Raw genomic sequence first — 65,023 nt, 5'->3', positions numbered from 1 at the left:
TATGCCATCCCTCCTTCACCACTGTGCTTCAGCCACACTGATCTTGACCAGGCCACCAAGAACTGTCTTGTGCTGTGACTTTTGTACATGGTGTCTCCCTGCCAGGAATGCCCTTCCCTCTTCATACTCATTGAATAGCAGTAGCAACTTATGTCTTGTATTTTTTTCTAGATACCTCTTCTGAGACTTAACCTGACTACCACATAAAATAATTGCAGTTGTTCTACTTCTCCCTTTTCTAGCTCAGCTTTTTGTTTTCCTTAGAGCTATTATCATAATGGCAATTGTTCGACTGATTTTTCCGTTCACTTAGGTTGTAGTTTTGTGCCAATTGACATAAGTTCCATGAAAGCAGAAACTTGAAATCTTTTCTTGGTACAGTACCTGAATAGGGAGGGGCTCAGTAATTGGGTAGTCTTTAGGCCTTGGTATCCTGCTTTATAATTTATAAAGCAGAAGGCGTGAATAAAAATATTCATAGCAGCACTTTCTTGGTAACAGCCCCAAACTAGAAACTACCCAAAGGCCATAAACAAGAGAATGGATAAATTGTGGAAGTTTGCAGTGATGGAGTCAACAGCAACTACATGGGAACAGCATGGATGAATTTATACCCAACACTGGGCAAAATAAACCAGACAGAGTATATACTCTGTGATTTCATTTATAGAAATTCAAAACAGGCAAACTAATCTATGATATTAGAAGTAGTCACTTTTACCCCTGGTGCAGTCAGCAATGGCTGGAGGGGGAAGGGGGGTTTCTGAGCTGCTGGAGAGTTTCTCTATCTGGGTGTTGGTTACACTAGTGTGTTCAGCTTGTGAACTTTCAAATCTCTACCTTTATGATTTGTGCATTTCTTTCCTCAAATGTGTTTCCTGGCTCTACAACCAGAGAATCTTGATTTGCAGGTCTGCGGAGGGGCAAGAATCTGCATTTAATAAACAAGCTCCACAAGTGGTTCACTGAACACACTTTGGGAAAGACTGGGATTCTCCAGTTACAGAATTATTTTTCTAGAGTTCACTAAATGGTTATGTCACACTGGTTTAAAGTCCTCCAAAAGTCCATTTTTATCACTTAATCTACAGGATAAAGTCCAAACTCCTTAGCCATTCAAGGCCCTCCATAATCTCACCCCAACCCCTTCCTAGCTGCTTCTCTCACCATTCTGCGCCCCTCACCCCTAATCCCTCTATAGCTACGTTTCGTGGCTTTTCATGCAGTCAGCGCCCCTCTTCCTAGAATGTGCTCCCCATCTTTCTCCCTGAAAAATGACGGTGTATCCTTGAAGAAGCATCTTTTTTTTTAAAGGAAACCAGAATTTTCTTTTTTATTTTATTTTTGGCTGCATTAGGTCTTTGTTGCTGCACACAGGCTATCTCTAGTTGTGGTGAGTGGGGATACTCTTCGTTGCGGTGCACGGGCTTCTCATTGGGTGACTTCTCTTTGTTGCGGAGCACAGGCTCTAGGTGCGTGGGCTTTAGTAGTTGTGGTACACGGGTTCAGTAGTTGTGGCTCTCGGGCTTTAGAGCACAGGCTCAGCAGTTGTGGCTCATGGGCTTAGTTGCTCCGCGGCATGTGGGATTTTCCCGGACCAGGGCTCGAACTCATGTCCCCTGCACTGGCAGGCCGATTCTTAACCACTGTGCCACCCATCTTTGGAGAAGCATCTTTTTAAAAAAAAAAAAAAAAAAAAAAAAGGGCTTCCAGTGCAGGGCACACGGGTTCGAGCGCTGGTCCGGGAAGATCCCACATGCCGCGGAGCAACTAAGCCCGTGTGCTACAACTGAGCCTGCGCTCTAGAGCCGGTGAGCCACAACTACTGAAGCCCACGACCCTAGAGCCCGTGCTCCACAGTAAGAGAAGCCACCGCGATGAGAAGCCCGCGCACCGCAACGAAGAGTAGCCCCCCGCTCGTCGCAACTAGAGAAAGCCCGCACACAGCAACAAAGACCCAACGTAGACAAAAATAAAAATAAATAAATTAAAATATATATATTTATTTATTTGGCTGCACCAGGTCTTAGTTGCGGCACGCGGGATCTTCGTTGCTGCATGCAGGATCTTTAGTTGCAGCATGCTAACTCTTAGTTGCAGCACGTGGGATCTAGATTCCTGACCAGAGGTGGAACCCAGGCCCCCTGCATTGGGATTGCGGAGTTTTAGCCACTGGACCACCAGGGAAGTCCCTGAAGAAGCATCTTAAGACACCTTTCAAGGCAGCCCCAGGCGGTTTTCAGAGTTCCTCAAAGCTCCATTATAATGGCAAGATAATTCTCCAAGCAAGCCTCCTCTACCTCGCTACATCGCTGGCGTCCAGTAATAAGCAAGAGCATCTTAAGCATCTATACGGTTCAAACACAAAGGAACCAGACAAAGCACACGCCCAGGTCTGGTTGGCCGGCTACGCCCCTTCCAGGACACCCAACCGGCTCGTCCAATCACCGGGAGGAAGGGCAAGTCGGGGACGACGCCAGGATCCAAGATGGCGTCCTGGCCCCATCCGTTATTTCGCGGGGCCTCTCCCTGCGGAGCCACGCCCCTGCCGTACGCCATCCCTACGCGTCCAATCACTGAGAGGAAAGGCGGGTCAAGGTTCGTGCCTGCTGCAAACATGGCGACCGCAGAACGCTCTAGAGCTCAGATCTTTCGTCAGCTGTTGGCGTGAGCTGTGTTGGAAATTATGTTCCCCTGAAACCGCGCGCCGCAGCGCCTGTCTGTGGCAAGAAGTGGATGTGAAGGGCAGGGCGGACGTCCTGCTTCGGGTTTCAGCGTCGAGGCTCCGAGCAGAGGGGTAGCGCTGATGTCGGCTCCAGGCCGGGCGATGCGGGGGAGGGCAGCAGCTCGCCCCCTTCCCCGCTGTTTCCAGAATCCCTACGGGTGTCAGCGTGGCCAGAGCTGTCCACCTGTACACGCTGGACCCCCCCCCCAGTATACCTGTCAGCTTCAGCTGAGTAGATGTATCTGGGGTTTTTTTTTTTTTTTCCCCTCAGTCATGAGGGATGGAGGCTTCAGTTTAGCAGACAAACTGTCTGGGGCCCAAAAGAGAAAAAAATCTAAGCCTGTTCAAGAAGTGAAGCAAAAGCTATGCAGAACCCTGACATCCTTGTTCCTGTAACCTTTCTGAGTTATGAACCAATCCCGGTTATGATGGAACTGGCATGGCCGTCATATGTATGCCTACCTGGCATGATATATTTAGGAATGAAAAATGCACGTTACATCTGTGAAGTGAAGAAACTGCACAACCTAAAAGTTGAGAATTATTTTTTATTTGGTGGCTTTTCTGAGGACCTAAGCCAGGAAGACAGCCTCTCAGATCGCTTTGGGGGACTGCTCCAAAGAGGCAAGGGAGGAGCCAGGATATATACGAGTTTTGCAACAAAAACCAGGTAGTGGAACATCAAAAGATTACTGTTAATAAGAAAACCAAAAACAACTATACCCCAATTGAAAAAAAAAAAAAAAGAAAACCAGACATCTCAAGTTAATGAATTTAGGGCTTTTCTGTGTATGGGAAGTTGCAAGAGTCTGGGCTCATTGAAATTATTCCTTTGATATGCACCTTAGCTATCTAGGACCAATATACTGTTCTTTTTTCCATCCTGAATCCCCTCAGAGTGCACAGTTGGGGTGGCTTTAGTGGTTGATGGGTTGATGGCCGCAATAGCCTTTGTTTACTGATATGTCAGGCAACATTTTTCATTCACACATCTATTTTCAAAATTTTCATCTTAGGAGCCTGGAAGCTGAACGTAACAGGGTCCAAGCCCAATCAACCTAAGACCACTAAGAAGAGAGGGGGTTATAGGATTGTGGGGAGATGTGAAGTTTAGATGAAATTTAAATGAAACACTGTTTTTATAGACTCAGAGGAAAGCAGGACTTTCTAAAGTGGTCAACATCAACCCTAGACAGCAGAATGAACCCATGGTCCTGTTTCTTTGAAAATGTTGTCCAGAAACCCCTTTTCTGAAGGTTTGCTCCTGGGTTGTAAATTGAAACTGTTTCATTCTTACTGCTAAAATGTAAAACATCAAAGTTTCTGAGAATCTTTGATTTTAGAGAACAAAGTTTCTCAATGAGTAAGAAATCAGTAGTCACTCAAAGAAGAGGGTTATTATGACCTTTCATAGATGTAGCATTCATTGGCAGAAATATTGTTTCCTGTTAACTTTACAGTTGTCTTTATTTGTATCTGTTTTTCCTGCCCAGTGACTAGCCGTGCAGGTTTTACTTTCTCAGAGCTAACTTTTTAAAAAAATATTTATTTATTTATTTATTTTGGCTGTGCCGGATATTAGTTGCATCACGCAGACTTAGTTGCGGCATGCGGGATATAGTTGCCCCACTAGGGGTTGAACCCAGGCCCCCTGCGTTGGGAGCACAGAGTCTTACCCACTGGGCCATCAGGGAAGTCCCCAGAGCTAATTTTTACTTAGCAAATGTTGACGATATAGCAGGAAGGTACCCTGAGGGTTTCATCAATGGGGAAATTTTAGATCTTTTCTGTTGCAAAGCAGGAGGTAAACTCACAAACCACAGGTGGTGACATAAACTTGGATGAGCAAGATGTCCATCATGAGGAGGGCACTGGCCTATTAAATCACAGGAACCTGAATTAGATCAAATGATGCTTACTTAGCAAGCCAGTGGTTGCTCACTTCCAACTTCCAGTTCCCAAAGAGGCTGATGGACCCTGAAATGGGTCAGGACTCTTGGGATGCAGTGCCCAGTTTCTTTCAGTAGTGCAAGTTTGTCTAATACTCCAAATGCCTGGATGGGGTATTTTGTGGTTTGTCTTTTCTGTTTAACAACCAAGGAGTTAGTGTTGGTTTCTGTGCCAATACAGATTGGTCCAGTGTCAAGAAAATATTTGGAGAAATATGGTGATAGAACAAGGGGATTAGCAGATGCAAACTATTATACATAGAATGGATAAGCAACAAGGTCCTATTGTATAGCACAGGGAACTATCACTTTGCTGTACAGCAGAAGTTAACACTGTAAATCAACTATACTTCAATAAAATAAATTTTAAAAAATACTTGGGAAACATATCAGATCTAAGGAACATGGTGAGGCCACAGCAAAGTTGGTGGCTTTTGTTGCCTTTGAATATTAGAAGCTGTTGACAAACAGTTGTCATGCTCTAAAACAGATCATTAAACTCCTCATTTTCTGTGGAACACAGAATATTCTGTTGCATAGAAGGCTCACTAACACCAAGGTTATATATGCATTCTCACATTATATTACAGAACTGGACCCAGTTTTGAAAGAGAAAATTAGCTACGTACCACATGGTGCTCGAAATAGCTGAACAAATGCAGAATGAACTGATAAGCTAACAGGCCTCCAAACCCAGAACAAGTTCCCGGAGCCGGTAAAAGCAGCCGAATTCTTGAGTGTGATCATAGATGGGAACACTGGTATCTCTTCCAAAGAAAATCTCTCCCTCTTTGTGTGCCGTTTTCACCAGAGTGAAGAAGGTAAGTGGAGTTTTATTTAATATCTGATTGATTTTGTAGAGGCTGTTGACATGACTGAGAATCTCCCGACAGAATGCTTCTTGCAGAGAATAGCAGTCTGCGGTTTACCAAAGGAATTACTGCGGGATTTCTGTGATCAGGGGGTGATCCCATGAATGGCTAGCTGGAAGGATTTGTTCTTGGCTTCTAAGATGCAGGAGCTGGACTCAGCTATTATTTGGTCCTGTGCAGTGGAGCCAGTCACCAAACTTCTAGACACTGTGGGCAAAGTCATGGTACACTAACGGCATTCTCAGAGCACTTCACAGCTCAGCTGGGTTTGCTGCAGGCATTCCTGAATGAATGGGGTGAACACTGGGAGGAGGAAGAGGAGTGGGATGTTGTGATTTATAAGGAAAATATATATTTGGTCATCCAGATGGCCAGAACCCTTGGAATTTCCTAAATGTTCAGAGCGATAAAGGTGTCTCTTGTTGTGTTAATGAGGTGACTTTTAGAAGTAGGATGGGGGTGGGTTGCCAGGAGAACCAACTCTGTGATTAGAGGGTTGGAACTTTCAGTCCCAGCCCCTGATTTTCAGGAAGAGGGGAGAGGAGCCTGAGATTGACTCAGTTGCCATTGGCCAGTGATTTAGTCAATTGTAGGTATGTAATGAAGCCTCTATAAAAACCCAGAAGGACAGCTTTTGGTCCCATTTTTGGAGAGCTTCCACCTGGAGAGCGACAGTGCTTCCTCATGCTCACATGAGGGCCCCATGCTCTAAGAGGACAGAAGTGCCTTTGTTCGGTACCTCGCCGTATGTCTTTTCGTCTGGCTGTTAATTTGTATCCTTTAATATCCTTTTATAATAAACCAGTAATCTGGTGAGTACATGGGTTTTCCTGAGTTCTGTGAGCCGTTCTAGCAGATCAGTTGGACCCGAGGAGGATGTCCTGGGAACCTCTGATTTGTAGCCGGTTGGTCAGAAGCACAGATAACAACCTGGGCTTGCGACTGGCGTCTGAAGTGAAGGGTGGTCTTGTGAGACTGAGCCCTTTACCTGGGTAGCTAGTGTCAGAACTGAGTTGATTTCTCAGACACCCTGCTGGTGTCTAAGAATTTCTTGTTGGTGTGGGGAAGCCTCCACACACACACATGTTGTAATTGATTCTGGGAACCCTTTTCAAGGAGGAACAGAGTAGTATCAGAGAAAATACCAGGTGGACGGCATCTCAGTGTCTGTGTCTTTTCAAGGCTAAGTGTACAATCATCCTCAAAGTTTTTCAGGAAATAGGCACGCACAAGGGTGCTGAAAGACCTTTTTTTAATTCCATCACCAAGTTTGACTTCCTAGTGATGATGGTGTGTTGAATAAACCCTTTCACGTACCAACTCCTTGCCTCAGGACATGCAGCAGGCTGATACTGACCTCATTCACTTGTTTAATGAAGCCACTTTGTAATCCAGAGGTTCCTGAAAATGAAGGACAGTGAGACCCAGGCTTGATGTCCTTGTACAATGAAGTAAAGCATGGAAATAGAAGAATCTCCTCCTACTCTGCCCATGTTGTGTGGCCAAAAATTTCCCCACAATGTCTTCACAGCCACGGGCCTCCAGGAGAGCCCCAGAAAGGCCTTGTTCATTCCCCTTCTGAACCATGTCATTTTTGAAGTGCAGGAACAGCAAAGTTCTTGCTGTGATTAATTGCTTAGTCCCTCATTCCAAGCAATCTGTGTTTGCTGGAGAATGGTGAGGCCGAGGTGTCACTGTATGAGGCTTTCAAGGGACATATACTCCCTACATGGCCAGGTGTAGAGCACAGATACAGAGGTAGATGGCTGGGTAGATGGATGTTCCCAGGCAAGAACAGCCAAATAATAACAGCCTTGCTGCACTGTAACACTTGAACCTCATCTCCTACCCCAGCATTAATGCAGCCCTCTCCATTCTGGCCACTACTTTGGCCACTATACCTGTCCATGTCCTGCCTGGAGGGTGGAGAGTATCAGAATCTGCAGGAAGCACTCTGGAAGGAAGCAAGAGCTTGCCTGGGCTGCCCCTGACATGTATTCCTCAGTACAGCTGATATGCATGAGGTCTTGGATGACTTTGACCCATATTCACACTGACCGTGGTTGGAATGTTTTCTGAGTTGCTGAGTATACGGGTACTTGGAACTTGCCCCAGGGCAAATGTGTCTGCTGAACATGTTTTTGGGATTTGCTGTCTGTTTTATAAGATTGTTTTAGGGAATTCCCTGGTGGTCCAGTGCTTAGGACTCCATGCTTTCACTGCTGTGGCCAGGGTTCAATCCCTATTCGGGGAACTAAGATCCCACAAGCTGCGCAGTGCGGTCAAAAAAATAAAGTTTTAAAAAGGCTTTCCAGTAAATGGAGTTTGTACTTGTACTAGGGGAAGTAGTTTTACCAAGGAAATGGCAATTCCTCGGTTCTTGTCCTCCCGAAGAAAAGAATGCAATCGAGAGACGTCGAGCAGTTTTTAAGCAACAAGAGTTTTATTAAGCAAAATGAAAGTATGTTCCCGGGAAAGGAGAGCAGGCTGTCTGGAAACCAGAAGCAGCCTCGCAATGGGAATAGGGTTGGGTTTTTTAGGGTGGTGGTCCCTCCCTGTGTCCTGTGTTATTTGACAAGTTGATTGACTGACAGCTTTAGCTTATATAACTTTTCTCCTGTGCGCAGGCGCTTACCCAAGTGAAACCCACGGGGTTGGGGGTGTGTGCAAAACTGCAATGTTAATTTATTACAAATATGGCATCATGAACCCCAGGTTACTTTGTGCTACTTTTTAGTTTTTGGTGCACCTGCGCCAACCTGTGCTGCTGGTTTTATCTTGCTTGATCCTGATGAGGTTGGAAACTTAGCGGTCCTTGACTACAAAACGGAGGATCTCTGGGTGTGTTCTGATCACCAGTGTCCAGGTGGGGGGAGGGAACGATGACCCTGTCCAGGACGGGGTGGGGACCTGCTCATGTCTGACTAACTACTTAACAATAGATCCTGCAAACCTTTAGTGCAGTCAGGTTGAGAGACAATAGCATAAGAGGCAGGCAGGGATGTTCAATACTTTTGAAATCCAATCACTGTGGTTCAGTAAAGAAAACAGAGTTGTGTGCAGATCTCTTAAATGCAAGTGGCCTTTTAAATTTTCTTTACCTCCTGTTATTAGAACATGAAACTTTGCAGAGAAACCTTGGGTAGAAACTCAGGCACACTTGTTAAAAAGGCAACAGTATTTAGTATAGAATCATTAGTACAGTCAAGGAATCCTTTTTATGGAACCTGAGACAGGGGAGAGGGAGGAATAATGAGACCTTTAGGGAGAAGGGAAGAGATAGAGAAAAAAGAAGGGCATGGCTGTGGCGTGGCAAGGAGTGGGCAGACACATTCAGTCATTGCTTCTGGTTCTCTGGCAGAAACACAGGCTGTTGAGTCCTCTCTGGGTTCACCCCCGCCCCCTGGCAGTGTGATGTTGGTCTGAGTTACTTAATCTCTTAATCTCCTTTCCTCTGTGAAATGGGGTTTAAAAGCTTTCTCTATTTCCCTAAACATTGTTGGTAGGGTGAATTTAGATAGGGGATGTGAAAAATAATTTGTAAATTATAAGACTGTATATGTGTTTAACTACCCTGGTGCTGAAAGGTTTGTAACGAGACCATTGTTTGTTGATTAATTTATTTAGCAAACGCTTATGAACACATAACGATCATGGCTCTTATTTGTTGGACATATTTTTTTGTGCCAAACCCTGTGCTAAGTAGGCCCTGTGGGCAATAAGACATGCCCTGCCCTCAAAAAACTCTATCCTGGGACGACTCTTTGCTCTAGCCTCTGATAGCTCAGTTCTGCCGCCTGGAATGAATTCACCTGCCTGGACCATGTATCCTAGCTTGGGACTGCCTTTCCCTCTGGAGAGTTGGACCTGGTTTACTCTCGCCTCTGTGCTCATTTGAGCCTGGGAATGAGGGCTTTTCCTCAGTGTGGGCTGGCAGAACTCTGGCAGAGACGGACAAGAGTGTCCTTTATGATGGCTGTGTTGAACCAACTGTAGAATGAATTTACCTCAGAAGGTCAGGCTTTCTGCTGGAGGAAGGGGTGATAGAGATGTAGGGGGAATTTGCGGGAAGGAGTGGAGTGTTGGTTGGGATCCCAGAACAAGGTTGGTGCTCCTGCACCAGTGGACAGGGTCACTTCTGAAAAAGTAAAGGGACAAAGATACATGGGATGGCCTTTAGCTCCAGTGAGAGTACTCATGATATCTTGGCTGGCTCAATACTTAAATACCTTGGAATTCTATGACCTACTGTGTCCTCTCATTGATTCCTTACAAGACAAAGTTCCCATGAGGTGGGGAAATGACTCTAACAGGAGACCATATGTTATTGTCAAAAGACAGTTTTATCATGTTCCCAATACTTAATGTCTGTGAATCTGGGCAAGTCATTTGCCTTCTCTAAACCTCAGTTTCCCTTGTGGTAAAATAAGGGTGAAAAATGTCAACTTCCAAGGGCTGTTAGGACTAAAAGGAATAATCTATATCAGGAATCAGCAAACTTTCCTTGTAAAGGGCGTCATAGTGAATATGTTAGACTTTTTGGCCATAGAATCTCAGCCACAACTATTCATCTCATTCGTTTTAGTGCAAAAGCAGTCATAGATAACACAAAAATGAATGGGTGTGGCTCTGCTCCTATAAGCTATTTACCAAAACAGACAGTGGCTAGAATTGACCCATGGGCCATGGTCTGCCAACCCCTGGTCTAAATGAGGTCCTTAACCTATCACAGAATCCATCTTCAGTTAGTCTCTGTAATAATGTATTGAATAATTAAGTGTGTGCCAGGTGGATGTTCTAAGAGCTTTTTAAAAAATTAATTAATAATTAATTAATTTTTGGCTGTGTTGGGTCTCCGTTGCTGCGCTCAGGCTTTCTCTAGTTGCAGAAAGCGGGGGCTACTCTTCGTTGTGGTGTGCGGGATTCTCACTGTTGTGGCTTCTCTTGTTGCGGAGCATGGGCTCTAGGTGCGCGGGCTTCAGTAGTTGTGGCACATGGGCTCTAGAGTGCAGGCTCAGTAGTTGTGGCGCACAGGCTTAGTTGCTCCGCGGCATGTGGGATCTTTCCAGACCAGGGCTCGAACCCGTGTCCCCTGCATCGGCAGGCGGATTCTTAACCACTGCACCACCAGGGAAGCCCTGAAGACTGGTTTTAGAATTCTTTTGTCTTTTCGCTCCTTTTCCCCATTCCTTTCTCTCCCCTCCTCTTTTTAAATTGAGGTATAGTTGATTTACAATGTTGTGCTAATTTCTGCTGTACAGCAAAGTGATTCAGTTATACATATATATACATTCTTTTTTAAATATGTATATATTTATATTTATTTATTTATTTGTTTATTTATTTTATTTTTGGCTGCGTTGGGTCTACATTGCTGTGCTCGGGCTTTCTCTAGTTGCGGCAAGCAGGGGCTATTCTTTGTTGCGGTGCACGGGCTTCTCATTGTGGTGGCTTCTCTTGTTGCAGAGCATGGGCTCTAGGTGCGTAGGCCTCACTAGTTGCAGCACACGGGCTCAGTAGTTGTGGCTCACGGGCTCTAGAGCGCAGGCTCAGTAGTTGTGGTGCATGGGCTTAGTTGCTCTGTGGCATGTGGGATCTTCCTGGACCAGGGCTTGAACCTGTGTCTCCTGCATTGGCAGGTGGATTCTTAACCACTGTGCCACCAGAGAAGTCCCTATATATACATTCTTTTTTTTTAATGTTCTTTTCCAGCATTGTTTATCATAAGATACTGAATATAATTCTCTGTGCTATACAGTAGGACCTTGTTGTTTATCTATTCCATCTATAATAGCTGACATCTGCTAACCCCAACCTCCCACTCCATTTCCCACCCAACTCCCTCCCCCTTGGCAACCACAAGTCTGTTCTTTATGTCCGTGAGTCTGTTTCTGTTTCGTAAATATGTTCCTTTGTGTCATATTTTAGATTCCACATATAAGTGATATCATATGGTATTTGTCTTTCTCTTTCTGACTTACTTCACTTAGTATGGTAATCTCTAGTTGCATCCATGTTGCTGCAAATGGCATTATTTCACTCTTTTTTATTGCTGAGTAGTATTCCATTGTATATATGTACCACATCTTCTTTATGCATTCATCTGTCGATGGACATTTAGGTTGTTTCCATGTCTTGGCTATAGTGAATAGTGCCGCTATGAACATAGGGGTGCATGTATCTTTTTTTTTTTAATAGATCTTTACTGGAGTATAATTGCTTCACAATACTGTGTTAGTTTCTGTTGCACAACAAAGCGAATCAGCCATATGCATACACATGTCCCCATATTCCCTCCCTCTTGAGCCTCCCTCCCATCCCCCCTATCCCACCCCTCTAGGTCATCACAAAGCACTGAGCCAACCTCCTTGTGCTATGCTGCTGCTTCCCACTAGCCAAACACCTGGCATTCAGTAGTGTATATATGTCAATGCTACTCTCACTTCGCCCCAGCTTCACCCTCCCACCCCATGTCCTCAAGTCCATTTTCTATGTCTACCTCTTTATTCCTGCCCTGTGATTAGGTTCATCAGTGCCTTTTTTTTTTTTTAGATTACATATATATGTGTTAGGATATGGTATTTGTTTTTCTCTTTCTGACTTACTTCACTCTGTATGACAGACTCTAGGTTCATCCACTTCACTACAAATAACTCAATTTCGTTTCTTTTTATGGCTGAGTAATATTCCATTGTATATATGTGCCACATCTTCTTTAGCCATTCATCTGTCTATGGACATTTAGGTTGCTGCCATGTCCTGGCTATTGTAAATAGTGCTGCAATGAACATTGTGGTACATGTCTCTTTTTGAATTATGGTTTTCTCAGGGTATATGCCTGTTAGTGGGATTCCTGGGTCATATGGTAGTTATATTTCTAGTTTTTTAAGGAACCTCCATACTGTTCTCCATAGTGGCTGTATCAATTTACATTCCCACCAACAGTGCAGGAGCGTTCCCTTTTCACCACACCCTTTCCAGCATTTATTGTTTGTAGATTTTTTGATAATGGCCATTCTGACCAGTGTGAGGTGATACCTCATTGTAGTTTTGATTTGTATTTCTCTATTAATTAGTAATGTTGAGCATCTTTTCATGTGCCTCTTGGCCATCTGTATGTCTTCCTTGGTGAAATGTCTATTTAGGTCTTCTGCCCATTTTCTAACTGGATTGTTTGTTTTTTTGATATTGAGCTCCATGAGCTGTTTGTATATTTTGCAGATTAGTCCTTTGTCTGTTGTTTCATTTGCAAATATTTTCTCCAATTCTGAGTTGTCTTTTTGTCTTGTTTATGGTTTCCTTTGCTATGCAAAAGCTTTTAAGTTTATTTAAGTCCCATTTGTTTATTTTTGTTTTTATTTCCATTCCTCTAGGAGGTGGGTCATAAAAGATCTTGCTGTGGTTTATGTCAAAGAGCGTTTTTCCTCTAAGAGTTTTATAGTGTCTGGTCTTACATTTAAGTCTTTAATCCACTTGGAGTTTATTTTTGTGTATGGTGTTAGGGAGTGTTCTAATTTCATTCTTTTACATGTAGCTGTCCAGTTTTCCCAGCACCACTTATTGAAGAGGCTGTCCTTTTTCCATTGTATGTTCTTGCCTCCTGTGTCATAAATTAGGTGCCCATATGTGCGTGGGTTTATCTCTGGGCATTCTGTCCTGTACCATTGATCTATGTTTCTGTTTTTGTGCCAGTACCATACTGTGTTGATTACTGTAGCTTTATGGTATAGTTTGAATTTGGGGAGCCTGATTCCTCCAACTCTGTTTTTCTTTCTCAAGATTGCTTTGGCTATTCGGGAAATTTTGTGTTTCCATACGAATTGTAAAATTTTTTGTTCCGGTTCTCTGAAGAATGCCATTGGTAGTTTGATAGGGATTGCACTGAATCTGTAGATTGCTTTGAGTAGTATGGTCATTTTCACAATATTGATTCTTCCAATTGAAGAACATGGTATATTTCTCCATCTGTTTATGTCATCTTTGATTTCTTTCATCAGTGTTTTATAGTTTTCTGAGTACAAGTCTTTTGACTCCTTAAGCAGGTTTATTACTAGGTATTTTATTCTTTTTGTAAATGGGAGTGTTTCCTTAATTTCTCTTTCTGATTTTTTGTTGTTGGTGTATAGGAATGCCAGAGATTTCTGTGCATTGATTTTGTATCCTGCAACATTACCAAATTCATTGATTAGTTCTAGTAGTTTTCTGGTGGCATCTTTAGGATTTTCTATGTATAGTATCATGTCATCGGCAAAGTGACAGTTTTACTTCTTGTTTTCCAATTTGTATTCCTTTTATTTCTTTTTCTTCTCTGATTGCTGTGGCTAGGACTTCCAAAACTATGTTGAATAATAGTGGTGAGAGTGGACATCCTGGTCTTGCTCCTGATTTTAGTGGAAATACTTTTAGTTTTTCACCATTGAGTGTGATTATTGCTGTGGGTTTGTCATATATAGCCATTATTATGTTGAGGTAGGTTCCCTCTATGCCCATTTTCTGGAGAGTTTTTGTCATAAATGGGTGTTGAATTTTGTCAAAAGCTTTTTCTGCATCTATTGAGATGATCATATGGTTTTTATTCCTTAATTTGTTAATATAGTGTATCACATTGATTGATTTGCATATATTGAAGAATCCTTGCATCCCTGGGATAAATCCCACTTGATCATGGTGTTAGATCCTTCTAATGTGCTGTTGGATTCTGTTTGCTAGTATTTTGTTCAGGATTTTTGCATCTATGTTCATCAGTGATGTTGGTCTATAGTTTTCTTTTTTTGTGGTATCTTTGTCTGGTTTTGGTATCAGGGTGATGGTGGCTTCGTAGAATGAATTTGGGAGTATTTCTCCCTCTGCAGTTTTTTGGAAGAGTTTGAGAAGGATCGGTATTAGCTCTTCTCTAAATGTTTGATAGAATTCACCTGTGAAGCCATCTGGTCCTGGACTTTGGTTTGTTGGAAGATTTTAAATTACAGTTTCAGTTTCATTACTTGTGAATAGATCTGTTTATATTTTCTAATTCTTCCTGGTTTGGTCTTGGAAAGTTGTACCTTTCCAAGAATTTGTCCATTTCTCCATGGTTGTGCGTCTTATTGGCATATAGTTGTTTGTAGTAGTCTCTTATAATCCTTTGTATTTCTGCAGTGTCAGTTTTGATTTCTCCTTTTTCGTTTCTAACTTTATTGATATGCATCCTCTCCCATTTTTTCTTGATGAGTCTGGCTAAGGGTTTATCAATTTTGTTTATCTTCTCAAAGAACCAGCTTTTAGTTTTATTGATCTTTGCTATTGTTTTCTTCGTTTCTATTTCATTTATTTCTGCTCTGATCTTTATGATTTCTTTCCTTCTACTGACTTTGAGTTTTCTTTGTTCTTCTTTCTCTAGTGGTTTTAAGTGTAGGGTTAGATTGTTTATTTGAGATTTTTCTTGTTTCTTGAGGTGAGATTGTATTGCCATAAACTTCCCTCTTAGAACTGCTTTTGCTGCATCCCATAGGTTTTGGGTTGTCGTGTTTTCATTGTCATTTGTTTCTATGTATTTTTTAATTTCTTCTTTGATTTCTTCAGTGATCTGGTTATTTAGTAGTGCACTGTTTAGCCCCCATGTATTTGTGTTTTTTACAGGTTTTTTCCTGTAATTGATTTCCAATCTCATAATGTTTTGGTCAGAAAAGATGCTGGATACAATTTCAATTTTCTTAAATTTTCTGAGGCTTTATTTGTGACCCAAGATGTGATCTATCCTGGAGAATGTTCCATGTGCACTTGAGAAGAAAGTGTATTCTGCCACTTTTGGGTGGAATGTTCTATAAATATCAATTAGATCTATCTTGTCTATTGTGTCATTTAAAGCTTGTGTTTCCTTAATTTTTTTCTGTTTGGATGATCTGTCCATTGGTGTGAGTGAGGTGTTAAAGTCGCCTGCCATTATTGTGTTACTGTCGATTTCTCCTTTCATGGTTGTTAGCATTTGCCTTATGTATTGAGGTGCTCCTATGTTGGGTGCATAAACATTTATAATTGTTATATCTTCTTCTTGGATTGATTCCCTTGATCATTATGTAGTGTCCTTCCTTATCCCTTGTAACAGTCTTTAAAGTCTATTTCATCTGATATGAGTATTGCTACTCCAGCTTTCTTTTGATTTCCATTTGCATGGAATATCTTTTTCCATCCCTTCACTTTCAGTCTATATGTGTTCCTAGGTCTGAAGTGGGTCTCTTGTAGACAGCATATATACGGGTCTTGTTTTTGTATCCATTCAGCTAGTGTGTGTCTTTTGGTTGGGGCATTTAATCCATTTACATTCAAGGTGTTTATTGATATGTATGTTCCTATTACCATTTTCTTAATTGCTTTGGGTTTGTTTTTGTGGGTCTTTTTCTTCTCTTGTGTTTCCCGCCTAGAGAAGTTTCTTTAGCATTTGTTGTAAAGCTGGTTTGGTGGTACTGAATTCTCTTAGCTTTTGCTTGTCTGAAAACCTTTTGACTTCTCCATTGAATCTGAATGAGACCCTTGCTGGGTAGAGTAATCTTGGTTGTAGGTTTTTCTCTTTCATCACATTAAGTATATCCTGCCACTCCCTTCTGGCCTGCAGAGTTTCTGATGAAAAATCAGCTGATAACCTTATGGGGATTCCTTTGTATGTTATTTTTTGTTTTCCTTTGCTGCTTTTAATATTTTTTCTTTGAACTTAATTTTTGTTAGTTTGATTAATATATGTCTTGGTGTGTTTTTCCTGGAGTTCATCCTGTATGGGACTCTCTGTGCTTCCTGGACTTGGGTGACTATTTCCTTTCTCATGTTAGGGCCGTTTTTGACTATAATCTCTTCAAATATTTTCTTAGACCCTTTCTTTTTCTCTTCTTCTTCTGGGACCCCTATAATTCGAATGTTGGTGCGTTTAGTGTTGTCCCAGAGGTCTCTGAGATTGTCTTCAATTCTTTTCATTCTTTTTTCTTTATTCTGTTCCTCGGCAGTTATTTCCACCATTTTGTCTTCCAGCTCACTTATTTGGTCTTCTGTCGATGGACATTTAGGTTGTTTCCATGTCTTGGCTATTGTGAATAGTGCTGCTATGAACATAGGAGTGCATGTATCTTTTTGAATTAGAGTTTTGTCTGGATATATGCCCAGGAGAAGGATTGCTGGATCATATGGTAATTCTATTTTTGGTTTTCTGAGGAACCTCCATACTGTTTTCCATAAGAGCTGTACTCACTTACATTCTTGCCAACAGTGTAGGAGGGTTCCCTTTTCTCCATGTCCTCTCCAGCATTTGTTATTTGTAGAGTTTTTAATGATGGCCATTCTGGCTGGTGTGAGACCATTCCTTTGTCTTTTCTCTACTTTCTGAGGGTTTGCCTCAATGTTATCTTCCAACCCTTCTAGTTAGCTTTTAACATCTGCTATCAGGTTTTTAATTTTCAAGAGTTGTTTCTTCTGAATCCCACCTACATTTTTAAAAAATTTGTCACAGGACTTCCTGGTGGTCCAGTGGTTAAGAATCCCCCTTCCAGTGCAGGGGATGTGGGTTCGATCCCTGGTCAGGGAACTAAGATCCCACATGCCACAGGGCAACTAAGCCCATGCGCGCTGCAACTACTGAGCCTGCGTGCCACAGCTAGAGAGCCCAAGCGCTCTGGAGCCCGCACACTGCAACAAAAGATTCCCTCATGCCGCAATGAAGATCTGATGCAGCCAAATAAGTAAATAAGTACATTTTTAAAAATTTATTTATTTTATTTATTTACTTGTGGCTGCATTGGGTCTTCGTCACTGTGCGCAGGCTTTCTCTAGTTGTGGCGAGCTGGGTCTACTCTTCGTTGTGGTGCACGGGCTTCTCATTGCGGTGGCTTCTCTTGTTGCGGAGCATGGGCTCTAGGCACACAGGCTTCAGTAGTTGTGACGCATGGGCTCAGTAGTTGTGGCTCACAGGCTCTAGAGCGCAGGCTCAGTAGTTGTGGCACACGGGCTTAGTTGCTCCATGGCATGTGGGCTCTTCCCGGACCAGGGCTCAAACCCATGTCCCCTGCATTGACAGGTAGATTCTTAACCACTGCACCACCAGGGAAGTCCCAATAAATACATATTTTTTAAAAATTGTTGCTCTTTAGTAGAAGCAATATTTTCTTTTATTTCTCTGAGGCTATTAATCAAAATTTACTTTTTTGTTTAAAATTTTCTGTTCCATGCATAGTTTCCATTTCTTTCAGTTCACTTTCTCCTGTTAATTTGTTTTGTTCTTTATCCTTATATTCCAGCTAATAGATGTCAATTGGCAGGCTATTAGATATATAAATCTGTAGTCAATGGGAGAGGTAGGAGGATACAAATTTTATCAACCTCATATAGCTGTTGTGAATATTAGCCCAGAGCCAGGAATATAATTAGACTTCAAATGTTAGATGTTACTTTTATTTTACTATTTAGTGACTGCATACAGCACATAGATGAACATAAGTAACTTAACCAGTCCTCTGTCCTCTATTGTTATCAGCACTGGGCCTTTTTTCCTCAGTTTTTACTATAAACAGGAATGAACACCTTTTTGAAAACAGCTTTAGTCATATATTTTAAAACTTTTATTATGGAAAATTTCCATCATATACAAAACTATAGAAAATGATATAATGAACTCCTGTGTACCCATCACCTAGTTTCAGTAATTACCCCTTTATGGTCAGTCATCCAAACATGTTCATGTTTAATGGAAAGTTTTGTTTTATTGATAGTATACAGTCATCCCTTGGTATCCATGGGAGATTGGTTCCAGGACCTCCACAGATACCAAAATCTGCAAAGGATCAAGTACCTTTTAAAAAATGATGTAGTATTTGCATATAACTTACATACATCTTCCTGTATGTATACTTTAAATTATCCCTAGATTACTTATAATACCTAACACAATGTAAATGCTGTGTAAATAGTTGTAAATACATTTGACCCTTGAACAACATGAGTTTGAACTGCAGGGGTATACTTATATTTGAATTTTTTTCAATAGTAAATACTACAGTACCGCACAATTCACAGTTGGTTGAATCCATAGCTGGGGACGTCAAATATGCAATACTCATGGATGTGGAGGGCCAACTGTAAGTTATACAGTACTCAGATTTTCCACTGCTCGGAGGGTTGGCACCCCTAACCCTAGGCTTGTTGGAGGGTCAGCTGTTCTATGTAAATCATTAATAGCACATGTCAAATTCAAGTTTGCTTTTTGGAACTTTCTGGAATTTTGTTTTTCCTGAATATTTTTGATCTGAGATTGGTGAAATCCGAAGGATGTTGGAACCTGCAGGTATGGAGAGCTGACTGTATATAGATTTTATACCAGTGCTGTCCAATAGAAACATAATGTAAACCACAAATGCAAGCCACAGTTATAATTAAAAATGTTACTTAAATGTGATTTAAAATTTTCTAGTAGCTACATTTGAAAAAGAAAAGAAATAGGTGAAATTAATTTTAATGATATATATTTTTTTCCAGTATATCTAAAATATTATTTCAATATATAACCAGTATGCAAGTTATTAAGGACATATTTTACCTTTTATTTTTGGTATCAAGTCTTCAAAATCTAGTATGTAGGGACTTCCCTGGTGGTCCAGTGGTTAAGACTCTCCGCTCCCAATGCAGGGGGCCAGGGTTCAATCTCCGGCCAGGGAACTAGATCCTGCATGCTACAACAAAGATCCTGTGCGTGGCAATGAAGGTCCTGCGTACCACAACTAAGACCCAGTGCAACCAAATAAATAAATATTTTTTAAAAAATCTAGTGTGTATTATACATTTATAGCACACTTAAATGGGACTATGTGCCTAGTGGCTTCCATATGAGAAAATGTAAACATACCCGCCAAATATGATTATTTTGAAGCAAGTTTTAGACATTGTATCAATATATCCATAAACACTTCAGTATGTATCACTAATAATAATGTTCACATTAAAAAATTTCCTTAGTATAAATTTCTAGAAGTTAGAAATTGTTGGGTGGCTCATTTAAAGTCTTGCAGCATATTACCAATAATTTTCCAGAATGTTGACACCAATTTACACCCCATCAGGAGTGCTTGATGGAGCCCACATCACCCCATGGAGTGTGTTTTTATCCCTGACCATGGTTCTGAAATCCAGAGAAAAGCAATGTGACTTTCCCCCTGAAGAAAGGTCAAGTTCTAAGATGATTCAGAGGTGAGTTTTAGGCAGACAAGAACAAAGGAGCAAAATCAGGGGCCTCTTGGAATATCACTTTTTTTTTTTTTTTAAGGAAAGAATAGGGCAAAGGACAAAAGGTAGAGGGGTGGTAAGAATAACAACAGACAGACAGACTCTGGGTAAAGATGTATGATAGAACCCAAACATATAATTGTATTCTTTCCTGACACTCCAGTAAAAGTAAAATAAGGCTCTGCTTAGATACTTGACAATCCTTGTTTATCATCTCATTTTTAAGCGTGGGTGGGATAAAAAGGTGATGTAAGTTCTGAGTTGTTGACTCAAGCTTCACTATCGGATGATCTGACCGTGGAACTCCAAATGTCAGCACATTTTGTCCTTTCTCCTGGGCTGTTTGGGTTCCCCATAATAGAAAACTCTTCTAAAGGCCTGTTTGGAGGGAGAGTTAGCCAGAACCTGAGGGTTGATGGGGTTAGTGGGCTTGAGGTCTAAACACTGAATATGCTCTGGTTCTCTGAATCCTGCTGTTTTGGGTATGACACCTCCAACCTCAACTGTGACTTGTGCTTTCAAGTCCTCTGCTTGAGTTGGGGAGAGGTAGTCATCCATTAGCAAAGAGTGGGAGAAGGGATTAGGGAGCTACTAATTCTTAAACAACTTTAAACTGTTTTAATCTTTAATCTTTTAATCATCCTTATTTTATACCCACCAACCCAGCTTCCAGCTGTACATGATACCATGAACTTCTGAGCTTTCTGAAGATGCTGCTGTTTAAAATGGTTGATTCTCAGTTTCCTCATTGATTTAGGATTAGGCTTTCTTGGTTTGCTAAGCCATTAACCCTGGTCCATCAGCTTTTTATGTGTCAAATATGTTGTTGCCATTTTCTTCTGTCCTGTTCTCCCATGCTTGTGGATTTGTGCTGGTACAAGCAGACCTTTTAAAAGCAGTCTGGATCCTAACCTCCTCCTTATTAAACTCTCTCCCTCTGATGCATTCACTGCTCAGTTAATGGCAACCCCATATTGCCAGTTGCTCAGGCAAAAATTTTAGAATAATCCTAGACTCCTCCCCTCTCTCACCCCACGTACACACATCAGCAAATCTTGTGGGCTCTATTTTCAAATACATGCAGGATCTAACGGTTGCTCAGAGCCTCTAGCACTACCACCCTGGTCTATACTACCAGCATCTTTTGTCTGGGTGATTCTAATAGGCTACCAGTTGTTTTTCTTGTTTCTGCCCTTGCCCCTTTCACTTTATTTTTGTCACTGCAGCTAGAGAGTAAACCCTCTAAACCAGAAGCCAGATAGATGTCCCTCCTTTGTTCAGAACCCCCTAATGACTCTATCTTGCACAGTCTACTTCCTGCTAACTCTCTGACCTCATTTCCCACATCTTCTAGTTTTTCATTCGGCTCCAATCACTTTGGCCTCCTCTCTGTACCTTGTGCTCCTACCTCAGGGCCTTTGCATATGCCGTTTCCTTTCCTTAGAATGGTCTTCTAACAAATATTCAAATGGCTGACACCTTCACTTTCTTCAAGTCTTTGTTCAAATGTCACCTTATCAGAAAAGACTTTGCTGACTTACTTGTATGAAGTAGCAATCCCTGCACTCCCTGTCCCCTTTACTATGCTTCATTTTTCTCTGGATTAGTTGCAACCCCCTATACAATATGTATTTAGTTTCTTAGTGTCAGTTTCCTCCACAGATGTCAGTTCATGATGGCAAGGACTTTGTCTATTTTGTTTATTAGTGTAGCCACAACACCAAGAACAGGATCTGGCTCACAGGAGACTCACAATATTAGCTGAATGAATGAATGAATGAATATATTAAAAGAAACTGAGGAATAGAGAGCCTAAGAAGTTTAGACCAAAGTCACTCAGCAACAAATAGCAGAACTGGGATTCAAACCAGGTTTGTGTGATGTCAGAGCCTGAGTTATTAATCATTTTGTTTGATATTTGGGAAGAATTTTTAATGAGATGTGAAAGTGCTAATGGTATAATGCTATGAAAGAAGTAGATATAAAGATGTAACTCCAGCATGATCTTAACTATGTGAAAACGTATAGAGATAAAGATCCAGAAAGATATCAAATATAAAGCAGTGAGTTTCTGAGTGCTTTTAAAGTATATTTTGAAACCCTCTTATTGTAGAAAATTGTGAAATACACAAAGCAGACAGAAACTATAGCAAACTTCCATGTACCCATCACCCCAGCCTCAAGGACCATCAAACCATGGACTAGTCCTGTCCCATCTGTATTCTCCCTTCCATGTTATTTTGAATCAATTCACAGATGTGATGGTCAGTTTTATGTGTCACCTTGGCTAGGCTACAGTCCTCCATTATTCATTGATCTAATGTGATTAAAACCATAATCAGTCATTTTTAAGTAAGGGAAATTGTCCTACGTAATCTAGGTGAGGCTGCCCTGTGGGTTTCAGACTTGCCTCACTAGCCCCAACAATCACATAAGCCAATTTCTTGCAAAAACAATTTCTTATGAAATTGAAATTATATGTATCAATGTATCTCCTATTGGTTCTATTTCTCGGATTAAATCCTGACTGCTATACTACACATACATCATTTCATCTGAAATAGTTGAGCAAGTTTCTAAACAGTAAGGATTCTTGAAAAAAAATCCACAATACCATTATCTTACCTAAACAAAAATTAACAGCAATTCATTGATAATATCAAATGTTTAAATTTCGAATTGTCTCATTATTTTATAAAATTTTAAAAAACCTTTTCTTTGGCCGCGCCACATGGCATGCGGGATCTTAGTTCCCTGGCCAGAAATCGAACCCGTGCTCCCTGCAGTGGAAGCAGAGTCTTAACCACTGGACCACCAGGGAAGTCCCTGAAAATGTTTTTGAACTATGAGTTTTTTTCAGCATTTTAGTTATGGAGAAAAAAAAAAAGCACAACCAGGAAGGATTTTCTCCATGGCTCCAGCAGGGGGCAGTAGTGTCTCATGTTTCAAGAGGAAAGTAACGTATCATTTCTCTCCCAACCTCAGTCTCCCAGCCCAGGGTTTACTTAGCACATGATACACTTTTGGTAAATGTATGATGAGTGAATAAATAAATGGGTGAAGGAAATACTTTTTTATACTTTTATTCATTGGCTATACTCTGTGCCAGGTACTAGCTGAGTGCTAAATTTTCTCTTTTAAAAAAATTTACCATGAGGTACCTATTATCCCCATTATACATGAAGAAATCTAAGGGTCAAAGAGATTGAAAGACTTTGTGAAGATCATAGAGGTAGCAAGTAGCAAATCCTTGAGTTACCCCAGATCTATAATTTTATTTTTAAATGCCATATAGGACATACAGAAAGTATATGAATGGTTGAAAAAAGGGAACACCTGTAACTATACCCAGTTATAGAACATCACTGTCACCCCAGAAGTCTTGTTGTTATGGACTGAATGCTTGTGTGCCGCCAATATTCATATGCTGAAAGCATACCCCTAATGTGGTAGTGTTTGGGTATGGGGCGTTTGGGAGGTAATTAGGGTTAGATGAGGTTATGAGGGGGGTCCACTAATCATGACGGGATTAGTGCCCTTATAAAAAGAGAGCGCTCAGTCTCCCTTTCTGCATAAGCAAAGAGGAAAGGTCAGTGAGAAGGTAGCTGTATACAAACCAGAGAGCTCTCACCAGGACCTGAATTGGCCAGCACCTTGATCCTGGACTTCCCAGCTTCCAGCACAGTGAGAAAATAAATTTCCATTGTTTAAGCAATCTAGTCTATGGTAGTTTATTATGGCAGCCCTAGCTGACTAAGACATCTGTTGTCTCTTTCCGAACACAACCTCTATCTTCCCCCAAATTTAAGAGTAATAATTTCCTTGCTTTTCCTTAGAGTTTACCTTCTTTGTTTAGTTTTACCTGTTTTTGAACTTTATATAAATGGAATTATTCTATCTATCTACTTACCTACTTTATGACTTGCTTTTTAAGCTCAACATTATGTTTGTACGATCCATGCACATTGAGCATATATTTGTAGTTCTTTCGTTTTTATGCTGTATGGTATTTTCTAGTACAAATATATTACTATTTATTCTTCCATTTTATGGAATGGGCATCTTGGTTGCTGGTAAGAACATTCTTAGGCATGTATCCTAATGTACATTAGAACACACATCTCAAAGGTATATACCTTGGCCTGGAATATCTGGGCTATCTGGTATGCATATCTTCAACATTATTAGACAATAGCACAGGTTCCCAGAGTGGTAGACTAACTTACATTCCCACCTGCTGTAAGAGAGTTCCATTTTTCTATACTTTCACTAACACTTGGTATTGTCAGGCTTTTATATTTTGCCAGACTAATGGGTATATTGTGCTATCTTGTTATAGTTTTAATTTGCATTGCCCTTATCTATTTAATGAGATTGAGCACCTTTTTATATTTATTGGACATTTAGATTTCTTCTTTTGTTAAATGTCTTTTCAAACCTTTTGCCCACTGAGAAAAACTGGATCATCTGCCTTCTTCTCACTGATTTATAGTTCTTCATACAATCTGGTCCTTTATCAGTTATATATGTTGCAAATACCTTCTTCCACTCTATGGCTTGTCTTTTTACTCTTCTAATGGTGTTTTTTGATGAACAGAAGTTCTTAATCTAATGTAATCAACCATACCCAGTATTCTCTTATGGTTAATGCTTTTTATGTAGTGTTTGAGAAACCCTTCCCTTATTCAAGATCTTAAATTTTTTTCCTCCATTCTATCCTAAAACCTTTGTAGGTTTATCTTTCACACTTATGTCTTTCACACTTACTACCTGGGAATGATTTTTGAAAATGTAAGAGAAAAGGGTTGAATTTCCTTTTTTCTCCATACGGAAATCCAATTGTCCCACATTTTTCACTACTGCTGTGATGTGACATCTCTGTCATAAATCATGCAATTGTATGTGAATGGGTATGTTGGACTACAAAATTCTAAAGTCGAACTCCTAAGTGCCACGATACTGCCTTTGTCTGTGAAAGGAAATATGATGGACATAATGCATTTTAGACTTAACTAGAATCTCAACTCACAATCTCCATCTCCAAAAATGCTTCCAGCTGGCAATGCTGGCATGTTATTTTACCTCTGAGCCCATGTTTTTCTTGCATGGTTATTGTAAGGAATAGGCACAATTTGTGACACCTAATCACTTTATCATTACTATGTATTTCAAATGTAAGCACTTGCTCTGTTTGGAGCCTTGGGGCTTGGAGTTCTGTAGCTGTATTAATTTTCTATGGCTGTGTTACAAGTGGCCACAAACTTAGTGGCCTACAACAACACCCATTTCTGACCTTGCAACTCTGGAGTTCAGAAGTATGGGTGGGTTCTCTGCTTAGGGGCTCACAGGCTGAAATGAACATGTGAACTGGGTCAATCTCTTATTTGGAGGCTCTGGGGAGACTTGCTTCCAAGTTTATTTAGGTTGTTGACTGAACCCTGTTCTTTGCAGTTGAAGGACTGAGGTCCCTCTTCCTTGCGGGCTGTCAGCCAGGGGTTGCTCTTAGTTCCTAGGGGCTGCTCTCAGGCCCTTTCTACCTAGCTTTCTCCATCTTCAAGTTAGCAATAGTCAAATCCTCCTCATGCTTTGAATATGACTTCCTTTTCTGGAGAAAATACTCTGCTTTTAAAGAGCTCATGTGATACAATTAGGCCTACCTGGATAATCTCTCCATTTTAAGGTCAGCTGATTAATATCTGCACATCCGTTGTGCCATGTAATGATGTAATCTCAGGGGTAACACCAGAGGGTGAAGGTGATGGGGACCATGTTAGACTTTTGCCTACCACAGTAGTACCAGATACATTACTTAGCCTGCAGATTTCGAGATGGTCTGTCTGAAAAGAATTCTTTGATATATGTCAGAAAACTCAAAATACTTCATCAGTTCACTCCAAATTCCCAAATTGGCTAGAAATGTTGACTACAACTCGTCTTCATGGAGCTTTGACCCTCTTTACTGCACAGACATATCTTTTTATTTGCAAACTCTTGGTGACTTGGATGCTATTTTATCTGATATCTCTAGAGCTTATTGTCCACCCCTCAGTCATTTATGGAACCATCAGTCAACAAATATGTTGAGTATATAATACAGTCATAGCACTTATCCAAATCTAAGATCACACTTGGCAAGGTGTCAGGCCCATAGTAGGTATTTCTTAAATATCTGTTGAATGAATGTGTGAGTGATGAATTGCCCTTATGTAGCCTACTGTGTATTTTAGAATAAGCCATATGCACACACAAAGATAAGCAACAGTATAAGAATTTATGTAGTTAGTTTTTAAAAAGTAGTCCAAGAGATAGATCATTGTGTGTGTGTGTGTGTGTGTGTGTGTGCGTGCACATTTGTGTGCAAGGAATGCTTTGTGGAAGAAGTAGAGCTAGGATTGGGCCTTTAGAAATATTATTTGGATGGGTGGGAGGATGACCCACAGTCTAGGTAGGAAGAACTGTGTGAACAAAGGTGCACTTTGGGACAGGAGCAGCCATTCTGGGTGGGAATCAAGATCTGAGTGGCAGGTTGTAGCCTCACAGAAGCTTTGTAATGTCAAAAAAAGTAAGGAAATGTTTGACTCAGTTATCTTAAGGAAACAAAGATTTATTAAAGTGAAGCACTTTGAACTCTCTGGAATAAAGGTGATATTAATGCATGTCTTTCTTAATGCACTAGGAACGTTTCCTTAAGAAAATTTTTTTACTTTTTAAAACTTCCTTTCATAAATGCCACCTTGGGTCCTTAGGAGAAAGAGTACCATATGCAAGGTAACAAACACACATACTGCAAGTCACAATAAAATAAGAGTCATTTATTCTGTATTCAGCGAACAAACTATAATCTGAAAGAATGTTTATTTTTAATTTGTAGCCATTGGACTTGCTAGAGTTCTTTCCCATCCCACTTTGGAGTTAAATGTCCCCGCAGCTTCCTTTTCTTTTCCCAAAGTCAAGAACTGTGGCTACTATGCAGAGGCCTACCATCTAGGAAAGTACTGATAATTGGTAAGCAAATCATAGAAGAGGATGTCTTGTGACAGCATCAGGTGTACCTGTCGGAATGGTGGGTGAAATGCATACGGTGCTAACGATGGAAAGCCAACCGTAAGCAAAAGCCTAGCAAAGGCAGAATGATCTGGAAGATGATAGCCTTGCTAGGAATAAACGTTTTACAGGGGGACACAGCAATGGGAAGGGGAGGCAAGGAGGATGATACACACACAGGTGGCGATCTAACGACCAGAGCCCTGAGAGGGAATCCCACTTCAGGAATGGCCTGTAGTTTTCTGGTAGACATTCTGCGTGTCTCTGTCCTTCAGGTTCTGCCTACATGACAGAAGCTTGGCTGGGGCCACTGTCCTTGGGGTAAAGGAGGCTTTTCCCCCAGATACAATGTTCTCCCAGTCTGAGGGAGCTCAATGTTTTGGGGGTTGTTAAGGAAAGTCTTAGTTAAGGACCAATGAGAGGAAGCCATAAAATGAGATATCTGACGGGGCCAGATGCTTACTAGACACCTGACAGCTTCCAAACCCGCTGGGAGGAATACGGCATTTTTGAAGGAGGGAGAATGCAAACTGAGCCCTGAGGTCAATTCTTCAACGTTAAACTGGCATATTCTTTAACATTAAACTGTCATATTCTCAACTTACTCTTCCTCTGGGGCACTTGGATGAAAGAGCCTGACCTTGATGGCCTGTTTCTCCTCTGGTCCCCAATAGGTCAGCTAGTGGGTGGTGGGGTCTCTGGCGGAGCAATGTACACAGAACAGTTGAGAGACTCCCCAAGAGGTGCTTTGGCATAAATCAGTATCTGAGAGGCACACAGGCATTGGACTTTAGCTGTGTTTCCTGAAGATGGACATTTTGCTTGCATTGTTTGGTGCCCCCCAGGCTGGTTATGGGCAGCCCTCAGGCTCCAGGAGCCACATTGTGAGGCTCACTCAGAGTCCAGTGTGTTGTCCAAGGCATGCTGGGAGCGCCTCTGATTCCTGGACGACACACACAGGTACACAAGATATGTCAGACACAGCAAGGCCACTGCTGCGAAGAAGGCGAGGGTGCCCATAAAGGCAGACGGCTTGATGGGCAGGCGAATCAGGGGGCTTTCGGCTGGGATCTGGTTGGTCAGGCTGAGCATGTAGCCGAGAGACCAGGCTATGCTGCTGTTCCCCACCTGTGGAGTAGAGGAGACGGCTCAGTTCTCAGGGCTGGGCTTGAGGCACGGATTACATCCCCAGGGCACACCATGGTCACCCTCCTGAGACACCCCCAGGAAACTGTGGCCTAAGGAGGTCAAAGGACTTGCCTAATTTCAGACACTGCAGAGACTGGGCTAGAACCCAGATCACTGTGACCACAAAGCCTCAAGGGCCCAATCTCCCACACTGTAGAGGAAACAGCCAGAAGAACTAATCCTCACAGCCTCGTCGCAGCCAAGCGTGAAGAGGGCACAGTTAATAACAGTGAAAGTTTTTCTGTCATCGGGTACAGAAGTGTCTATAGCTAAAGAAAGAGGGTGATGCATGTTTTACTGAACCCAGGACCAGTTTCTAAGAAAAGATGGTCAGGGGACTTCCCTGGTGGTCCAGCGATTAAGGCTCCACACTCTGAATGCAGGCGGCCCGGGTTCAATCCCTGGTCAGGGGACTAGATCCTGCATGCCGCAACTAAGAGCCTGCGTGTCGCAACTAAAAAAAAGATCCCACATGCCAAAACCAAAAAAAAGATCCCGCATGTCGCAACTGAAGATCCCACACACAGCAATGAAGGTCCCGCGTGCTGCAATTAAGACCTGGTGCAGCCAAATAAATATCAAAAAAAAAAATAAAAATAAAAATAAAAAAAAAAGAAAAGAAGGTCAGTTTAAGTGGGAGGCAGACTTCGTCAGTTTCATCTGGTAGTTCCATCAATTTTTGTTTACATGTTTTTTGGCTATTTTATTAGATGTATAAATGTTTCAAATTTGCAATCTTCTATCCTCTCTATCTTAAATGATGCTCTTTATCTTAGACTATTTTGTCAGATATTAAAAAGCTACACCAATTTTCTTTTGGGTAGTATTTGCCTGATAGTTAAAAAAATTTTTTTTAACTTTCAAACTTTGCATGTCCTTTGCAAATGAACAAAACAGAAACAGACTCACAGACATAGAGAAGAGATTTGTGGTTGCCAAGGGGGAGGGAGGTGGGGGAGGGATGGATTGGGAGTTTGGGATTAGCAGATGAAAACTATTATATATAGGATGGATGAACAACAAGGTCCTACTGTATAGCACAGGGAACTATATTCAATATCCTATGATAAACCATAGTGGAAACAAATACGAAAGAGAATATATATATGTATAACAATCATTTTGCTGTATAGCAGAAATTAACACAACATTGTAAATCAACTATACTTCAATAAAATTTAAAGAAAACCCAAAAAACGTTCCATGTCCTTAAAGACTGTTTCTCTTATAAACAACATATACTTCATTTAAAAAAATCCAATCTGACAGTGCCTTTTAACTGGTAGGTTTAGTCCATTTATGATTATTGTGATTATTGATATATTTGGACTGCTTTCTAATACCTTAGTTTTAAATTTTCAATAAGTGCTATTTCCCTATGTTTATTTTTTTCCTTTATTGCCTTAAAAATGATATAAATATGTTCCACTTTACAAGATGAGCGTTTTAGGCCACTCTTATGTCCCTGTATCCTATGACCCTCAACCATACCCCCATCACATTGGATCTTAGCTATACTAGAATTCTGGGTTGTTATAAATGGATTCTTCTCTTTTACTTTTCTTTGGTGTTAGTTTTCTTTTTTCTTTTTTAATATAAATTTTAAGCCACAACATCATTTATTCTTACTTCCTATATTTTTATACATCTGGATTTATTTCTCTCCTTATTTGATCACGTCCTCCAAAAATATTTTGGATGTAAATCTTTGCATGGCAAATCTTCTGAAGTCTTTTTATACCCTCACATTTGAATACTAATTTGACTGAGTATTAAATTCTTTGTAAATAAAGGAAAGGAACTGGAAACGTAGAATTCTGTATCCCCCCAAATTGGTATTTAATGGAAAATCATTCCCCATTCTCATAATGTACTTTCCTGGTAATTAGATTAATTAGAAACAAAGCTTGGAGAGTACATGCCACCAACAGTCCTTAAACATCTCCAGACATCCTTAATTTTTATAGATGACTCAGTTTTATCTATGTAAAAGTAAACAGTCACAGGCCTAATGCTGGATATTGCTTGCTTTAATCTAATTATTGCCGAAGCTAACATCGAACAGACTGACTCCAGACATACTTCAGGCTTTACATCTGCTATTCCTGAAATGAGAAAACCCTCCCAGAATCTGGGGAACAGAGTGCTGGATGAAAATATCAGCAAGGCTGAGTCCTGAAAGCAAGGTACAGAGGCCCCTCACCAAATAGTCACCTGGTAAGAGCTGTAATTCCAGCATTGGACCATTCTGGACACTTGAGAGTGAATACAGTGACCTCAGACTCATTCTAAGATCAAATTTTCATTTAATGCTGCTTATTTAATCCCTGTTCTCTGAAGCATAGATCTCACTCTGACATTTGTGTAAAATGGAGAGCAATTAGTTACTATTCTCTTAACAAAATTGTTACATTTGAAGCTTCTTGTCAGGATGAAAATCTCTGTTCCTTAACATATTTATGTATTCACTCAACAACATTTACTAAGCACCTTCCATGTTCTCAGCCCTGTGCTGAATGCTAGGAATATGAGGACGATAAAACAAGTGCTGCCGCCACGGAGCTCAGAGGCCACGGTGCTTGGCATCCAATCCTTAACTCATGTGGAAGGTTTCTGATGACCACTTCCTCTGAATTCCCCTAGAATCATCTCTTCTCATAAACTCACCAGGGATCAAGTCTCATTGGCTCCATTTAGCAAGTTAAATCCCCAAGTCCCGCTTATCTTCTACATTTCATTCACACACATACACACAAACATCTATTTTGAGAGAAAGAGGAGGAAACAGTTTGTGCTTTGACTTACCTCTTTTTTAAAATGTATTTGGAGCCAGGTCTTCTCGGTGAATTTGTATCCGTTTACAAGCAAGTGGTAGATATAGTGGGCTGAGAAGCAGTAGGAGCGAGCGTACTCCTCATCAAACCGGGGGAGCAGCAGTGGGAGCTGAAGGCAGGTTCAAAACAGGGAGGAGGCAGGTTTTATACATTTCTTTTTTTTTTTTTAATAAATTTATTTATTTATTTATTTATTTATTTATGGCTGCGTTGGGTCTTCGTTGCTGTGCGCGGGTTCCCATTGCGGTGGCTTCTGTTGTTGTGGAGCACGGGCTCCAGGCGCGTGGGACTCAGTAGCTGTGGCTTGAAGGCTCTAGGGCACAGGCTCAGCAGTTGTGGTGCACGGGCCCAGCCGCTCCGCGGCATGTGGGATCCTCCCGGACCAGGGATCGAACCTGTGTCTCCTGCATTGGCAGGCGGACTCTCAGCCACTGTGCCACCAGGGAAGCCCTGGAGGCAGGTTTTAAAACACACATTTCAGGGACTTCCCTGGTGGCGCAGTGGTTAAGAATCCGCCTGCCAATGCAGGGGACACGGGTTTGAGCCCTGGTCCGGGAAGATCCCACATGCCGTGGAGCAACTAAGCCCGTGTGCCACAACTATTGAGCCTGCACTCTAGAGCCCATGAGCCACAACTACTGAGTCCGTGCGCCACAATTACTGAAGCCCACGTGCCTAGAGCCCACGCTCCGCAACAAGAGAAGCCACCGCAATGAGAAGCCTGCACACCGCAACGAAGAGTAGCCCCCACTCACTGCAACTAGAGAAAGCCGGCACGCAGCAATGAAGACTCAATGCAGCCAAAAATAAAATAAATAAATTTAAAAAATTAAAGAAAACCACATTTCAGAACAGCTTAGGTCAGCCGTCATATTTTAAAGAATCTTATCACCCAGAATTTAATAATTATAATTACTATAAAATAATACAATGATAAAAATATCCCTGTTTTATGTTCATTTGTTTTATTTTTGAGATTCCACATGTACGTGATAACATACAGTATTTGTCTTCCTCCATCTGACTTATTTCACTAAGCATAATACCCTCCAGGTCCACTCATGTTGCAAATGGCAAAATTTCATTCTTCTTTATGGCTGAGTGATATTCCATTGTACATATACACCATATCTCCTATATTTCCAAAAAATAAAAATCCCTATACAACATCACAGAAGAACAATCTAAGTTTATAGAGTGCTTATGATGTGCCAAACACTGTTATAATCATTGTGCCCATGGTTAGAACATTAATCCACAATGCAGTTATGAGGTGGGGTCCCTTACTACCCCCATCTTACGGATATGGTGAAAGGAGGACAGCATAAAAGTCAAATTCAGAATATACACACACATGCACACAAATGGAATCTACTCTGCTCTACTGTTTCATACCAGTATGGATCCTTTCTCTTTAAATACTGACCTTACCCCAATTCTGTGAGCAGAAATTCCAGGTGCTTGAGTTGAAGGTGTGCAGGGAAAAGCTACCCGAAAGGTTGAAAGCACTGGCTGTGTAGTAGAATCCTGCAAAAGCCTGTAAGGAAGTCGTGCAGAAGGAAATCAGTTCTCAGAATGGGGTATAATATGGAGGTTTCAGGGTACTGAATAAGGAAGTGGGAAACAGCTAGCAGAGGAAAAACAGAAAGGTGAGAAAGAAATATTCAATGGGGAAAAAAAGGAATCTTTCCATAGTTTTGCCCTTACCACAAATGACCCTTTAACTTTTGGCTGATATACCCCATTGAAGGAACAGGCTTCTTGGTCATGGCAAGCACTGAAGTTAAATAGGGAAGCCACCTTTTCCCTACACAGTGATGGGTCCCCGGTTCCTTCAAAAGTGATGCTGTTGTTGGGATCATAACTTTCAGGTCTCAGGTCCTCTGTACACAGGCTGCCAAACACATGTGCCTCAGTGAAGGCGGTTTTGTAATTCCGAGGGTAACAGGGGTTGGCAAATGTGGTTTCAGTGGTATAATTCTGTAGGTACAAGAGTGAGGTGTTAGATATCACTGTTTTGTGGAGGCCCAAGTACAAATCCTCAGTGCAAATCCTTACTGTTGTCCCCCGCCAATGCCAAGAGAGAAACGGAAAAAAGGCCATTCTGCGTCAGTGTAGAAGGGAGCTCCCAGGTTGTCTAGATAACTCAAGTCGGGGTGGGGGGATGGTCACCCTGCACCAGGCACAACACTAGGCTCTTGCTTACACTGTCTGCTCCAGCCCTTACCACAGCCCTGTGAAGCAGGTTTTATGAACTCCATTTTGATGAGAAAACAAGATATGTTTAGATTCATTGACCATTTTGAAGAGAATGTTATCTATCCACCTAAAAAAATAATTCAAAAGGTACAAATAAATATATTATGAAAATTAAGGCTCCCTCCCACCCACTTTCCCCACCCAGATTCCCTCCCTGGAAGTAACCACTATTGCCAGTTTTGTGTATTCTACCAGAGATTCTGTGTATACTTCTTATATGCATGTGCAAATATATTTTCTTTTCCCTTCTCTTTCTTTTCAAAATTTAAAAATTAAAAAAAATTTTTTGTTTTTAATGAAGTTATTTATTTATTTTTGGCTGCATTGGGTCTTCGTTGCTGCGTGCGGAGTTTCTCTAGTTGTGGCGAGCGGGGGCTACTCTTCGTTGTGGTGCGTGGGCTTCTCATTGCGGTGACTTCACTCTTGTTGCTGAGCACGGGCTCTAGGCACGCGGGCTTCAGTAGTTGTGGCACGAGGGCTCAGTAGTTGTGGCTCGCAGGCTCTAGAGCTCAGGCTCAGTAGTTGTGCCTCATGGGCTTAGTTGCTCCGTGGCATGTGGGATCTTCCCGGACCAGGGCTCGAAACCATGTCCCCTGTATTGGCAGGTGGATTCTTAACCACTGCACCACCAGGGAAGTCCCTAAAATTTTTAAATCATAAATGGTAGTACTGTATACACACTGTTCTGCCCCTTGCTTTTCTTACTTAAAAATATATCTTTGAGATTTTCCTTTCATTGTAAGTGTAAGAGTGGCTTTTTAGAAGCTGCATAGCACTCCACTGTACAAATAAACTATAATTTATTTAGGGAGTCCCCTCTAGAGGAAAATTTAGGTAGTTTCCAATCATTTGCCATTACAAAACAATGCTGTAATAAATATCCTGTTACATAGAAATCTTCGATCTATTTGTAATTAATTTGGTATTAAGATTGGGATTTGATTTTACTTTTTCCAGATGATTATCCAATTTTTATCTATGGTCAAAAATGTTCCCTTTAAAAAAAAAAATGTTCCCTTTATCAAATGCTGAATTCCAAAATGTGTTTGGTTCTATTTATGGACTCTCTTTCCCAAGAAATTGGATTCAAATTCTAATTTCAAAGCTACCAAGGCCTATTTTACCCCCTACTGTAAAATCTTGACCCAGAAAACACTTAGCCCAACTCTTTCATTTTACTGCTGAGGAAACTGAGGTACACATTAAAACAATGTAATCATTTAACAAAAGGCAGTGGTAGGATTCTACACAGAATCCTACAGAAGTCCAACACTCATCCAGTATAACTGACATGAGTGTTCTGCAGAAAGATCTTCATATGACTCTGTGGAGGCAGCAAACAGGCCCCCTTCTGCCTCAGTGGTATGAAAAAATCTATGGTGTTCAAAAGGTGTTATGTCTAATTTGTAACGTATCATGCCATGGTCACCCTATGGCTGAAATATTCGTTGAAAGAAAAAAATCAAATCAACCAACTGATTATTTAGTTTCTCCCTCCAAATCTGCCTTATACTTTTTAAATAATTAAATCATTTCTGGCTTGGCTTGGAGAAGAAGCAAGATAATATAAATTATTTCTGGCAGAAGAAGCTCAGTAAAGATTATTTCACTTCTCTCTTTGGAGTGTGAATTATTTGTTATGGCATTCCTTAAATATAATTTGCCAGTGTGCCAAGTTGCTTAGGCCCTCAACATTCAATAAATCTTCCCTGAATTTAGTGTTTGCAGGGCACTGGCATGAAAGGGTCATGTACTTTCTTTTATAATAAAATGACCAATATAGTTTTTCTTTCTAAATAATGGTATTTGGAATATTATGCACCTATAAAAGTAATAATTTCAAAAGATGTTTAACAACACAGGAAACTGCTCACAATATATTGTTAGGTTAAAAAAAAGCTGGATATAAAATTATATATAAACCATATGAAGCCAAATTTGTAAATACTACACATATTCCTGCATGAAAAAAAAATCTGGAAGAAAATGCAATACTGTGTTGATGGTGGCTAATTCCAGGTTTTGTTTGTTTATTATTTATATTTTTTATGTCTGTATTTTCTAAATTTTTTTTCACTGAACATGTGTTACTTTAAAAACAGAAGAGGACCTCCCTGGTGGCGCAGTGGTTAAGAATCCACCTGCCAATGCAGGGGACACGGGTTCAAGCCCTGGTCCGGGAAGATCCCACATGCCGCGGAGCAACTAAGCCCATGAGGCACAACTACTGAGCCTGAGCTCTAGAGCCCGCGAGCCACAACTACTGAGCCCTCGTGCCACAACTACTGAAGCCTGCGTGCCTAGAGCCCATGCTCCGCAACAAAGAGAGGCCACCTCAGTGAGAAGCCCGCGCACCATAACGAAGAGTTGCCCCCACTCGCCACAACTAGAGAAAGCCCACGTGCCGCAATGAAGACTCAATGCAGCCAAAAATAAATAAATACTTAAGTCTTACTTAAAGAGGAAGAGAAAGTGAATTCATGTCCCTAACGTCTAACATGCTCTCAGAGTGAGACTTGAGCCCTGGGGTGACTGGAGACTCCTTATTAAGAAAATAATTTGCCAAGTGTATATCTAGGTGTCACTCTCACCACACTTATAAGGGGCTACAGCCCCTCATATTACAGACCGGGAAATGAGTCCTGGACTGGTGGCATTTACTCAGCCAGTTCATGATGCAGTAATCTTTGAGAACCTTCTAAGTTGGGGCTTGGCAACACATCTTTGGGACATGAAAGTATTGGTCAGGCAAGTCGGGACTTGCATTTGTGGGTGATCCTCATCACACCTGGATCCCTCCCCTCACCTGAGTCAGAAGGCTTAGAGGGCAGAGCCACCCTCTCAGGCATCCAGATGTTATCAGGCAAGTTGGAGACACACCCTGTCCCTGTGACCTGACTATCTATAGTGAGGGGCTGGGGTCTCCCACCTCTGCCCCCAGTCCTGGGCTCACACCTTGAGACCTGCATTCTCAAACCCAAATGAGACCTTACCCAGGTGGAGTATTCACTTCTCTACTGTAGACTGTTGGGTACATAGACATTCTTTAATAAACACTGTAGGAGTGTGTGCATAAACACACACACACACACTCTCTTCCTCAGGGCCAGTCAAATTTAAGAGGTTAGCTTCTCAAACCTCCACTCATCCTGGAAAAAGGGTGATTTCACCTGCTTCCCTTTTCCTGTCTAAAGTTCAGAGGAGCCCCTGCTCCACCCTCCACCCCCGCCAGGGCCAGAGCTGGAGGAAGGGGCAATAAGTATTGCTAAAAATAAAAGGAGAGAGAGAAAAGAGGAGCCCCAGTTAACGAGGGTTGGTTAAGCTCCGTGTGGGGTTTGGTTTGGCTGAGTGTAGGGTGGATGAGAGTCTGGGGTGGGCACTGAGTCTCCTGAGCCATGGAAGTGTAGCTCAGGGCTGCCTGCAGGGTTCCCGCTCTGTCCTTCCCAGGAGTGCTCAGGCTCTCCCAACAATACATGTGGCATGCATGTGTACTGGGGCTCCAGCCTTTCCTGTGAGGCTGAAAGAGAAGTTTTGGGAAGAGGGCCAGACCTGGAGGGTGAATTCTCACCACCTACCCTGCATGACTACTCAGTAAATACAGGGATCTGAAGATGTGAGTTCTGCTGATGACACTTTTGTAAACCAACCCAATTTTCTACAGGCTAATGGCTGGGGAATACTGCTTCCTTCTTCAATGACCAAAGTAGGTTGCAGTGGTGGGGGTTAAGCTACTGATGCTGTGTCCACTATGTTCATATGCTGACCCAGCTCTTGTCTCCTGCCCCTGGGCCCCATCAGAAGCCAGGATCTGTGGCCTCCGGTTGGCCCCATGCCCCTCTAGGTGATCAAGCCTCCTTCCCTTCGTTTTCCCTTCGTCTTCAGCTTCCCTTCTCAGCCATGGCTGAGATTGATGTCCCCTTAGCACTGGAGTTTGGGATCTCGGGTCGCATCCATGGTGCTAGTGCCCTTGCTGACACATACAGTACTAATGTCAAGTTCATATTAGTGACAGCCTTCTAGCTGATGCCTGAAGTAGCCATCTGTGCCTAATTCATCATTTACCATATGAATTACTGACTGATGTGATGGAATTCGGCTGCTCTAAGATCCCACCATATAAAGGGCATGAAATCTGCCTAATATAGGCTCATGTAAAAGAAGCCTGAGCCTGGGGAGGGCTCTGCCCTCTCCCCTGTCAGCAAGCATTTCCCATGTGACCACTTTTATTATTTTGTCTGCACTCAGGGGAGTCTCAACATTCTCAGGTTTATTTAGCTACTGGTTTAAAACAGCTTGTGTCCATAAAGGGATCCCAAGTCCTGAATCATTTATAAAACATCTGGAGCTCTGGAATTTCCCTGGACTTCTGACTCAAATACACTGGAAATGGTCAACACATCAGAGAGAGAGAGAGCTTGGATGCCCACAAGTACACAGGAAAATGCTGCTGTTTCCATCCACCTTCTAATTGGAGTGGAAAGGACAGACCCCAGAAGGCAAGGCATCTTCCTCTCAGCTAAGACCCCCGAGGGAATACCTGTTGTCCCCTGGCTCAGGTACCTGAACGAGAATTGCCAGAAACCTCTTCTCAGCCTCATTCCGGCCATAACACTGGAAGCTCTGTGTGTAGAGTGTGTACTCATAGCCATACAGGGACACCTTCACGATGTCGCTGGTGTTCAGCCCCACATTCTTCTCTTCCACCGCGAAGGATATTTGGGTGGAGGCACCGCCTAAATCCAGGGCACCTGTGGTCTCCTTTCCATTCGGATGCACCCACATATGCCACAGGCTCTTCTACACAGTGGGAAAAAGAAACAAGAAAAAAGACCAAAGGTACCATCTCTGGTTGGCTAGGGTTCTTCACCCAAGACCCATCTCTTATTGCTAAGAAGTATGACATGGGAAGCATTCAGGGCCAGATCTCTCCTTTATTTCAGGGGTGGTGAACTCAAATGCTTACAGGGACTGTACAGGCAACATAAATGAGTGAGTAGACAATAGGGAATGAGGTGTAGACTGTAGGGAATGGTGGGACCTGGGACAAACTGGGGAATGCATCAGCTATACTCTGTTCCAGTTGGTTGTTGCCATGCAGAAATGTGAGTCTGCTGTGACCAGCTCCTCCAACTTTTGGGGAGTGAAGGGGGCAGAAATGTGGATTTTTATGTGAATTTTCCAAAATATTAACTAAATTAATTTAATTTAATTAAAAATATATTCAAGGGGGAAGAAAATAGGTCTTAGGCTGAACATAGTATGGTGTCCTCTGCACCAAAGGAGCAGGAAGTATGGAGACTGGAATGTGAGGAGACCTGAGGACACAGAATGAGTTGGGAAGAAAGCTGCCTGAGGGCTCTGTAAATTCCAGATGGCTATGGGACTTCTTGGAAGGGTCATTTTCCAGGTGTCCTTCAAAAGACTCATAGCCCACTGCTAGATTTGGATCCTCCCCTGCCTCTAATTTCTTATTAGCTAGTAAAATGATGATATTCCCCCTCCCCCATGCATTTGGTCCTGTTTAGGATCCACGGCTTTGTCCTAGCTATACGTGTCTTTTCTTAGCTGTTGTATCATAGATGTTTCCCTAATTCATTACATGATAGGAACAATGCAGGACAGATGGCCCTGTTGGCATGTACCTCTGCTTAAGTTACCAACCACAGGGGACAGGATAAACAGCAAGATTAAAAACCATGCATTTGTTTTCACACACCTCCAGGAAATTTCCCATTAAATAGTTGGCTGTAATCCATCCATAAATCCCTTCCTCTTGCCCAGAAATGATTTGAGCATCCCTAAAATCAAAGGGCTGAGACTCGAAGTAGTTTTGGATGCTCGCAAGGACTTCATTAGCTGCTGTTTCGTTTTGCAACCTATGCAAGGCACAGAACACAAAAGGCTGAGTGCCCAGACAACAATCTTAAAATAACACCCCCATCCCCTTCAGGCAGGGACAGTTTTCCAGATGTATATAAGACATGGCAACCCCCTGTACAAGTTGAAGCCTCCCAGGCAAGGCAGGATGCACTTGTTACCTGTCAAATTGCCAAGCAGGAAAATAGCTACCAGTAAAAATACCGCTTGTTCTCTCCTCCCCTACCTGTTCCTATCCCTCTCTCTAGCAACCAGCTAATGAAAAGAGCCTCCTACTCAGTCACCATTGCTCTGTCTCAGATCAGCAGAGGAAAGGAGATCGGTGAAGGCATAGGAGTGGCATAAGTAATCTCTTGGGGCACCATATAAAGAAGCCCTCATCAGGCCAGAAGGAAGGGGAGCTTAGGGGGGAGGGGGAAAGGAAGAGGGTTGAGTTTTCAGCTGTCCCAGCTTTGCTCTTTGGGAGGGCTTCATCGTGAGAGGATATGATGGCCATCATGGCTGTCACTGAATTGAAATTCATTAGTGTGCTGACCCATGGAGGAGTGGTAACATAGCGTTCATGCCACCCATGATGTAGAGTAATAATATCATTCATCTGCTGTCATTTTATGAAAGAAAGCTCACTTGGGAGACTCTTTTCCCTTTCATCAGTGGGTTAAGAAAGCCAGGGGCACTGGCTCACTCTTGGCTGAAGAAGAAGAAAGAGAAATGCTACAAGCAGAAGTCCATTCCAGTTCAGTAGCAAATTATCACCGCTTGGAAAATAATTAAGAATTTTCCTAGTTTTATTAATTCCCATCCCAGAGATTCTCAAATTATTGTTTTTTCTATATTTGACTTTTCTAGCAATTAAAATATCAACTAGTTCCTCAGAAGAAATGGATCACCATCAGAAAGTTTCACAAGGAGGCATTAATATTTAATTTATTCAAATGCGACATTCACTTTTTCCCCAACTGGCAAACTTTTGTATTCCATGGTTTTTGTCATGGGCTATAAATTACAGAGCCTTTGAATGATTTCTCACCGAGAGGACTGGGAGAAAAAAGCAACCAAGAAAAAGTTGGGTTCTTTGTTTCCATAAGAAAGAAAAGGCAGAAGAAGGGGATTTCTATGACATTTCTATTTCAGGTAAACACAATAATTTTGAAAACACACTGCAGATTCCAAGAGTAAGCAAAGAAATCTGACTTCTTTCCGCATTCTACTTGGTCAACCAGCACATAGGAATAGAAAAAAGGAGAGGAAAACTACAAGGAAAGGGCTCAGTCCAACTGAGAGTGCTTCATGATTTTTTTTGATGATCATCTTAAAGTGCCTCTGTTGTTCCTTTTTATTTTCTTCATGCCCACATGAAGAAAATACATGTAATTTTACATTCCTGGGATCACAGACAAAGTGGCTTTGAAGCAGAATGAGTGTCATCTTTCGGGGAGAAAGCCTTATTATCAAAGTTTAGGGCAGCATCTACCCTTTAATTTAGGTAGATTTAAGTTTGATGGGTTTTTTTTAAAAACTATTTTTCTTTTATTTCAAGGTCAAGGAAATATTATCATGGAGAAAAAAATGAAGAGAAAGGACATTCAAAAACAATGCAACTGGGCTAAAAGTCATGGCTACAAATTTAGAAGGAACTGCTTAATTGAATGAAATGAGATGTTTGTTTTTATGTAACGCCACAGGCTTTGGGGTGAGGAGCAGAAATCCCATTATTTGAAAGCAGATCTCAGTGACATTTTGTACATGGGTAGAAGCTACACAGCTTAGTAGTATAGTGGGTTGCATTTAGTGGAGCCGGTTGTCCACAGGTGTTAAAATACCAGGAGTCAAAAACAGTTTCTACTTTTCTGGAAAACTAGAGGTACATCCCATGATTAGATTTCATGTCACTTTTTTATTTTCAGAGCGCTCAGTAAAATCACCATGGGGAAGGGAATCAAATATAGAACTGTTTCTTTCTGAGTATTAAGATAAAGACTAAAAGTTTCCCAACTTTTAAAGCCTAAATTTATGGCAGAATATGGGCTTCTTTCTTTTGGATTTATTCCCAGAAATAGAGTTACATTCTTGGAAAGAATTCAACACATTCCTGGTTATTTTGGTCCAAAGGGCTCCTGTGTGCCATTCCAGCCCTTACCTCAGCAAGCGCATCCCAGCTGTGGCCCCCAGGTAAATGCAGGTGGATCCATGGAGGTGGGCTGGAATGTGCCCCTTGACTTTTTGCATGCAGTCCTCAAAGGCTTTGGGGGCATCTTGAGGGTTTTCCCCATAGCTGGAGATCCCAGAGCCTGAAGAGCAAGCAGTCAGCACTTCTTAGCCTTCCCAGGAACCAACAAGAGCAGTACAACTTTTAAATATAAAATAAATCAGCTCTGGAAATTAATGGGTTTTTGTAGGGGGCTGAAAATTGTGTATGTGCTAAGTTCCATGTGGTCACACAGATGAGTCAATTCCCAAAATATGGAAGGAAAGAATTACAAAGGTGAAAAAAGTAATGAGCCAAGACCTGCTTTTAAAAAAAAGTTCTCATCATGGAAATTTCAAATATAAATAAAAGTAGGGAGAAGAGTATAACAAACCCATGCACCCATCTTCCAGTTTCAACAATGATCAGTCTTGCTCCATCTGCACTCTCCCGTTCTCTCCTCATGAAGCAAACTGCGGACATGGTATCATTTCATTCTATAAATATTTCAGTATGCATCATTAAAAGATAAGAATTCTTTTAAAGAAACATAACCATAGTCTCATTATTCTACCTAAAAATGTTAAAAATAATCCCTTAATATAATTAAATATCTAATTAAGGTTCACGTTTCCTCCATATTCATATATTTTTTTTTTTTATAATAGGGAGCATTTTCTTTTTTCAAATTTTATTTATTTATTTTATTTATGGCTGTGTTGGGTCTTCGTTTCTGTGCAAAGGCTTTCTCTAGTTGTGGCAAGTGGGGGCCACTCTTCATCGCGGTGTGCAGGCCTCTCACTATCGCGGCCTCTCTTGTTGCGGAGCACAGGCTCCAGACGTGCAGGCTCAGTAACTGGCTCACGGGCCCAGTTGCTCCGTGGCATGTGGGATCTTCCCAGACCAGGACTCGAACCCGTGTGCCCTGCATTGGCAGGCAGATTCTCAACCACTGCGCCACCAGGGAAGCCCCCCATATTCATATTTTTTTCTCTCCCTCTCTCTCCCTCCACCTCTCTCTTTCTTTCTAGTTTGTTTGAACTAGGGCCCAAATAAATTCCATCCATTATAATTGGTTGGCATGTCTCTTAAGTCTCTTTTAATATATAGATTCTGCCCCCCCTTTCTAATTTTTCTTTGTAATTAAACATTTTTTTCCTTGCAATTTCATTTGTCTTATAGTTTCCCACAGTCTAGAATTTGCTGATTGCAGCCCCGTGATTCATTTAACATGTTATTTGGTCCCAGTTTTTTTCTATAAATTGGTAACTGAATGCAGAGGCTTAATCAGATTCAGGTTTGAACTTTTTCAGAAAGAGTAGTTTATAAGGATGTGCATTTCCAATAAGAGGCACAAGCATCTGGTTGTTTCTCTCTTTGTGCTGTTAACAAGCATCAATGATCATTGCTTAGATCCATTCATTACTCCATTCATTAGGGTTTATGAAATGCTGATATTTTATTTCCATCATTCTTGCTTCACTTTTTACCTAAAATGCTTTTATAAAAGGAAAACTTCCTCATTGTTAACTATTTGATTACCCTACAGTACAGTTTGTACAGGGAAGGCAGGGGATAAGTGCTTGATTCTTTCCCTTTATTTACCAGCTTAAAAAATACAGATTGCATCTCTAGTATCTACCTAATTTAACCAATAAGGGATTTTGTTCGTTTGTTTGTTTGTTTAAGGGCATATGAATCTAAAGATATATTTGATATATTTCAATTCATTGCAGTTACTATTCTTATTGGTGGCCTATCTTGTCCAGTGGCGCTCTCTTCAATTTGGCAGCTGAGTCCTTTTGACATGATCTCAGAAACCTTTAAGAACTTTTCTGCTTTCTGATATGATGAGATGTATCAATGACCTATATATTTCCTGCCCCAGATCTGGAATCTGCTGTTTCTCCAAGGAATCCTGGTTTCTTTTATTGAGTAACAGTATTTAGCATTCAAAATTTGGAAGCTAGGTTGCTTACTGAAAGCCTTTCCAGAAGACAGACCTAGAGAAAACTTTATTTCAAGAGAAAACACATCATGAATTCTTAGCGGTATTTCTAATTCAAAACTTCAGGTTCTTCCTTGAGTTCATTGATCTTGTATCTTTATCTTCCTTTTCCTAGCCTGTTTCCCAGCCCCTCCAACTTAATAACTCATTTGCTTTATTTCACAATCCACACACAACAGTCTCAGTATGACAAGCACTACCACCAATTATAGGATTATTGAAAACAATTTAAGATTTTTTGAAGTTCTTTTTGTCCTTAGGGTGTATCCTATTAGGCATGTACAAGTGTCCATAAATGAAGCTTTCTTGAAATACATACATGCTAATTTGTCTGCATATTGTCTATGGCTGCTTTCATGCTAAAGTGGGAGAGTTAAATGGTTACAACAGAGATCATATGGCCAACAAATGAAAAATATTTATCCTCTAGCTCTTTACAGGAAAAGTTTGCTGTCCCTTGACTTAGATGATTTATAGGCATCTCCAACTTAATATATTTGAAACCAAATTCCTTAATCCCTGCCATGGCCCCAACCTACTCTACCCTCAGTGTTGCCCACTCTAAGGAGATGGTACCTTCACGCATGCAGTTAGTCAGCTCAGAACTAATGTTCAGGCACCATCAACCAGGATGCTGCATATTGAATCTATCATAAAAATCTTGTTGGCTCTACTTTCAAAATACCTCTCAAATCTGAGCACTTCTCACTCCCTTCCCCAGAACCATTCTCGATCAGTGTTTCTCAACCTCAGCACTACTGAAGTTTTGGGCTGGATTATTCTTTGTTTTGTGGGCTGTCTGTGAGTTATGCAATGGTTAGCAGCATCCTTGTTCTCTACTACTAGATGCCAGCAGCACGGCCAACCCCAGTTATGAAAACCAAAAAATGTCCCAGGCATTGATAAACGTTCCCTGGGGGGCAACATCGCCCCATGTTGAGAAGCACCAGTGTAGGCCAGACCACCAAAACGTCACCTCCCACTTGCACTGCTCTAATAGCCCTGGTTTCCCTGCTTCTAATCTTAGTCTCTTGACTACATATTCTACATTGACAGAGTGACCCGTTAAAATTATGTCGTATCGTGTTAGTTTCCTGATCAGAATCTCCTGATGGCTTCCCAATATACTTTGAAGAAAATTCATTTGAGTAAATGTCAAACCCCTTACTGCATCTCAAGGTCCTCTATGAGCTGGCCTCAGTGACAGCTTTGGCCTCATTTCTCACTTTTGTTTCTCTTACTCGTTCTGCTCCAGCCACATCGGCCCCTTTGCTTTTCCTAGAAAATGCTGAGCAGCTGTCACCCTTGGCATTTTCTTTTGCCACGCCCTCTGCTCAGCACATTCTTCCCTCAAACAGGTGCACGGCTCACTCTCTCATCTCAATTTGGTCTCTGCTTAGCTATCACCTTCTTTGCTCTCCCATGAAATAGAATGATCACTCTCTATCCACCTAGCTGGCTTAGTTTCTCCTCACAGCACTTCTCCCTGACATCATATACCCATTTATTCTGTCTCCTTCATTAGACTGTAAGTTCTGTAACAGCAGAGACTTTGTATATTTTGGTTATTTTAGAATTCCCAGTGTCAAGAACAGTTACTGGCAGACAGCAGGTGCCCAATAAATATTTATTAAGTACATCAATCAATCAATCAATCAATCAATGAGATTTTCACATCAGCTCACAATACTATAGTAAGGGGATTGTGTAGTTCAATCTAGAGCAAACAAAATATATTCTGCCAGAGCTGGTCTCCGGATAGGAACAGGTTAGGAGCCTTGCTAGAATGTGGAAATGTGGGGTATTTGAGCATGCCCCTCGGGGGCCTATTTGCATAAGGTTCCTTAAGCCTCCCAGAGGGAAAAGGAGATTGGATTCATAGGTTCATGGGATACTGGGATCCACAATCCCAAGAAAAGAGCTAAAACTGCTATTCCAATCTGGGAAGAGAGGGTTGGACAGCTGGCACAAGACTTACTTGAGGTGGGACAAAAGCAAAAGACATGAGCAAGGGATGCTTTCCAATACTGTAGTGGCCTGGTCCCTAGAGCAACTCTTTTAAGGTATTTCAGTGGAGGAGATGGTTAAGTTTAGGCTCTAGTGGAGTTTAAAGAATTTTTAACTGCTGGTTTAAAGGGAAAACATGAATGTTGCCTGTGAGAGAAGGCAGCAGGAACCATGAGCAGTGCCTCCTGCAAAAGAGATGAGGGGCAGGCAAGGAACCAGTGACCCTGAGGGAATGGCTTTAAAACAAGCAGCCAGAGCAACAGGCACCAGCATGGGGACCGGCAGCTAAAGCAGCACCCAGTGAACTCGCGGAAAACAGCACCTGAGGACTGGATACTCACCAGGGACCCCCTGAGAAAGAAATTTCTGAGGCCCTGGGCATTCGGGAAACACTGTTGGGCAAGAAAGCACTCACCAACCCCTCAAACTGGCCAAGGCAGGGGAGACCTGGGGAAATTTGCAACTGAGAAACTAGAAACCCAAATTATGCTTGGCGAAGCTGCCTGTCTTCCAGGGGATGACACTTGCCAAACTTTAACTCTGTAATTTGAGCTGTAATTTTTGGTCTTCTGGTCATTGTGAGTATATATGGATCCCTGAGGCTACTGTGATCAAAGGGAAGATCCATTTATGGATGTGGTGTGGGCTCTGTGACCCTGCCCCTCCCCTAAATCACATCCAGGGTGGGCCAAGGGCCCCTACCCCTGAGAGACTGCCTGGGTCCCTCCCCATGAAAGTGCCACCTCTTTCTACAGTCCGAGGCCATCAGGACTGACTTGGCTGAATTGCCCTCCCGGGTATAGAGGCAGATCTTACAACTATGTTAGAATAACCTTTTAGCAAGAATATCCACCAGGAACTCTAAAGTGTGGTGCCCCATAATTAATAATAGCTAACACTTATTGAGTGCCTACTGTATGCCAGGCATTTGCTACATGCTTTATATATATTATGTCATTTAATATTCAAATAATTCCTGTGGGGTGGGTATTACTATTATTATGCTTTTTATTTTAGAGATGAGTGAGTCAAGACTCAGAGAGGTTAGATAACTTTCTAGAGTTCCCGCAGTAGGGATAAGGTGACATCTTAATCACTGTCCTACACTATCCTCTCCGCTTGGAATGACTGGTCTCTCTTTCCTAAAGAAAGCATCCTCTTTCATGCTTGGGGGTGAAGAAATGGCTCAGAAGTTAGGAGAACAGAGATGGGATCTCTGGCTGAAGTTTGAGCGACGGTGCTGCCGCTTATGAATTGTGGGCAACAATGCAAGCAGTACTCAGAAAACATGGAAGTCCCCTGTTGCGAGGAGCCCAGAGAGGTGCCATGCAGATGCCCCTTCAAAGAAAGGCTTAGTGTCTCAGCAGTTAGCTCCTTCGGGGTTTGCCTCAGCTCCAGAGAGCTGCCTTGCTCAACATCTTCTTCCCAGGATGGCAACATCCAATGACTGACAGTGATGAGGGGATCACAGCCCAGCCATTTCAGGCCATTCATACCCAATGCAGGACATCTCTAATTGGCTGGAGCTCTGTCAGGCCTGGGTTGCAATCTGACTTCTCTTTCTGTCCAATCCTCCTCCTTCCGCCTTCCTTCCATGGGTGTGGATTGCTAATCGCTCCCTTGCATCCCAGACTCTGTCTGGACATCTTAACTGTGACACCTATGTCCCAGGGAAGGCGAGCTCTTGGCTGCCCTCCATGGAAGGGCAGATGATCAGAACGCACCCTGGTTATCCAGAGAAGACGCTTGGTCTCCCTATGGGAAAGGCTAATTCTGCTTCCCAACTTTTTCCATGCCATGACCTGCAAGAAAGTATTCTATTTGGGCAGCTCATTGAGGGAAATGAAGGAGGTTGCTTGGGTTGGGAGGACTGGTTCAGAGTCTATAACTTGTCCTATAGGCTGAGGGTATCCCTGTAACCCGTTCAGGACATACTGGTTGGGAAGATCCAGGCCAAGTCAAAGATCATAATGCTCTAAAGAGGGTGGTGCATACATACACACTCACTAACTGGGCTTGATTATGTGGACTAAAGCCTTAATTGTAAAAGGCAAAATTATAAAACTTTTTTTTTTTTTTGGCTGCTCCATGCGTCATGCAGGATCTTAGTTCCCTGACCAGGGATTGAACCCATGCTCCCTGCAGTGGAAGCGTGAAGTCTTAACCACTGGACCGCCAGGGAAGTCCAAAACTTTTGATAGAAGAATATCTTTATGACCTCAGGATAGGGAAGGATTTCTTAAATAAAATGTACAAAAGTGCAAACCAAAAGGGAGAAGATTGATAATTGTACCTACATAAAAATTAAGAACTTCTATTCATCAGAAGATATCATGAAGAAATTAAAAAGATACACCATAAACTGTGAGAGGATATTAGCAACAATATGATAATAATACTAGCAAAGCATTCATATTCAGAATATAGATAAAGAATTCCTAGGACTCAAAAGGAAGAATTCAAGCAGTCTGGTAGAAAAATGAGCAAAAGACATGAACAGGCATTTCACAGAAATAGAAAGAGTCATAAATATATAAAAATATACTTAACCTTATTAGTTACCAGGGAAACACAAATATCCATCAACAGGGAAAAATGAACCAGATACTGCTACTCATTGCAGCATAGATGAATCTTAAAAACCCAGTGGTAGTGAACAAAGCAAATTACAGAATAAACGTTTGCTTCTAATTAAATAAATATGTGCTTGATTCCATTTTCAAAACCAGGAAAAACTAAATGCATAAGGACAAAACTAAAGAAGAACAAGTAAACCATCAATCTAACATTCCGAATATGTTGTGGAGGAGGCAGGGAGTGCGTGGAGGGTCATTAAAGATGTTGATGCTGTTCTGTGTCAGGGGTCGGCAGCTCACTGGCCATATACAGTTCACCACCTTCTATTATACAGCCTGTGAGCTAAGATATTCTTACATTATTTTTAAATGGTGGGGAAAATCTTTTTTTAATATATTTTGTGGCATTTGAGAATGATATGAAATTCAAAATTTCAGGGTCCATAAAGAAAGCTTTACTGGAACAGAGCCACAAACGCCTACTGGTTTACAGATTGTCCATCTCTGTCTATCTCTCTCTACCCACCTCCCCACCATATACAGCCAACTGGAATATAATTTTCCTGTTGGAATACAGTTTTCCTTGAATTTCTCATGTTTATGCATTATGAGCAGAGGCACTGACTGCCTTTGTTCTGGACTATTTTTTCAAGGATATTTGCATAATGAACAGGCTCAGAAGATATAGTGTTTCCCTCCAGAGCAAAAGGCAGGTACGCATTATAAATGTTTCAGATTCCCTAATCTCAGGGTTCCTCTTCTGTAACATAACCCACTGTGCGAGCAGGTACCATCTGGCCCTTTTTACATCATCCTGTGCAAATTGGGGCTCAGAACCAGCACAAGAAAATGCTGATACTCGGGCTACAGCTGTTTCTGTGAGTAATAAACTCTCCTTTGTTTCTGACCCAGGAGTCTTGGGTCTTCCACCAGCATCCATGAAAGTGCAGGGTAGAATCTCACACCATTCACAGTTCTTGACACCCCCCCCCCCACCATTTTACAGATGAGAAATCTGAAACCCAGAGAAGGGAAGGGACTGGCCTGAGGTCACTGTACTGATGAGTAGCAGCACTAACTCAAGGTCTCATATTTCCCCGACACCCAGCCCAGTGCTCAGTCCTTGCCTCTGGGCAGCATCTCAGGACTCCTGCAGGCCTCTGAAGGACATTATGACATTCCCTTACTTCCCTTGGGCCTTACCTTTCACGCTACATTTGAAGGTTTGACTGACTACTCCAGTATTATTCTCCTTCTCTCCTGGCCATTGATACACGTAGACTGTGGTTCTGGAAGACCCGGCATCGAGCACGATTCCATACTGAATAAAAGGCGGGGAGGGAGAGTCAGAGACAGGCATCTGAGGACCCCTTTTCCCAGGGGGCCACCGAGAACTCTGAGTCCTCCCAAGAGCTTAACCCACACTGCTTCATTTAGGTAGGAGCTGACCAAAAAGAAAAAACTATTTTCTCTAAACCAGCTTTGTCTCCATGGACTCTGGATGGAGGGGTTGCGGGGAGATGGGTCAGGTGTTTTAGGCCGCAGTTCTCAGCCTTGGCCTCACATTAGAATCACTTGGGGAGCTTTTGAAACTCCCAATGCCAAGGCTGCACCTGAGACCCATTAAATCAGAATCTCTGTCAGTGGACCCAGGCACCAACAGTTTTTAAAGCTCCCTTGGTGATTCCAGTATGCAGCCAAGGTTGAAGATGAGTACCCCAAAGATCTTGCATGCAAAGACAGTCTCCTGATTCCTCCTCATCCAGACTCTGTGGGGGGCCGGGGGGGGGTGCGGTCAGAAGCCACCTTGGTCTCAGGAGTACAATGAATAGTCAGTCACCTGCTGCCCTCTATTCTCCAAACTTCCTGGCCTATCAGCCTGGGATAAACAACCAAAGGGAAACCATAGGTAGGAAGTTCTCACAGGGGAGTGACACACTGATATCTGCATTGGCCTTCAGAATGAAAGTATTCCTGCTTAAGGAGGAAAAAACTAAAATACAAATGAATGTTGACATATTATCCCACTTTGGTGACATGTGTGTGAACAAATGGACAGGAGGGTATTGCCAGCCATCTCATGCAGCTTGAGGCGGGTGCCAGGGAGCTTCGCTTGAAGGTGTGGCCCAGCCCAGGCCCTGGACCAGGCCTGCCTAGGAAGGAGCATTCATTAGCAGCCTGGGGGCACTGGAATGAGTTATGCTGACCTAGGTCACTATCTGGTTGGGCTTGGAATCAGCCCAGGGCATCAGAGGCTTCTGGGTGGCACCTTTTCCCCAATTCCCCCACCACTGAGTTAGCCCAGCCTGTCCCAGAGGGGAAGATGACGTTGGGTTCTGGAGGCAGGTCAAATCAGATGGATTCCTACTTTTCCGATATTGCATAAGAGACCTGACCTCTCTGGGTTCCCTTGTCTTCAGACAACTTCCTTTCAGAAGTAAATAGGAGACCATTTGCCTGATGCTTAGTGGCTGCTCAATAAATACAGGCTATATAGAAAAATCAGTGAAGCAAAATAAATAAAATTGCAAACCAAGAAAAAGAGGAAAAAAAGTGAATAACACCCCTCAAATCCAACTACTGTTTTAACACCTTGTTATATATCTTTTCCAATGGTCTTCTGTGCATACAACACATATACACATATGTGTTTAGACATATGTTTTTAAATCAACACAGGATTACACTACACATAATCTTCTCCAATGCTCTTTTCTTACTTAAAAAGTATATCATGGGAGACTTCCCTGGTGGTCCAGTAGTTAAGACTCCACGTTTCCACTGAAGGGGGCACGGGTTCGATCCCTGGTCGGGGAACTAAGATCCCGCATGCCATGCAGCGTGGCCAATAAATAAATAAATAAAAGTATATCATGAACATCCCTCCCTACCAGTAAAAATACTGACATGATTTTTAAGCCATTCATCACATTCACTATGAGATGTACAGTAGCTGATTTAACCAATCCTCTGATTCTAAACTTTCTATCACGAATGCTTGCTTCATTTGAAATAGGAGCAAATAAAAAAATGTTACTCCAGCTTCTCCATTCTATTAAAATAGAACATCCTGTGTACATTGGTATTTTAACTTGAATAGCCTCTTCACCTCAGCTCTTCAGTCTGGTGCGTGTTGCCTGGGATCCTGACATGACACCCCCCATGGCAAACAGAGGAGGCATTGTTCACAATCTGTTCCAGGCAGAGGCTCCCCGTGAGATTAAAGCACAGGTTGAAACTGAAGGAAACCAGGCACTCCAGAGGTCTGAGCCTCTGTATCAGTCTGCTTTCTTTCCTTCCCTCTGCTGCCGAGCTGCTCACCAGCCTCTCCATGCCTGGTACTGATAAGAGGAGAGAGAGCATAAGAGGGCAGCTACTCCAGAGGGTGCCTGTCTGTCCCCAAATCTTCTTTATCCCAACCCTTCATGAAGAATGCTCGAGGCTGCTGGGCCAAGATCAGAAAGAATGAAGAATGTCCATTCTCATTTGTAAGTCCAGGAAAATGGGATTCAGTTTTCACCAGAATGGGCAGCAGCCAGAGACTTTGCTCTGAGATTTGCAGGAGAAATGGCGGCCCCTTGGGCGCCTGCTGATGTGGTGACAGGGGCAGCCTTGAGGCCCAGTGCTACTTTGCACTAAGACGATCCACCCCCACCCCACCATCGTTCACTGGCATTTTCAAAAGTGAAAAAATTGGTCTTTAATCAGTTTTCAGAGCTCATTTGCCTAGATCAGTGCAACTCAGTGTGGTTCCATGGAGGGAGGGGGAAGGGGAGAGTGAATTTCATTCAGTTCAGCTAGGTGGGTGATGTTTGGATGAAAAGCGTTAAGTCACCTTCTGTTTAATGCAGTGTCAGAAAAAGAAACAAACAAACATGGTCTGAATGTGGAACTGAAGATACAGTCAGTGGGTGAACCAAAAGGAAACATATGAACCCCATGGTCCAAAACTCAAGAACTTTGTGAGCTTCTAACAAAAGCAAAAGCAAAGGTCATAAGATCAGCTTTCTTAGATGTGTTTATTATTATTATTATTATCATTATCGTCATCATCATCATTATTGCTCTTACTATAATAATGAGAATAGTGGTAGTAATAAACATTTGGCGAACACTTATGATATGCCAGGCACTGCACAAAGGGCTTTAGTTTTGCATTTATAAGGCAGGTGTTATCATCATCCCCACTTGACAGATAGGGAAACTGAGGCTCACAGGGGTTAAATAATTAGCCAAGGTCACAGACTTGGGATCAAGCCGGGGTCTAACTGACTCTCAAACCCATACTCATAGCCCCTGTGCTTTCACTGAGTTCCAAGGAAAACAAGTCTTAACAGGATGACTGATTAATAAGAAGGTGTCTGGTATGGTACGGCAGACTTTCTTTGTTCAGACAAAAGACCCTCAGAAGCAAACTCTTGGTTAAGTGGTGTGCAGATCTGGCTGGAGAGGAGAATCACCAATTTGAATAAGGAGCCAGGGCCTTCTGGAAAGGAAAAAACCAATTACCCAACTCTTGTTCTCCAAGAGGTAAACCAGGGTGGGCCACAGGGCACTAGATATCCAGGCTGATGACTGAGAATGGATGAGGGTTAGAAGGAAATGGTTTTAACACAGCCTGGCCCAGTTGTTGTGCTTTGGAGAGTCATGTGACCCAAGGTGGGGATCTGACTGGCAGAAAAGCAGTGTCCCTGAAACCTGGGACCCTGCAGGCCCCTCTTCAACAGTGGCACCATGTGGCTGCGAGTGGCAATGGCAGTGGGGTATTGATCAGATGGGTCTGAGAAGCTCCAGGGCTTCTAAACAACTGTGACACGGTTAGGAGGGCGAAACCTCAAGAGGAAGATATTGGACTTAATGATAATAAAGCGGCGGGGTTGAGGTGGGGGGTGCTGAGTGAAAAATAAAGGTGACATCATCATGTTTACTCTTCAAGCTGATAGAGCAGGTCAGACCAGTGACAGTGAAAAAGGGACTGGGGATATTTCCACAGTTGGCTAAGTTTTAATAGTTCCGCTTTTACACTCAGATAAACCAAGGTTAGGTAGGCCAACGTTGGATTTAATAGCCAGATATCATGACTTTTCTTGTGGGTCTTGAGGAACATTCCAGGGCCCCTCAGATAGGCCACTGTGGAGCTGGCCCCTCAAAACCAACTGTCAGCAGCACACAAAAAGGCAAAGCAAGGCTCAAGGTATGAAAACATAAACAATGAAAAAGCCTTTATATTCACTGGTCTCCACCTCCACACTGCCCTTCCTGCCCCTAGCACACACTGCAAAACAAAAGAAAAGGTCTCTGGGCAGCCTGAGAAAAGCTGCATGTGGAACGGCCCCTTCCAAGCTGTCATTCTGCTCCTGCTTCAGCTGGCCCAGGACATCTGTCTTTTCTTATAACTAACCCACTCAGTGAAGCAGAATGGGCCTTCTGAGCCAATATTCCTGTGTTATACAACTTCCTGTCCCCTACAACTGGGGCCCGACAGCGAGATTCTGAAGAGATTAAAAACCCCCTCTCTGAACTGTCTGCTAATTGGTGAGGGTACATCTACTGGTCCTTCCAAACCCTTGCCTAAGGCCAATGTTCTCTGCTCTCTTTTCTTCCTTCTATGCCAAGTCTGCTATTTCCAATCTGTGTAACCATGGGAAGCTATTTGCCCTATCTGTTCCTCTGTTTTCTCATCTTCAAAATGGGAATAATAATAATCTATCTACAGGGAACAGTCACTGAGGGTTCCCTGCCCACAAGCCCTCAGACCTTACCACTGTGACGTCCAACCATGCACTTTCTACCTGCCTGAAGGCTGTCTCCATTGGCTGAACCTACCCGAGCCCACAATATGCCAGAAATACTAGAGAGCTAATGTTCCCCAGGGAGCAGCCCTCAACCAATGACTAATGGAAGCTGGTGTGTAAATTCGCCCTTGAGTAGGATGACTGTGAGGCAGATGTTCTATACACCCATGGCAGAGGACACCCCTGAGGTGACAGTTCTGCACTGGCTCCCAGAAATCCCTAGCAGGACAGCTCCAGCTGCCCACAGTGGTAACCTGCTGGGTAATAGCCCCTCCATTGGCTGCCTTCCCTTCTGTCTCACTTCCCATCCCCCTACAGTTCTTCCTGGGGTCACCCCCAGATGACCATCTTGCACAGACATCTTTGACTAGGGGAACCCCTCTGACACAGAACTAAACATGTGTGGTCTCCTCCTTCAACATTGCCCTCCATACTGCTCGGGGACCCACTTTTCTGTACTCAGTTTATTCTTCAAGTCTTCTAATTCCTCTGTATCCCTCCAGTTTGAATTTACCTCTCATCTCCCAAAACAACTGCCTTAACTAGCTCATCCCTCACTTTTAAAGGGCCTGAGGGAAAATTTTATAAATGAAGACTTCCGCCCTGCCCCACTCCCACCTGTCCTCTTCCCATCCCCAGGCAAATCCACAGAGTAAACAGCCTCATGCACCTGTATGTTGACTGTAGAGGGTGGGCTAGCTCAGACCCCACACCCATGCTCTGTCTACTCTCCCTGCAAGCAGCTGCCCCTTTGCCACCCCTCAGACCAGTGGTGAGGTCTGCCCTCAGCAGGAGGCCCACACAGACCCTGGATTCTGGGGTCCCAAGCACCACAGCATGTTCTAGAAGGGAAGCACGACTCTTGGTGGGCACATTCCCTTGTGCCATGGAGAGATATACCTGGAACGCAACTAGAGCTGGTTCGTTTGATTTATGGGGTCTAAGGGTGGTACTGGGGTCTAAGAATGGTTACTGGGGTCTAAGAGTGGAACCAGCCTTCTCCGCAATTGGGAGGCACGTTCCTCCTCCAATTCAGCACCTTCCTGCCTCTGCATCCATCCTCCCTCCTTCCCTCCTGTGCAAAGGAGGACGTGTTTTCCCAGCAGAGGCCAATATCTCCTCCTGGGTTCCCTGTTCAGAACTTAGGATCAAGGAACAGCGGGAAGTAAGTGAAGAGAGCCGTGGGAACAAGAGAGTCCGGGTTTCAGTTCTGGTCCTGCCATCCACTGGTCAGACCTATGTTTCCTCACTTGCAAAGTGGTGGTGACAGTGCTTGTCCTCCTTCCATAGTTGGTATAAGAGTTCAGTGAGATAATTCAGGGAAAAATGCTCACTCAACTGAATAGCAATTTACAAAGTGTAAGGGGATGGTATTTCCCCTAGTTGCAATCCTGATTTTATATAGTTTATAGGAGAAGGCAGTGCCTGGAACTTGGGAAAACAGATTCTCTAGGCCTTAGCTAATGTCTTTGGACAACCAGATAACTTGTTTTCCTCTCACCATTAGACAGCTGCATAAGGCTTTTTATTTTTCTTTTTTATTCATGCTATTCATGGGGGGCTGAGAATCTTAAGTAAAATACCTTATAAAAGAACCAAATTCCATTATCTAAAAAAGATTTTAGGGACTTCCCTGGTGGCACAGTGGTTAAGAATCCGCCTGCCAATGCAGGGGACATGGGTTCGATCCCTGGTCCAGGAAGATTCCACATGCCGTGGAGCAACTAAGCCCATGCGCCACAGCTACTGCAACTGTGCTCTAGAGCCTGCGAGCCACAACTACTAAGCCTGAGAGTTGCAACTGCTGAAGCCCGTGTGCCTAGAGCCTGTGCTTCACAACAGGGGAAGCCACCGCAATGAGAAGCCCGGCACTGCAATGAAGAGCCCCGCTCGCCACAACTAGAGAAAGCCTGCGCACAGCAATGAAGACCCAACACAGCCAAAAACAATAAATAAATTTAAAAAATTTTTTTTAGGAAATTCCCTGTGTTCCAGTGGTTAGGACTTGGCGCTCTCCCTGCCTGGGCCCCAGGTTGGATCCCTGGTCGGAGAATTAAGATCCCACAAGCTGCACGGCGAAGGCAAAAAAAATAAATTAATTTAAATAAATAAATAAATAAATAAATAAATAAATAAATAAATAAAAAAGATTTTACTTTAATCCTTTAGAAAAGTGAACTCAGGATGGTAGAGCAAACTCACCCATGCAGCCAAGGCAATATTAGTTTCTTTTTTACCTTTTAAAAACCTCTATTTCAGATATAGCCTTTGAACACTCCCTAACAGCCGGAAGATGTAGAAAGGACTCTAAGGTCAAGGATAAATACTAAATGAGATTCAAATAACATAGCTCCTATGGCCCTTGTCCAACTAAGAGAGGTTTTCATATTTTTAAAGAGTCATAAGAAGACAAAAACAAAAACAAAAGAAGATATGCAACAGAGACTATAAACGGCTCTCAAAGCCTAAAGTGTGTACTGTTTGGCCCTTTACAGAGAAAGTTTGCTGACTTCTACCCAAAAAGGTTGAAGGACTCACTGACTCTCTTCACCTTTCATTTGACAGTCTCTCATGGGATCACCTCCTATCACCCTTAATAGCCAAGGCAGAAGGGATACATACAATTCTCAGGCTACCAGAGACCATCCTTTTGGGGATGGACTTATCAAGAGCTGAGAGAGGCTTCTGGAACATAGCATAAGGTCCTGAGTAATTTTGGGGGGGGGAAGAGTCAGAGGGATCATGGCATACTTCTAGACTCAACAGAGGTAGCACAACACAGCTCAAGAAGTCCTTTCAGGTCCTTGATTTTGTTTACCCAGCCTAGGCCAGAAGAAGAGCCCGGGTCTCCTGGTCTTCACTCATGAGCAAGTTTGTGTCATCTAGAGGAACTGACAAGCTGGTAAATCTTTGGTAGCCATCTATAATTCTTGGCTACAGAGTCTAGCTTTGGTTCTAACAGTCAGGAGTCAAAGCAAGACCTCACAGTCCTAGGAGAAGGTGTCACCACTGTCAATCTTTCACCTCAAACATCACAAACCCAGCATGTCCAGTCTTTCTCCCTGGGTTCTTACCCCACCTTTCCCTGGCTCCAGCTAGAGGTAAGGGGCAAGAATTTTCTTCTCTTCTAACTCATGAGTTTAGAATCGTTGATGTCAGAGCCCATTTCTTCCCTTCAATGCCAACCCCTTCACACCTACCTTCAGTCCTGGAAGGAGAACCTCTTTCTGGTGAATCTGGATGAATGTGACAGCTACAAGCACCACAATGCTCAAAAGCAAGAAAACCAAGGTGATGATGGCTGAAATTCGGGAGAGGGCCTTGAGGCCTAAAATGGGGAGACCCAGAAGACACATGAGGGGGAATTGGGAACAAGGTCCTGGCCTTCTTTGTAGACTCTGTGGACTGGATGCTTAACCACATGCATAAGTCACTTCCTCTGGCTATAGTGAGACCAATACTTTTAGAGCAGCAACTGGGCTCAATACCCATTTATCTTTCCTCCAAAGAGTGGACTAAACCAGTGTTTGCGGGGAGGGTATGCATGGTTTAGTTCTCTGGTATTTCCCGAAGTGTGTTATGCATATTACTGGTCATCCCTGAGATGATTTACAATAACATTTGTTTCAATGTAGATTTGAAAACTATGGGTTTTCTATTAAAGCAGGTGATATAACATTTCATTTGAAAATAATCTCAGATAAATAAAAAGAAATTCATATTGTATTTCAGATGTAATCAATGATTATAAAGTTCAGTACATGGTGACTTACCGTCAAGCAAATAGTAACGCGTTTGATTTCCTAAGATATGTGGGTTCCCAGTAAGAATTCAACCTCAGTCATTTTTCCTCTGTCTATAGTAAACGCATAGGGTCTCCCCTACATCTTCACAAACAAAGAGTAACTAGACCCCAATCCACATGTTCCCTACCAAAGTGGTCATATAATCTCTGGTATTTGTATTTTAATCATAACTATATCTATCTATGTAAACTGTATCTATCCATTTAAAAGCAAAAGAAAAAATGTAGCATATGAATAGTCTTCAACTAAATATATAGCCTCTGAGTAAAGGTAATTATATAATTATATGCATTATATAGTAATATATAATGTATCATAATGGACTATTTCTATTTATTAAATTTAAACTAATATTTCTTAACTAGATGATTGTGAGCAAATATTTACTTGGGTCTTAACAAATCAGTGGGCTAGTGAAAATTTCATAAAGTAGCAAATATACTTATTAAAAAAAATAAAAGAAAAGAAAGAAACTTTCTGAAATGATTCCACTTATGTTAAGTTCTAAAACAGGCAGGTGACAGAAATCAGAACAGTGATTGCATGGGGGTTTGGGGCAAGGGTCCACTGGGAAGGAACACGTGGGCACCTTCTGGGGTAATGGAAATGCTCTTACATCTTAATAGGATTGTGGGGTATATGGGTGCGTGCGTTTTTCAAAATTTATCAAATTTTCCAAAGTTCTTTGGAAAAAACTGAAAATCAAAGCAAACCAGCTCCTTAGGTACAATTTCCCTTTTAAAAAAAAAAGATTCTTATAAATTGTCCCTATTCAAAAAACATAATCCTTTCAGAAGGCAAGAATACCTAATTTAGGGACACAACTTAAGATCTATCCATTTCACTGTATATAAATTATACCTAAGTTTTTAAAAAGATAAAAAGACATTTAATTAAAATATTGACTAAATAATATTCTTGGTAGAACTATTACAGCATAAACATAAGTGGTGACACTCAAATGGCTGAAATATGATAAACACTAGCATAACAGGAAGATCACTGAATTCAGAGAATCCAAATATTTCTCTCACTAATTGTGTATTTAAATGTAAATTAATTAAAATGAAATAAAATTTAAAAACTCAGTTCCTCAGTTTCACTAGCCACATTGCAAGTGTTCAGTAACCTGAAGTGGCTACCATATTGGGCGGTGTAGCTACAGAACATTTCTACCATCACAGAAAGTTCAACTGAATAGCAATGGGGTAGATCCTGTCCTATTCCAGAACATATACTTTTAGATCATCATAACCTATGCTTTACTACTCCTTCATTATTTCTAGGAGACATTTTCTTGGAAGAAAAAAAAAAAAAGAGCATGTATATACTACCATATAGAGTTAGATTCAGCCTCAATATCCAATCTCATCACAATGCTCACTACTTGGGGAGGCCAGTCATGCAGTGGGTCTCAATAGCTCAGAACAGCCAACTCTTACCACCTCATCTGGTTCCCCTGCAGTATAGATGCTGCCACAGACACTTCCTGATATCAAAGGTGGTCTGTAACACCTTAATTCTCCTACCTTGTCACTGGGAGTGAACTAGAGGGGGACTTGTCAGTATTTATCAAAATTGCAAATGTGTATACCATCTGCCTCAAAATCCCACTTTTGGGAATTTATTCCACAGAACTAGCCCCGAGTGTGTTAAATGACTTGTACACCAAGTTACTCATTGCAGAATCATTTGTCATAGCACCTGGAGGGAGGCCAGCCACTGTGGAGTTAACCTTAAGAGCCCCTGAAGGGGTCCTGGATCACCTTTCTGTGATTCCAGATCAAAGGATATGACCCAGACAGAAACCGGTTTATCCACAGAGGCAAATTTTTGCATCAACTTTTAAACAATGCATATGCCAGTGTCAGTTATAGTTTAAGGGATTTTTAATTTTCCCCTAACAAGACAAGGTAGAGGTTTAATCTGCCATGTTAAACTTGTCCTTTGGAAGGAATGTAACGTTAGTCTGTATGTGTGACCTTACAGTATATTGTGTTAAAATTTCAAAGTGTTTTGAATACCCAATTTAGGGGCACCACTAAAGAACATCTGTCCACGGGGCGGGAGTGGGGGTGATATGTAAGCAGTCTCCTGACCACAGCCAGGAGGCTGGCCTCCGAAGTCCTCTGTGCTTTAGCAGTTTTCAGGTAAAAAGCTATGATTACCTTAAGCAAACCCTTGCCCCAGCAGAAAAGCCTATCACAAAGCAAAATGGACTAGACCAGGTCTCGTTCATTTAGGGAACGCAGCCTAGAGCTGTGCTGTCATTAGGGCTGGACAAGCACTGTAATTACCAGGTGCCTCCCGAAAGTGGAGAGGCCAGACCCTTCTGGGCTTCCACATGAGCAACTCCAAAATGTGCTCCAGAGGCAGGCAGGCAGGCAGGGCAAGCTTGGAAGTGTGTGTGTGTGAGTGTGTGTGTGAGCATTCTACACATGTGCCTGCAGTATCAGCGGTAACAACGCTGACCCATGGCGGGGGTGGGGGCGGGGGGGATGCTGTAGGCATCTTGCCAGAAACAACACTGGGATGGGAAGAGAGGCAAGCTCTCCAAGTGCTTTACAATTCATCACAAAATCAACAATATTCTAAAGCAGACCTTACACACAGCTGGGTAAGGGAAACGACAAGGGCCAAATTAATGGATTATGCAAACCGGAAAAACCATTTAAGCGAAACAAGCATGTTAGTCCTTGTTTTGTGTCGCTTTGACGAAAAGAATTACTTTTATCTGTGGAATGCCGGGTGGTGAAAGCCCGGTGAGCGACTGAGTCTCACACCAAAGAGGTTAAACCGTCATTTGCTGGGGACATGGATGAAGAGCTGTGGGCTGAAGCTGGGATTCTCGGGTGATGTGACAAAATCACATTTGCTGCCTGCTGAGCGATACTAACCTGCTTGCTCACAAGGTTGGCGGGTCAGTACCGTGAACATCTCTCCTTCCAGCTGCAGGTGAGAGAACACAGAATGACAGAGCTTCCGTGGCCCCTGACTTACGAAGTTCCAAAAACTTGCACCGTGTTAAAACACAAAGCCACTTCACTTCTACCGAAGGAAAAGCTTCTGGGGGACAGAGGAACCTAGAACTTCCAAGACAGACCCAAAGCTGGGCTTACATTCTAAGGTCAACTCCCCCCCCCCGCACCCCCACCAATGGAAGGAAAGGAAGAAGAACGGATTTGCTGAATTTTAAACTCAAAAAGATTTCTAAGAAGTCAAGCTTCTCCTGCAGGTTTTCCCACCTGTACACACCTCCTGGGGAAGAACAAATCCTTCACCTATTATGAACATTCACAGCCTGAGGAAGGGCTGTTCTTCAAAGCACACCAGCAAGGGAGGCTTGTGTGTGTGTTCGCGGCCCGCGAGCCCGAGGTCGCCCTTTCAAGACCCAGGACGGTTATCTGTGGCTGCTGGCTGGCGACCATTGCAAGAGGATGTCGGGGCCCCCGGCATCCAGCGCCCCAGGATATGGGAGGCCCCACGCTGGGCTGCGTCTCCACACAGCCAAGGCATCCAAACGCCCAGCGCATCTCCGGACCCGAAGAAGCGCTTGGTAAAGACGTGTCCACTTCTCCCGGCACGGCGGGGACCACCTCCCCACCGCCCGAGGATGTGGGGCTCGCGTCCTTCGGTCCCTCCCTCCGGCCCCCTGCGGAATCCGATTCCGTTTCCTTCCCTCCCAGATCTCAGCCTCACGAAGCTTCCCGTTCCTTCCGCGGCGGCTCGGACACGGGGACCTCTGTCCTCACCTGTGCGCAGACGACCCGAGGAAGGCGACTGGCGCTGCCGCAGTGCCAGCCGGCGGCCAGAGCGCAGGAGGCTCCTGAGGAGGCGGGGCGAGGCGGGACGGGGGCGGGGCTGCCGCGTCCGGGGCCCGTCCCCTGCGCCGGTCCAGGCCAAGCACCTCTTCACCTTCCCTCTTCTAGTTCATCACCACCCGAAGTGGGGGTGGGGAGGGGCGGGAGGCGCGGCGAGGCCTTGGCTCGCCACCCGCGATCCCGCCCGAACCTACCTGGGGAAGGTGGGGCAGGGGCGATGTCTTCTGCCTGCCGCCCTCTTCGATGTCGGGGCCAAGAGCCTTTTGATCTGTCTTTTAGTTTCCACCACTGTTACTCCAAGCCTAAGTGAAGGGGAAGTGGGGGCAGGGCAGGGCAGAGACTGGGCACTCCGTGGGTATGCACAGGTGGGCCCTGTGCCCCACCTTTCTGTGAAGTCGAGACAAGTAAACAACTGTCATGTTGGGGGTGAGGCAAGTAAGCAGACTGGTCCCTGGGTCACTTGGACCAGGAGAGCAAAGTATACAGAGACGTTCCCTCTCAAATAGTTTAGCAGAACCACCTTGGCTATGCCCAGAGACATTCTCACTGGTTACTGAGCAGTGCTCTCCCCCACTGCATTTTATATGTGTGTCATTAGGCCAAAATTAAGGGCAAGCACTGCCTGGAAGAGGCCAAATACGAAAGATGACAAAAATGCAGCCATTCAAATGCCCCAGGAGTCTGTTTTTAATTCAGCAGCAGGTAGCCTTCTGGCCCCTCTGAGTGACCCCCAAGGACTCTTGGAATGATCCCAGCAAGAGGCATAAGCAGGCTTTTTTTTTTTTTTTTTAATATTTATTTATTTATTTTGCTGCGCTGGGTCTTAGTTGGGGCATGCAGGATCTTCTTTGTGACCTGCGGGATCTTTTTAGTTGCAGCATGCAGGATCTTTAGTTGCGGCATGCGGGATCTTAGTTGTAGCATGTGGGATCTAGTTCCCTGACTAGGGATCAAACCCGGGCCCCCTGCATTGGGAGCATGGAGTCTTAACTGTTGGACCACCAGGGAAGTCCCATAAGCAGGCTTCTGTTGGATCATCCCTCTTTGTGGTTCCTGAATGTCTGGAAGGAATTGCTGAGGCCCCAACTATGTCCTTGGGAGCCAGGCCCTGTGCACCGCTAGTTTTCTGTCCTGTGCAGGTAGGGCCAAACCCTTCATGAGGCAAGAGGGCCTTCAGAGAACAATGCCCCTGTTTTGAGACCTCTGAGACCAGAGAGGTCTGGGTGTGTGTATGTGCGTGCACATACTCACACACACAGGCATGCAAGAGCACCAGTCACTCACCCCGAATCTGATGGACATGGACCCTTGCAGGAAATTTGTACGGAGTCTACAGTGGGGCATTCAGTAAATACTTGCTAAATTGCAAGACTTCTTTTCATTGAAAGCTGTGGGTCAGTGAAACACAAGGCATAGGATTGAAAGATGAGGGACTCTCTGCACCTAGGGGACCATAAACCCACAAACAGCTGCTGACGCTGCACCTAGGCCTGGGGTCAGTAACACTGGCTCTAAGGGATGAATCGCTGACCTTAACATCCCCAGTGGTTTCCCAGGAGCTGAGAAGAGTTTCCTGGGCCTAAAGGGCCTTGAAATTCAGTTGGTACAGTTCATACTTTGAATGTTCTCCTCAATCTACAGGCCCTGGAATTGTGAGCACCCACCTCCTTTGAGACCCCAAATCTACTTTTATTTTTCCAAACTTCTCTGAAACTCTCTGTTCCAGGCACTATCTCACACTTCTTTGCGGCTCCCCAACTAGTCCTAGTCATTCAAAGGCACTTCTCCCTCAACCTTCCATGTATAAGGACACACACACACACACTTCCCCATCAACCCTCCACATGCAGGAACAAACACAGATACATACATATACATACATACACAAAGGTTTATGGTTTTTCCTGATTTCAAAATAATACAGATTTGCCTTACCAGGCATCAAACCATACTATAAAGCTACAGTAATTAAAACAGCCTGGTTTGGGCACAGGAATATACCAAGAGAGCTGAAGAACATAAGAGATAGTTCAGTATCAGACTCGTTAATGGGTATGGGATCTAGTATAGCATCAAGAGGAAATTGAAAGAACATATTATCCAATAATTAGTTTTGAAACCTCTACTTTTCATATTTTGGAACAAATCCCAGTCACTCATCAGACATAAAAATAGATTTTATGTAGATTAAAATTTTGAATAGAAAAAAGGATTTAATATACTAAGAAAATAAAGGAGGATATTTTTATGATCCTTGGGAAGGAACAGCCTCTTCTAGCATGAGATTAAAGCAGGGAGATAAAGTAAACAAACTTGCATCCATAAAAATGTAAAACAACTGCCTTGAAAGAGACACCCCCCATAAAAAAAGGGATCAACTGTGGGGAAATATTTAAGAATGTGATAGCAAAGAGTAAAAAATCATGATATATAATGAAGTCATACAAATCTATAGAAATATATGAATATCTAAAGTAGAAAAGTGGACAAATGACAAGCACTGGCCAATTTAAAAAGAATAAATGGCCAATAAACATGGCAAAGATGTTTAATCTCATTACTTATCCAAAAGTTGCCAATTAAAACTTTAATATCTTTAAATAAGATTTTTTGGGGGACTTCCCTGGTAGTCCAGTGGGTAAGACTCTGTGCTCCCAGTGCAGGGGGCCTGGGTTTGACCCCTGGTCATGGAACTAGATCCCACATGCATGCCGCAGCTAAGAAGTCCACACACCACAACTAAAAATCCCGCATGCTGAAACTAAGACCCAGCGCAACCAAAATAAATAAATAAATAAATAAATAAATAAATAAGGTTTTTTTAACTGATCAGTTTAGCAAAGCTTAAAAATATCTGTGAATGGCTATCATCAAAAAGAACACAAATAACAAATGTTGGCGAGGATGTGGCGAAAGGGGAACCCTCCTACACTGTTGGTGGGAATGTAAATTGGTGCAGCCACTGTGGAAAACAGTATGGAGGTTCCTTAAAAAACTATAAATGGAACTACCATATGACCCAACAATTCTACCCCTGGGTATATACCTGAAAAAAATAAAAACACTAATTGGAAAAGATACATGCACCCCAATGTTCATAGCAGCACTATTTATAATAGCCAAGATATGGAAGCAGCCTAAGTGTCCACCAACAGATGAATGGATAAAGAAACTGTGATACGTGTGTGTGTGTGTGTTTGTGTGTGTGTATATGTCTATATATATATAAAATAATTTTGCCATTTGCAACAACATGGATGAACTTGGAGGGCATTATGCTAAGTGAAATAAGTCAGACAGGAAAAGACATACTGCATGATATCACTTATATGTGGAATCTAAAAAATACAACAAACTAGTGAATATAACAGCAACAACCACAAAGGATCTGTGATGCTCCATGCTGGAGAAGGTGTAGGGAAGACAGGCTCTTTCGAAGCTTATGGGATGTGACATGCCCTGGTTTTCTCCCCACCTCTCCAGATGCTTTTTGCCAGTTTGTGCTCCTCTGCCAGGAGTTTCTCAAGATGTAGTCCCGGGCCCTCTTTACTCCTCACTCTGTACTCTCTTCCTAGGTAATCTCATCCATGCCCACGGCTTGTGTTCTATTCATAGAATCCTCTCCAGTGCACGTCTCCTGCTCAGGCTTGCCCCCTTGAGCTGTAGACTTAGAGACTTGCCTGTTTGACTTCTTCAGATGTCTTAGAAGCATCTCAGTTTACTAGGCTTTAAGCTGAGCTCCTTATCCTCCCCCACTGGACCATCACCTCCTCCAACATTTTTAATTTCAGTGGATGGCACCCCCACTCACCCAGATGGGCAAGCCAGAAACCTGAGGG

General features: G+C 42.6%; 1 protein-coding gene across 1 annotated transcript; it reads right to left on the bottom strand.

Moving 5' to 3' along the window:
* Window positions 1-26,572: 26,572 nt before the first annotated feature.
* ENTPD3 (ectonucleoside triphosphate diphosphohydrolase 3) lies at window positions 26,573-61,176 on the bottom strand. Its single transcript, XM_068557948.1, has 11 exons — window positions 61,116-61,176; window positions 60,261-60,312; window positions 56,758-56,885; window positions 48,966-49,083; window positions 41,124-41,274; window positions 38,823-38,982; window positions 37,667-37,903; window positions 32,555-32,827; window positions 32,274-32,384; window positions 30,819-30,956; window positions 26,573-27,953 (listed from the first exon to the last, which is right to left on the bottom strand). Exons 2-11 carry the CDS (start codon window positions 60,298-60,300, stop codon window positions 27,717-27,719), a joined length of 1,593 nt encoding a protein of 530 aa, XP_068414049.1. The 5' UTR covers window positions 60,301-60,312; window positions 61,116-61,176; the 3' UTR covers window positions 26,573-27,716.
* Window positions 61,177-65,023: the final 3,847 nt, after the last annotated feature.

Source organism: Eschrichtius robustus, chromosome 12 (genome assembly GCF_028021215.1).
Source record: "Eschrichtius robustus isolate mEscRob2 chromosome 12, mEscRob2.pri, whole genome shotgun sequence".
Taxonomy (NCBI): domain Eukaryota; kingdom Metazoa; phylum Chordata; class Mammalia; order Artiodactyla; family Eschrichtiidae; genus Eschrichtius; species Eschrichtius robustus.
The sequence above is the reverse complement of the archived record's forward strand: the minus strand, read 5'-3'. Positions and strand labels throughout refer to the sequence as shown.

What these genes read in the sequence shown, in the direction of transcription:
- ENTPD3 (XM_068557948.1), bottom strand. Translation starts at nt 60,300, where the DNA reads ATGTTCACGGTACTGACCCGCCAACCTTGTGAGCAAGCAG. An exon ending in TTCTCCTTCCAGGACTGAAG is followed by an intron (nt 49,084 to 56,757) that starts GTAGGTGTGAAG and finishes CCTTTTATTCAG; the next exon opens with TATGGAATCGTGCTCGATGC. An exon ending in GCTGGGATGCGCTTGCTGAG is followed by an intron (nt 38,983 to 41,123) that starts GTAAGGGCTGGA and finishes TGCCTTGCATAG; the next exon opens with GTTGCAAAACGAAACAGCAG.